This window comes from Amphiprion ocellaris, chromosome 16, assembly GCF_022539595.1.
Source record: "Amphiprion ocellaris isolate individual 3 ecotype Okinawa chromosome 16, ASM2253959v1, whole genome shotgun sequence".
Classification (NCBI taxonomy): domain Eukaryota; kingdom Metazoa; phylum Chordata; class Actinopteri; family Pomacentridae; genus Amphiprion; species Amphiprion ocellaris.
This window is the reverse complement of record NC_072781.1, coordinates 31,089,200-31,161,288: the sequence shown is the minus strand read 5'-3', so window position 1 is coordinate 31,161,288 and position 72,089 is coordinate 31,089,200. Positions and strand designations below refer to the sequence as shown.

The following is a 72,089-nucleotide window of genomic DNA, read 5'->3' as shown; positions in this document are numbered from 1 at the left end:
GAAGAAGGGCAGAGGCTGGAGCAGGATCATAACAGGTCTAGAAATTATTTTAAATTTATAGTTTTACAAATTTACAATTTTCAGTTAATGTCGTCATTGTAATTTTTACACTTTGCAAAGTCGTCCTGCGGGCCGGATTGGACCCTCTGGTGGGTCGGTTTTGGCCCACGGGCCGCATGTTTGACACCCCTGAGACAGGATGAAATAAAGTCAAGGTATCCAGTAGCTTATTTAAGAAAAATAAGGAAAACAATATGCAAAAGAATATGTGATTAACATGTGAATCGAAGAAATAAGGTGCAAAAATTGCTGGTATTTACAAAAAAATGAGTATTAAAAAGTCTAAGAACATGATTAAAAATAGAAGTGAATAGCAGAAAAAGCGCCCGTGAATCTCTCCTGTTGTAGGCGTCACAGTTTGGTTCTTTCAGTCACTCAGATCTTCATGCTGCCCAATGTCAACACCAGCTTCAAGACAGGATTTCCTTGCTTCCTGGTAGAATAATAATCTTTATTCACTTCAGCTGTCAGTGGTTTTACAGATTTAGCTGATAGATAGAATTTTAGCTGAGAGTTTGAAGGTTCTGTGCAGCATCTTCCACCTCTGATGTTGTACCTGATATCTGCAGCATTCTCTCCCAGTTTGGAGCTCCTTTTACCACCAGGACCACAGTAGACATCCATATCTGTTCCAGTTGTTCCTTCATCTCCTGGTGATCTTCCTGATGTTGCTGTCAGCTGGGTTTTCCAACATCCATCCCAGCTGCTCCTCGTCGACCACCACGATGTCTGGTTGATGCTCCAGCAGCTGCTCTCCAGTCTGGAACTTCAAGTCCCACAGGATCTAAACTACACTGTTCTCAGCAAATGTTGGTAGAACATCCCAGTGGGAGGTCTAACACTTTCTGGGCACAGATGTTCCTGTACACCCAGCCATATATATATATATATATATATATATATATATATATATATATATATATATATATATATATATATATACATACCTTGAAAATCAAACACCGTGGTGGGCAGCCACAATACAGGAAACACTATAATGAATCGCAGATGGCATCGTACTCAAAAAAATGCTAACATGAGTCGCCAGATATACTTTGGCAGCCGCTAACGTGCCTAGGTGTGAAACTGATCTCGAGTATGAAATAAGAATGAAATACAGCACATATACAGTATGTTTCATCTGTGTTTGGTTGGTTTTAGATACAAAAACTTTCATTAACAGGCTGGTTTCATGAAACTGCAGGACTGAACGCTACAGGAGACCCTTTATCTGTTTATTGGACAGAAATAAGAACTAATCTGGTGGATAAATGTGTAGGAAACAGTTGTTTATTTATATACCTGTGTGACACTCTACTGTTCAAAAGTTTGGAGTCACTTAGAAATGTCCTTACTTTTTGATAGAAAGGCATTTTTTTCAATGAAGATAACATTAAATGAATGATAAATCCAGTGTAGACATTGTTAATGTGGTAAATGACTATTCTAGCTGGAAACAGCTGATTTTTAATGGAATATCTCCATAGAGGTACAGAGGAACATTTCCAGCAACCATCACTCCTGTGTTCTAATGCTACATTGTGTTAGCTAATGGTGTTGAAAGGCTCATTGCTGATTAGAAAACCCTTGTGCAGTTATGTTAGCACATGGATAAAAGTGGGAGTTTTCATGGAAAACATGAAATTGTGTGGATAACTGAAACTTTTCAACGGTAGTGTACATATAGAAACATAAATATACCCTGCAAACTAAATCTGATTTATTACTTGTTAAATAAATAATATATGTATCAAGAACCAAGTATTACTGGGGTGTTGCGTGAGAAAACCTTTGAAAAATATCTTAAATGCAAACAGCATTGAGCTCCCTATCAATGTGTACATTTATTTTCCACTTTGACTGTTTTTTACGATAACAATCTAGTCTTCAGAATGTAAATGTGACTTTCAGATTATGCTACAGCAAACACTGATTTATCATTTTTGTAGTTGTAGTCGTCATCCATGATTAACTGCATGTATGTTTGCATGTTGGGAAGCACACGGCTGAGCAGCATGTGTGTCACTTCCCTGTGATCCTGCTGAGAGATTACTGAAGCCCACACTGAGCTCCGAATGCCCACCATGGAAACACAACACAAACACACAAACACACTCGCATCCCTTAACGGAGAATTAAAGGAGGACGTAGTTTTATTGTTTCATGTGTGACTGAGCAGACTGTCATCACTCCACAGACGAGTTTGTTTTTAGCTGCAGGAGCGTTTGCTAAAAATGACAAACAGCATCTCACCGACTGGTTGGCATCACTTTTAATATTAGTAATGGATGTTACCTCCATCATCCCAAACACACACACACACACACACACACACACACACACACACACACACACACACACACACACACACACACACACACACACACACACACACACACACACACACACACACACACACACACACACACACACACACACACACACACACACACACACACACACACACACACTCGACAGTGCTGTTAAATGCAGTCGTCTCCCCTCTGACTGTCATTTAAAAACATATTGATTTTAATTAGCCTGTCTCTTGCTCACTCGTTTATTTATGGCTGTGATACACCTTTAATGTCGGACCGCAGGATTATTTTTACCCTGAATGAATCCAATGAAGAGGTCAGACCTGCTGTTTACGGTGTCATCGTATGAAACCAGTTCCACTAAATGGAACTTTACGCCTGAAGGCTCCTTCACAGACTTTTTCTTTGAGATCGTGAAGCAGTTTGGCGTTCAGGTGAATCCAGCAGCTTGTTATTTCGTTGACCGAAGGTGTGAGTTGAGGGGAGGCTGAAGAAGGCTGCTGCTAATCTTTTTAGTTTGGATGAATTGTAGTGGACAGAAGCGAAACTCAAGAATAGACTGAGTGTGATAATGCAACATCTTCTACTGAGTTCTTGATGTTCAGTTTTGAGGAAAGTTCAGCTTCTGCAGCAGCCGGTGAGCAAATTATTATTATTATTATTATTATTATTATTATTATTATTATTATTATTATTATTATTATTATTATTATTATTATTATTATTATTATTATTATTACTGGGACAAATCAACTGTGCAAATCAACTAGACTGTAAAAAAAAACAAAAAAATGGTTTTGGGTTTTTTTTGTAAATTTGGAAGAGTTTATTGTTATTTTACTGTTGTATTTTGCTATTGTCTCAGTGTTGTTAGATTACATATAAAACAAGTAAAATTACAGGAAAAAAATAGTAATTTGCAAAAAAAAAAAAACAGGGCCAAAACTGTAAATGACAACATCAACAATCTGTATTTCTACAAATGATAAATCATTTTTGGACACTGTTTGACTGTAAAATTACACTAACTTACCTTTAAAATGAGCAAATAAGCCAAAAAATAATGATATCTCACAGATATTTTCCTTTATTATATTCTAAACTTAAAAATGGTTGAAAAAAATACACATTTTGTTAAAATTACAAATAATATCAAATAAAATCGTAGAAAAGAAAACATTAATTTACATGTTGACTATTAAAAACAGTAATAAGTTGTACACACTGTTCGTTTACAGTGTGCAACTACAAAATCACACTATTTCACTGTATATAACCAGCAATAAATGCTAGTATTTTATAGATATCTGTCATTATTTGATAGAAAAATACAGCACATATATTTAGGACTTTTTAAAAAAGTGAATACATTTTAGCTGTTATTTTACAGATTTTTCTTATTTTGTCAAATTACATTTAATATCTAGTAAAATCACGGAAAAACAGCATCATTTTTAAAAACATCTTTATTTAAATGCTAATTTGTTCCTTTACAATGTGTAAAAGAATTTGTAAATCATTATTTTACAGATATGTCTTGTAATTTTTACTGTTTTACAGCTTTTGAATATTGCAATATTATGCCATTTTTTAAGGTTTTTGTTTTTCTTCAGGCACCATTACTGCCAGATTGTACAGTGCCTTTTTTTATTTGTTTAATTTTAACAAAATTGTTTTTCATTTACAGCGTAACATTACTATTTATTTATTTATTTATTCATTCATTCATTCATTCATTTAATTTTAACACACTGTTTTTTATTTTTAGTGTAACATTGCTATTTTTTATTTAGTTATTCATTCACTTATTTAATTTAACAGATTACTTTTTATTTACTGTGTAACATTGCTTGGTCAGGATCAATATTGAGATTTAATTACTCTTGAACTATGATCCTTGTCTGCCTGAAATGTTTTATTACTATGTTTGTGTTTACCCTATAAGACTGTGTTGTTTTTTAATTGTCTTTCATGTGTGCTAAAATGAAACATTGCTTGGAGTTCATGCAATGCTATTTTCACCTGGATTCTTTTTACTCTTCAATTTCTGCTGCCATCTGTTTGTCATTATTCAAAGCAAACACATTTGCTGTCAGAAAACTACATTTACAAACTCCAAACGTGATACAACTCTGTGGGTTCAAAAGTTTGTTAGACGGTGATGAATGGGAAAGAAAATAAGTCACTGACACTGACAGTTTAATTATATTTCTGATCCGGGTTCGCCAGGTGTCCAAGCTGGCCCAGTCTCAACAAATTCTGTCTAATGAGGTCCACCTCAGCTGATTTATTTCTGCCTCCTCTGCTGCTCTGGTGAAATGTTTATTCAACCGGAACTGAAGAGGCGAACTGGGGCCTGGAGGCAACTGAAGTGAAATTGTGAAATTTTTAGCAACTGCGACTTTTTGACTTATTTAACATAAACAAATCTGACCGATTGAGAGGAGAATCCAGGTGCAGTGTGAGTCACATTTTCCAGTTTAAAGTGTTTCTGTGTGTTTTCTGACAGATGAATCATCGATCAGCCGGTTCTCCAGGGACTCGGTGCATCTGTGACACTGGACACGAGGAGTCAACAGACCTGAGCACTTGTTTCCCTGCAGAGAGGCGATCTGGCCACGATCCCGGCTGTGTTTTCTTGGCATCATTTAGGTAAGAGATGAGTGGCCACCAGGGGAGAAGAGCCGGCAGGGTTTCAGTCCGACAGCAGAGCTCAACCCACCGTTGCTTCAGCTGGAAACAGTTGCTGGATTCACCAGAGCCCTGAGAAAGCCAGATACAAAGCCGTTCTGAGGGATTCTGTTCAGGTGAAACTTTTCTATCCTGGCAGGAGGACAATGAACGTGAAAATATTGCACAAAATACAACAGTGCCAGTTAAGACTTGCAGGATAATCGTTGTGTTTTTCTTGAAGTTGAGGCCATTTGACATTCAGAAGGTGTCATACCCATGGTTTCCTAAATAAACGAGTAAATAACGATGTATATAGGTGACTCCAGTGCAAATATTTGAACTGTCATAGTGCTTTGTGACTAATAAATACATGAGTGATATATTCAGCTGCCTCTCCAGAGAGACGCACTCCAACTGCATTATCTTGGACTGCGATTAGCAAAGGTATCCAGCTGTCATCTCGTCCTTGTTCTGCCCTGTAGCCTGTACGAGTTTAGCCAAGTGGCACAAGATGCAGATCATCCACCTGCTGCAGGTTCTGGTTGTATTGGCCCTCCACATTTCCCAAAAAGATGTGGACATGAATGACATTGAAGACCATGACATTGGAGGCCTGGCCTTCCTGCTGGTAGGAAAACAAAAGAACTGACATGGCTAGTCAGCTAAACCTTGAAAATCAAACACCGTGGTGGGCAGCCACAATACAGGAAACACTATAATGAATCGCAGATGGCATCGTACTCAAAAAAATGCTAACATGAGTCGCCAGATATACTTTGGCAGCCGCTAACGTGCCTAGGTGTGAAACTGATCTCGAGTATGAAATAAGAATGAAATATAGCACATATACAGTATGTTTCATCTGTGTTTGGTTGGTTTTAGATACAAAAACTTTCATTAACAGGCTGGTTTCACTAAACTGCAGGACTGAACATGGCAGTAGACCCTTTATCTGTTTATTGGACAGAAATAAGAATGAATCTGGTGGATCCATGTACAACCAATTGCTGTTTATTTATATACGTGTGTGACGTACACTACCAATCAAAAGTTTGGGTTTACTTAGAAATGTAGTAATATAGTTGTATAGTTTTTCTACATTTGCACATTATATATTTTCTATACTGTGCATTTTTCACACTACATATTTGAAATGTTTTCATTACCCCACTCTAAGTCTGATGAGGCCAGAGAACATTCATGGTTAATCTCATCTCAGCCTGGATTGGATTAAAAGTCCAGTGTTTTATTGACCCCTCCAACCACCTCAGTCTGCCTCTGTAACTACATCCCCTTACTTTTCCCAAATATGGTGGTCTTTAGAAAAATCTGTCAAAATGAAATGCAACTTTGGGTCACAATAAACTGCACAAACATTTTGGTCATGGGTGTCAATTACATTTTTGTGTGTCTTGATGAGTTACATATGTGTATGTTTTTATGTTCAGCTAATATCATTTCCTCTGGACAATGTTTGTGGTGTTAGAAGTGGACGTTTGTAGGGAGTTTTCAGTTGCGATACTTTAATGCATAAATATTTGCAGTGGTGGTTTCACTGCAAGCATCTACTGATGTCACCAGTGAAGTAAATAAAAACAGCATTTGTTGAACTTTACGCCTCTCAGTGTCTGCAGTTAGTTTAGCTGAATCAATGCAAAGATATTTCTATTTTTCTACATGACAGGAATGTCAGTGAAATCCAAATGCTAAGAATAAACAAGTGATCTGCCTGGTCACAGATCCCACTTTAATCCAAAATAAAGACTTTGCAAGGAAATGAACTTGAAATATGAGCCACCAGTAAAAGTTGTGATCAGACAGAAGGGCCTGTATTTTATCTTTGGAGAAGTTTAACATGTAAGTTTGTGCAGCTGATCAGTGGTGAGGCCTGTGGATGACTGGAGATGTGTGTGGACACTTAGACGAAGCAGCAAATGTGTTGAAAATGAGTTGTCTTCTCAGAGTCTTGAAGATGTTTTGTCAGAGCTAAGAAAGAAGTAAGAGATCCTGCAGGTGATTGTTGAGTGGTGTTGAGGAATTTGAATGTAGAGGAATAGCAAAGAGATTTTGAAGATATTTAAGCCATAAGTTGTATTTTATTTGTTTGCTGTTCTCTCCCATTTGTAGTGAAGAGAAGTGATTTGACATGAAGAATGTGATTTGTGTGGCTTTGAAATTGTGTTAAAATGTAAAAATGAGTGATGAGGAGAAGAGTGTGACTTTTTAGTATTGTGTTTTTTAGCGTGTTCTTTAAAAGTTGTAGGTAGATTATGTTCTTTTTTTGATTTTGTGGATTGTTTTTTTTTTCTTTCAGTGTTGATGTCACCGCCTTGACGAATAGAAGAAAAGCCTGTATTTGGGTATGTAGGACCGGTAGTCCAGAGGTAGTGATGGTGGTTTGGAACCTGGAGAGTGCAGGTTCAATCCCCCACTCTGCTCAAGCTTTTTTTTCACATTTGGGCAAAATTTGCCAAAAATCTTCTTGAAAGGCTCTTTACGCTCTTTACGCTCTTTACGGTCTTTACGCTCTTTACGCTCTTTACGCAAAGCAGTATACGAAATGATAAAGACATTTTTCTGGTATTTTGAAGTGCCATTTGAAAACAAAGATTTGAAGAATGATCTGAACTGAATTGACTGAACGGATCAGCTTACACTGTGGAAAAGGACACAACTTGCGGGGCGCAAAGGGGCTATATTCTGTATATTTTTTTACAAAAATTTTATGTATAGAACATTTGTTTCACAGCAGAAGTTCTGTTTGTGTCCCAGGAATACGGTCTAAACATCATTAAAGCAGCAAAAACATGAAACAAAATATTTTCTGATAAACACGTTTCCTATTTTACGCTCTTTACGCTCTTTACGCTCTTTACGCTCTTTACGCTCTTTACGCTCTTTACGCTCTTTACGCTCTTTACGCAAAGCAGTATACGAAATGATAAAGACATTTTTCTGGTATTTTGAAGTGCCATTTGAAAACAAAGATTTGAAGAATGATCTGAACTGAATTGACTGAACGGATCAGCTTACACTGTGGAAAAGGACACAACTTGCGGGGCGCAAAGGGGCTATATTCTGTATATTTTTTTACAAAAATTTTATGTATAGAACATTTGTTTCACAGCAGAAGTTCTGTTTGTGTCCCAGGAATACGGTCTAAACATCATTAAAGCAGCAAAAACATGAAACAAAATATTTTCTGATAAACACGTTTCCTATTTTACGCTCTTTACGCTCTTTACGCTCTTTACGCTCTTTACGCTCTTTACGCTCTTTACGCTCTTTACGCTCTTTACGCTCTTTACGCTCTTTACGCTCTTTACGCTCTTTACGCTCTTTACGCTCTTTACGCTCTTTACGCTCTTTACGCTCTTTACGCTCTTTACCTTTTTCGGGCAACTTCTTGGTTTTGCTGGAACCACCCTTCAACTCCAATCCACTGACACTCCACACCACAGACCACAACCTTTCCACTCCGCTATCATCCTCCACAAGGTTCCCAGCGGGGATTCGAACCGTGACCCTCCACATGACAGACACACAACCTATGTGTGAGCTATCTTTCACACAAGGTCCTTCGTGGACTTTGTTGTAATGATTGTTGAAAGAGGTTGTCATACAGCCAAAGTATGTATATATTGTAAATAAAGCTGCTGTAACAATGTAAATTTCCCCTGGAGTGGGAAGAAATAAAGAACTTTATCTTATCTTTATCTTATCTTATAAAGTGTCAAAAGAGCCCTGGGCTGGATTCGAACCAAAAACCTCCTGGATGAGAGGCAGATAACTTACCACTGCGCTATCCTTCCTACTGGGTGTAACTGTTAGTTTTCATAAATGATGGTACACAAAACTATTACGGAGGTGAAGATAATAAAGGTACTAAGGTGGATTTCAACCGGGGACCTTCAACATGCCAGGCAAAAAACTTACCTCTACACCACCTGTCCTACAAGATGTTGCTCTAACTTTGCTTAAATGATGCTAGCAATTAGTACTGGAGCATCCAAAGGACACATAAAAAGTGTGAGTGGGGATTTGAACCATAGACCTTCAACATGTGAGGCACAGAACTTACCTCTGCACCACATTTCCTACAAGGTGTTGTTGTAAATTGGCTTAAATGATGGCATCAATCAGTACTGGAGCAATCAAAGGACAAATAAAAGGTGTGAGTGGAGATTTGAATCATGTGAGGTACAGAACTTACATTGTAGGTTTGTTTCTGAGACTGAATACACCCAATCTCGTCTGATCTGCAAAGCTAAGCAGGGTTAGGCCTGGTTAGTATTTGGATGGGAGACTACCTGGGAATACCAGGTGCTGTAAGCTTTTTACTTCTCCTCACAACCTGAACAAGACACTGCTGGTCATTCACTAGAGACAGCTATCAACTAAAACCTCTTGGTTTCTTTATTATACACTCTATGAGGTGGATAAGCTGCAGCTCATGCTCATTTATTGCTGGTTCTGGTTGGAGCCAAAGAACAAAGGCGTCACCTGTTGGAGCAGCTGATGTCCTGCAGCCTCTTCACCACAGAAAGCCTCTGACAGCTTCAATTCTTTACACTCTGACTGCAAGACACCAATCACATAGGAACATATACATGTGTGGAACAAAGAGCTGAACTGACACTCAACATGTGTTTGACCATTTATTGATAAAGACATTCAAACATGTCTAGAGATAGAACACCAACGCACGGTGTAAGAAAGGTCAGAACAGACTTCACCTGCTCAGGAAACTGAGGTCCTTCGGGGTGCAGGGAGCAATTCTGAGGACCTTTTATGGTTGTGTGGTGGTATCAGCCATCCTGTATGGAGTGGTCTGCTGGAGCAGCAGCATCACAGCTGCAGACAGGAAGAGACTAAAGAAACTGGTTAAGAAAGCAAGCTCTGTCCTGGGCTGGTGTTAGACAGGAGGATGATGACAAAGCTGTTGTCTATCATGGAGGACATCTCCCACCCCCTGCAGGAAACAGGACCATCACCGGCAGCTCCTTCAGGGACAGACTGCTTCACCCACGATGTTTGAAGGAGGTTCTTCCTTCCTGCAGCAGTCAGACTGTGTTCAATCAAACCTGCTCCCAGTAGTTCAGATCACCCATGAAGTAACTGCAATAAAATGTAAATAAGTCAGTATGTGTAATTTCACAGGCTTTTTTTTTTTACAAGCATTTCTATTTCTTCTCTAAGGAGAAAGCATCTATTTATATCTGTGCACTGAGTGCTGCTTTTCTTTTTACTTTTTTTCCTATCTGCTACTGCCACACTGAAAATTTCCCCACTGCAGAATCTACCTATCCATCCATCTATCTATGGTCCATCTACCTCCCTACCTATCTATCCATCCATCCATCCATCCATCCATCCATCTCTCTCACGGGTGTGGGGGTTGATTCACCTGTTCTCAATCACCTTAATCCACGAAGGCCCGGTTCTTCATTCTTCCGCTCTCTGCCAGACCAGAGACTTTGAAACCAGAACCTTTCTCCTACAATTAGTCTGGTTTCCCCTTTTTGTTTTCACCTTGGTTTAGTTATCCTTTCTGTGTTGGTTTTAGTTTCATTCGTTAAATAAACTCCTTGTAATCTTTGACCTGTGTCTGCAGATGTCCTGTGACACCAATGATCCCATCTGATATTTAGCATGTTTTCAATTATTGGTCCCATTTCTTAAAAAAAAAAAAAAAAAAAGCCCCCTGAAATCTGATCAGATAAATGAATGTGAAACTACTTTGGGTCTGCTGCAGCTGCCTCCCTCTGATCTTGTTCCTGCCCACAGCACAATCTGATCAGTGAAACACTGAAGGACAACTTCAGCATGTAAAACATAAATAAGCAAAGGCTGCAACTCGTGATTATTTTAATTTTAACTTAACTTTGTGCTGTTCAAAAACTTTATTTTTTCTGCAAATGTGTAGCGATTCCAAATCTTGGTTATTGATCTCCTTGATTACAAAAAAAATCTGTATCGACCCGGAAAAAAAACAAACATGTCAGGCACCCTATGATGTTAACTGTTTGCCTGAATGTTTTTGTTTAAAATCCTCAGTAATAACCTTTGACTGGTTGCTCTTAACCCTGTAAAACTCACTGCTGCAAAAATACAACATCAGCTTATTTTTTAATTACTATTTTCTATTATATATATCTGAAATAAACCCTAATCTGGGGTCTGACAGCAGCGTGAGGTCAAAGAAGCTGCCATCAGCTGCTGCACTTCTGTCCGTCCAGCAGATGGAGCCATGGAGCTGCAGTGAAGTGAAGAGCAGCACAAGGCAACCACCACTTCCATCCACTGACGCATTCAATTTGACTGACGCTAATGTTTTATTGACTTCCAACCACTAAACCAATAAAAGCTGCAAGCAGCGTTGGACGGGTCCTCGCATCCGAGCGGCCCGACTGGCCCACGCATATCCACCAGGAGGCGCTGCAACTGAGAGAGTAAAGTTTCAGGCAGATTGGAGCATGTACAGGCTACTTACACAGCACTTCCTGTTTCATGGCGAGAAATCCAAAATGGCCGCCAAGTGGTGCAAAGATGTGATTAGGGCCGGACTCTGATCATACATGTAAAATTTCAGGCAGATTGGAGCATGTACAGGCTGGTTACACAGCACTTCCTGTTTCATGGCGAGAAATCCAAAATGGCCGCCAAGTGGCACAAAGATGTGATTAGGGCTGGACTCTGATCATACATGTAAAATTTCAGACAAATTGGAGCATGTACAGGCTAGTAAGACAGCACTTCCTGTTTAATGGCGAGGAATCCAAAATGGCCACCAAGTGCCACAAAGATGTGATTAGGGCCGGACTCTGATCATACATGTAAAATTTCAGACAAATTGGAGCATGTACAGGCTAGTTAGACATGACTTCCTGTTTCATGGCGAAAAATTCAAAATGGCCGCCAGGTGGTGCTATGACAGTGAGTCTATATCGACCTATGGATGTGATTAGGGCTGGACTCTGATCACACATGTAAAGTTTGAGGCAGATTGATGCATGTCCAGGCTAGTTAGACAGCACTTCCTGTTTCATGGCGAGACATCCAAAATGGCCGCATTCTGCTGGTCACCATGGCCACACCGTCAGACTGTTGCAGAGTATTTTGATAACTTTTGATCAACCATGACTGGTGTCCATCCTGACCAAATTTGAGCTCTCTCGTGGTTACGGTGTTTGAGTTAATAGCTTTTTCAAATGTCCAAAAATGACAAAATGTCCAAAATATGAATCATATTTCAAAATGGCCGCATTCCGTGGCTCGCCATTTCCACGCCTTCAGACTTTTGTGGAGCGTTTTGATAACTTTTGATCACCCGTGATTGGAGTACATCCTGGCCAAATTTCAGCTCTCTTGGAGTTACGCTGTTTGAGTTTATAGATTTTAAAAAATGTCCAAAAATGACACAAAATTGTCCAAAACATGACTCATAATTCAAAATGGCCGACTTCCTGTTGCATTATGGGTAATGATGCAAGTGGCTTTTTTGTGCGTCTTGATGAGTTACATATGTGTGCCGAATTTCAGAAGTCTAGGTCGAACGCTGTCCGGGGGCTGAATTTTCGTAATTTTCTAGGGGGCGCTATTGAGCCATTTTGGCAAGCACGCGTGCCATTCCCCTAAAATATCAAATTTTTCGCCAGTCCTGATGTGTGTGGTGATTTTCATGCATTTTCGTGTATGTTTAGGGCGTCAAAAATGCGTTTTCCCTGTTCGTAGAAAAAAGTATAATAATAATAATAATAATAATAATAATAATTCCTAGGGTTTCAATAGGTTCCTCGCACCACTTCGTGGTGCTCGGACCCTAATAATAATAATAAACCACAGGGTTTCAATAGGGTCTTCGCACCTTTGGTGCTCGGACCCTAATTACTGGATCTGAATGTATCCTCAGCAGCAGCAGTAGCAGCAGCAGGGCTTTGTAGGAAAACTGATAGTTCTTTCCAATCGGCGTCCATAATTTTTCCATTATCTAACTGGCTGTAAAATTAAGGGAAGAGGCCTCAGCTGGCTAAAGGCTCAGAAACTCGTATTAGTGCTCCGACTTTCTAATCGCCGTGTGCTGCAGGCGCTGTGACATGCAACAGAGTTCCTGCAGCAGCCAAAAAACACAGTTTATGAAGTGAGGAGCAATATCCGGCGTGTGAAATTGTTATTCAGCATCAACAGGACATTTGTCCCATGACTGAAGATAAGCTTCATGCTGACAGAATGAAATTTATATGTAAATCCACTTCCTTTCATTGAAATTAAAGTGAACTCTCTAAACTTCATTTAAATTGATCACATAGGTGTTCGGCTAATGCTCTTGTTATCCTGAGTTGAACCACCTGACGCTCTCGATTTTCCTTCTTTTTTTTAAATCAGTTTAAATTATTTTACAGTGAGAATTCTAACTTTGTTATAGCTGTCAGCGTGGAATTAATGCCGACTGCTACTCACTGTCCGGTGCTTTTCCTGGCTCTAATTGGCTTGTTATTCAATTAGTCCATCTGGGAACAGAGCCCTGCACTCCTCTAATGCATAATTATTGATGTATTAATTGGTCTTTTCCTCACTGTTTCCCCACAAGTCTCATATCATCCTGCAAAAACGTCAGCGAGTGAAATTTCCTCCGCTGATGTGATCTCATCTCACAGTTCATTAACCGAGTCCTGATGAAGATGCAGATAAAACGAGGAGAGCAACTTTAATCCTGTTTATGAAGGTGAAGATGGAAAAAAACGTCCAAGCTTGAGAGATGATAACCTCACATTTTAAATGGCAACGGAACAAATTAAGGTGAAAACAGAACAATGGAGGGCATGACTTAACTGTTTCATCCATGAAACACAATAAAACATCAGCTACATGATCCCAGATCTTACCAAGGTAAGATCTGGGATCATGGTCTCTGTGGTATAAATACATAAAGCCACAGGATGCTGGAGCCACGTGACCTTGTTGTTCTTTGCTGTAAGATATTTTCTCCTATACTTTCTTTAAAGCATTATTTAACAGCTGTATTTAAATACGAGGACACATGGAGTGAAAATAACTCCCATTTTGGGGCATAACTGTATATTATGAAGGCTTGTATCATTTTTTTGTTAATGTAGACCAGGGGTGTCAAACATGCAGAAGACTTTGTAAAGTGTAAAAATGACAAAGAAGACATTAACTGCAAATTGTAAATTAGTAAAACTATAAATTTTAAATATTTTCCTGACCATGGCAAGTTGTTTTGATCATAAAGTAAAATACTAGATTGCTCATTGTTCTTTTGTCATTTTGCGTCTCATTTTTGTCATATTTGGTCTCGTTTTTGTTGTTTTTTGTCGGACTTTTGTTGTTTGTCTTGCGGTTTTGTTGTTTTGTTTCTGGTTTTTGTCATTTTGTGTTTCCTTTTTGTCTAGCTTGTGGTTTTTGTGTTATTTTTGTCATTTTGTGTTTTGCTTTATTTGTTGTTTTGTGCATCCCATCTGTTGTTTTGTATTTTTTTGTATCACTTGTGTTGTTGGTTGACTTTTTTGTCGTTTTGTTTCTCACTTTTGTCATTTTGTGTCTTGTTAGTGTAATTTGTGTAATTCTGTGGCTTGTTTTTTTATTTGTACTTTTTTTATTGCTTTTAACTTTTTCTCCCATTTTTCTGTCTGTTTTGTTTCCTGTCGATTGTCTCATTTTTTGTTGTTTTGTGTCTTGTTTTTGCCATTTTGCATCCATTTTGTAATATTTTGTCTTGTTTTTGATGTTTTTTTGTCTTTTTGGTCTGACTTTTGTCATTTTGACCATAAAGTAAATTACTATATCAGTCAGTTCCAGATGACTAAATGTTTTGTTCCTTTGTAGACACTCAGTGATCTGGAAGTTGTAATGTGTAAATGATAAACTGAGGCTGAATGTTGCTGAAACTGAATTTATTTTTCTTCAGAAATTTCAGGTTGTTCATGATGTTTTGTAAAAAGATGATTCCTTACACGTGAACATTTTCAGAATGTACTTTTTTTGCACTGAAACAAAGGAAAAAATTGTCGTTGTGGTTATTTATAGTTTATTATGCTGTGGTTTTACTGGTCCACTTGAGATCAAATTGGGCTGAATGTGGAACCTGAACTAATAGGAGTTTGACACCCCTGATATAGACAGTGATATAAGGCTTTATAGTATATAGTTTTCCACCAAAATGGAGGTTAAGCTCCTTGTTTCCAGTTGAAACCAAGAACTTTTTGAATTTGAAGTACCCTCGTAACTAACATCACTTATGAAAGTCATTAGTAGGTTTCAGAGCACAGCAGGATGGCTTGTTACTCAGTTCAGGTAAGTATCAGCCAAATCTGTCACAAGGCAGGGTGGGGGTTGAACCCAGAGTGCAGGCACACAGACGGCAGACAGGCAGAAGTCTTTTTAAAACCAGGAATTTATTCGAAAAAAAAAGGAAATGCAAGACACTGGCTGAGCAGACCAACATAAACCAAACTTCACACAGAAATCAATGAATTTAACTAAAACTAAATAGGGCTCAAACTAAACAAGGCTAATCAACAAAAACTGGCCACCACACGGGCTGAAACCTAAACTAAAATGCAACAGCTTAACTCACAGTCCAAAAGTTCAACTGGGAGGGCGACGGACGGGAACCGAGGCAGACCTGGGCAGAGCGACTGGTGGGGAGCCAGCAGAGACAGTGAACCAGTGGTGGCTGGTGGGGCGAGTCTGGTTCTGACTGCTGCTGATTACTGATTCGGCACAGCTGTGTTCCCTCAGCAGCTGCATCCCATCGGCTTGGATCATCAGAGGTCCAGGGGCGCCGCCCAGAGAAGAGCAGGGCCATGACAAAATCACCTGTTTAAACCTTGAAAATAGTCTTTTTTTCACATTTTCAATTAATTCAATGGACCACTTCTAAGTTGCAATCAACGCTTTAAACACTGCCATGAAATCTGTGTAAATTCTCAGCCGTCCTGAATATGCAAATACAACTGCACTAGTAGGGATTGTGTAGTATCTGTTGAATATAGATGTCTGATTGGGTGTGTCTCAAATGTGTTTTTTAAGTCTAGATTTTATATTCTGTGATATTTATTACCATTTTTAAAAATTATATTTTAACTTACACTGTTTTCTTTTAAGATTGCACTTAATTTCATTGCAGAGGAAATTGAACTGAAAAACAAAACAATAGAAAACAAAACCGAGTTTGAACTAGTCCCTCTAAAATGAATCATCTTCTCAAGGTGTTATCAAAAATTTGAGATTCGATTTGAATTGCACACAAACAGAGCACATACTCATGCAAAGGGTGTGAACAATAACTTTTATGATTCAGAATTGACCCTAAGCCTCAACATCAGAGCCTGTGTTACACGTGTTGTTGTGTTCATTTGTGTGGACATATGGAAAGCTAGCAGATGAATTTAATGCATGTCATCCAAGGAGGATTCCACTTGGCTTTTCCACGGAGGCGAAGGCGGTTAAAAAGGTTAAAGGAATGGGCAGTGTCATGGACAAACCCCGTTCTGGACGACCAAATATATCAGCTGAAACTAAAGGATTGGTCATGGCTAAAATTCTTGCTAACCCCAAAAAATCATCTCCTTAACCTGAACCCTAAACCTGTCTTTCAATATGTCCATCCTTCACATTCACTGAGAACTACCAGTTTAACTCTTTCTTCTTTCAACAAAGCCATACTTAATCTGTGGAGGCAAAAAATATATAGTTAATGAGATTTCCAATGTGTGCTTTATTGTGACCCAAAGTTGCATTTCATTTTGACAGATTTTTCTAAAGACCACCATATTTGGGAAAAGTAAGAGGATGTAGTTACAGAGCCAGACTGGAGTGGATGGAGGGGTCAATAAAACACTGGACCAGCATCCAAGGGTTCCAGTAAAACTGACCTGAAATGTGACACCTTGGCAATCAGATGATCAATCATGACAACATGTGCGTTTTTTTGACCACACAACACAAATATCACAATCCACCTGCTATAATCACCAGATTTAGCCCTATGCTACTTCTCCCACTACCCTAAAATCAATTTAAGTTGAAGAGTCGCTGTTTTGACACAGTTTAAGAGATCCAACTCATGTTGCAGCTGTTGCTTCCAGGACACATTGAAAATGTGGCAGGAGCACCGGGAGCAGAGTGTTATTGCATGAAAACAATGGTTGAAAGGAAATAGCAGTCAAATTCAAATCAGGTGTAGTTTTTGCTTTTTGCAGGTGCAATCTGAATTTTATGATTGCTACTCTTATATCCAAAGACTGATATGTGTTATTATTTTGTGCCATGGATCACCACTTTTACAGAAACTATTAAAAACACAGACAATAAATACATGAAATAAAACTATACCTTAAAGACCTCAGAGCTCAGAGACATACAGAGAATTTCAAAGTATTAAACTAAAGGGGGCTGATTTTACATTTTAAAGGAACTTATAGAATATATATATATATATATATTTCAAGAGTTGTTCTCAAAGCACGCTGTATAAAATCCTTTTCATGTTGTTTAAATACCTCTCAGTAAAAAATAAAATTGTCTTTGCCAGCTCACATCCAGTCAAATTAAAAAGCTGTATATTTAACACTAACATGCCTCGGTTTAATTACCACAAATTGCTTTTCTTATAGCACTCAAACATGTAAACCCTTGAGTAAAGCACTGCTCGAGCGTTTGACCTGAGCTGAAAATAGCTGAGGGGTTTTTATCTCATATAACAAACTCAGGCTCCCCAGAAGTGGCAAACATGGTTCCCAGTCCTATAATTACACCAAATGTTGATGTTCGCTAAACCTCCGACTTGCCAGCACCAAAGTCGCTGTCAAAACTCGGCGCTCATTCCTTCTCCTCTGCAGCTCTGCAGAGGAGAAGCTTTCATCTCTTGCCTGACATGCGTCCGTCATGCGAGCAAACCTCAGTGATTTACACTTCATAGGCAGACCTCCTATGGAGAGCTGCTCCGGCTCACCTGTGATGTGGTTTTAGCTGTTACCAGTGCATGTCTTGTGATAAGGCTTTAACTGACACACGGACTTCCCTGGAATCAAGTTTGAGATGAAGGCTCCGGATCCCGGCTGGCAGCTCGTGTAATGCTGCGTGGAATAAGTCAGGAGGGGAATAAATTCTGTCTCAGGAAGGAAAAAGCAGCAAAAAATATAGTTGTCTCTCACATGAAGATGCTCTTCTTCTCTGCACTTTATCTCTACAGTTAAGCATGCCTCTCCAGATAAAAGAGAAGGAATCCACTTTGCACTGTGCACATGTCAGCTTTTATAAATTAAAGAGGCCACATTTGTTCTGAACGTGCTGCTCCACTGCTACTGTGTTCACTGACTGGGCTGGAAAGTTCACCTCTGCATCCCCTGTAAAGCAGGAGATCACACATTCCAGAAACATCACAGGAAGATCTTTTAAATCCTAACAGGACACACAAACTGAGAGGACTGCAAGAGACAGTCTAGATGCGGAGAAAACAAATGTTCAGTGTCCGTCAGGCAGCTGCAAGTCTGATATAGAGGCAGAGAAAACTTTTCTAAAAACCACCAGTACAGCTCCAGTGAATAAACGGAAGAATCAACCTCTGGACAGCTGCTGCATCCCAGACGGCTCAGGATCTGAACCTCAGACAGCAACACACACAGCAGCCAGTGAAGAAATCCTGCTCTCATGAATGATGTAATATTTTGTCACACCACTTTTAAAAAGTTTAACGTTTTGGAGTTTGGAGACTGTTTGAGTAACTGTGAAGTTTTTCCATTATTTAGTGCTAGAGTGTGTCTGTCAACAACACAATCGCACCAAAACAAGGAAATTTAAATTTCATTTTAACTGTTTTATTTGACATTCAGTTTGGTCATCAGGGGGTGGGACAAGAGAAAGTGACATTTTAGGAGGAACTCCAGACTTACTTGGTATTTTAAAACATATTTTCAAACATTCTTTGCGCCTATTTTTTTTTTTTTAGATTTGGTTTCAGGACAAGTAAATGTTTTAGTATTTTGTACATGGATTATTTGAAATTTGATGGGTTGGACATAAAATGTCCTCCAATTCTAGAACGACCCGCATGTCAAAGTAAAATCGACATGAATGCAGGACTCTTTATTAAGAAAATTATGATTCAGTTGCTCCCTGGTAAATATTTTTTCTTCTAGATCAACTCAAACCAGAAGTTTCCCAGCTACAGCGGATCACACTAAATGGATTTATTCTTTCTGCCTTCATTTAGTAAATACCAGCAGAGCTCAGAGCTGCCTGTAAAATGTGGCTCAGTTATTTATCTGGCAATTAAAGTGGCACATGTCCTACATAGTTTTAGGCAACCGGATTTCTGTTTATAAGTCGATGCTGCTGTAACTTTCCAACATTAAAATGCTGCTTTAAATTGGCAGATTTACAGTAAAGACTTCAGTTTCTGCCTCTTTAATGCAACTCTGGATTTCCCTGCTTTTTATCAATCTCTGACCAAATTATCCAGCGGCTAAAAGCAGTATTTTACATTTTATACTTGGTATATGGATGGTTTTAATGCTTAAAATCACCTCATCTGTTGCTGTTCTTTATGAGAAGCAGCCAAACCAACAGCTTCTTTCGTGTTCTTTGTGCTATTTAGTGACTAGCTGTGCACATTTTAGCATATTAAAATTTCACACTTCCATTAGATGACTCCCCTTCTTCCTTTTCCCCTGTATTACCATTAACCCATTTACATCTTTTTCACTGTTTCCTGTGGATTTTTTTTTGGCTCTCTGTCACAGCTCTGACATTAATATGCTCAACCACCCACCTCCATCCTCGCCACCAGCAGCAAGACCTCATTTTGGGAACAGATGGTGACGTGGGCGGATACATTTATAAGATATAATGACATATATGGAGTCTCTTTACAAATAATGTGAGTTTTACCCCATTTTAAAGCCCAGATAGAGCAAAAAAATATGTAACCAGTGGAACTTTAAGATGATAAATGTTTCCTTTCTGGTTTGAATTTAATCCTGCTGCATTCCTGTCACTCATCTTGTGATGGTGTTTGTCGACAAACCCTCCGTCTACGTTAGACATCTGCCTTTGAAAACACTCTTGATCTTGATGATTTTCCTAAAGGGAGAACATTAAAGCTGCACCTGACAAAATGGGTCAGGAAATTGACAGGCTTTTCCACGACCTGCCAAAAGAAAAAGCCCTGATCTGGATACGTTTGATCCATTCATCCAGGCCAACAACAGTTCTACTGAGTAATGATCCTGACACGCAGCCTAATTTCAGCTTGTTGCATCTGCAGGTAGTCTGTTGTTGCTTCTGGCACCGTTCATCCACAATCCTGCCTCCCATCGCTCTTCTTCCAGCTCAGAATCTGGCTTTTTGTCTGTCAGCTCCATCTCTTAATCCAAGGGTGTCAAACATACGGCCCACGGGCCAAAACCGGCCCTCCAGAAGGTCCAATCCGGCCTGTAAAGTGGACATAATTTCTAGACCATGACAAGTTGTTTTGATCATAAAATAAAATGCTAGATTGCTCATTGTTCTTTTGTCATTTTGTGTCTCATTTTTATCTGGCTTGTGATTTTTGTCTTATGTTTGTCATTTTGTGTTTCACTTTCTTCATTGTTTTTTGTCTCATTTTTGTCGTTTTGTGTCTTTTTTGTCGCGCTTGTGTTGCTTGTTCATTTTTTTGTCTCTTTGTGTCTTGTTTTTGTGATATTTTGTCTTGTTATTGTTGTTTTTTGTCGTCGTGTTTCTGTTTTTTGTCGCTTTGTGTTTCCTTTTTGTCTCGCTTGTGTTTTTTTGTCTTATTTTGGTCATTTTGTGTTTTGCTTTATTCATTGTTTTGTGTATAGTTTGTGTTGTTTTGTTTCTTGCTTTTGTCAATTTTGGTCTCGTTTGTGTCATTTGTGTCATTTTTTGTCTTGTTTTTGTCTTTTCTCCATTTTTTGTTACTGTGTAACTTCTTTGTCTAAATTTTTGTGTCTTTTTTTGTTTTGTTTTGTATTGTTTGTCTCATTTCTTGTCATTTTGTGTCTCATTCTTGTAATATTTTGTCTTGCTTTTGTTGTTTTTTTGTCTGACTTTTGGTGTTTTGATCGTAAAGCAAAATACTACATCATTCAGTTCCAGATACCTGTGACTAAATGTTTTATGTAATATTTGTTTAAAATAATATTATTGAAATTGAACTTTTTTTAAAAAGAGATTACAGGTTGTTCATAACGTTTTGTAAAAATATAATTCTTTAAATGTCAGCATTTTCAAAAAGTACTTTTCTGCACTAAAACAAACAAAAAAAAGGTTTGGAGTTGTGGTGATTTATCATAACTCCAGATCTTATGCTGTGATTTTACTGGTTACTTGACATCAAACTGGGCTGAATGTGGAACCTGAACTAAAATGAGTTTGACACCCCTGTCTTTAACCCTTTTCCTGGTCGACTGACTCTTGCTTGCACTCCTCTGATAGATTCTTTCTCTTTATCTAACCGAGCACATGATCACAACACGAGTTAATCTGCAGCTGCAGGTGATTCGTTAAAATATACTCAAGTTAGAAGATATGCCACATTTGTGAAGCAACTAGCAGCTTTTAGTCATGCTACCTTAAGGAAAAGTGGAGGAATGTGCATTAAAAGAGCTCGCTATAAGGTTGGATTACCCTCCAACCCCCAGATTTACTCGACAATACATGATTTACTGCAGAATTAAGTCAAATTTATCCAAAAATTGCACCATTAAATATCATATCAACGAAGATGTGCATCCAATCCTCGATCTTGTTGCCTCCCCGTGTAGGACTGAGTCAAAATCTATTTTTAAAATGATTTCTCAGTCTCTGGCAAGTATTTAATATGGAATCCTTGGGCAAAAGTCATGTTATTCCATTGCGGAGGTACTGTAATTAAAGTCCAACCAACCATTACTTTCTTTATCAATACATCTGACAGCTGTTGTCATCAATAATTCATCAGTTGCTCACTGCATAAAATAACAGAATTTGAAATCATTAATTTTAAAATTAGTCTTACATGTCAAATGAAGATTAAAATAAAATTAGAAGTATTTTTTTGTTAGACCAAGGGTCCAAAACCCTAAAAATTTAGAGTTTTTTATTTTTAATTTTTATCATGTATTACTGGGAAAAGTGCAAAGATAAGAAAAGATAAGAAAAGCTTTTCCCAGTTAATCCCAAAGGAAATTCTTTTTCTAGACAATACAGGGAAAACAACACTGTTTAACATGAGAATGAATGCGGTGCCTCATGGAAAAGCCATAACATGTAAGTATAATAAATTACTAAAAAGAAATGAAAGAAGGAAGCTCAACTGTTAAAGGTATTACTGGCACTGATACCGAGGTAGGAAAATAATAAAATATTGCACATAAAATTAGAATATTGCACATCAAAAAGAAATAAATCACGTGATAAGGGATTATCACACATGATGATGACATATTGCACTGAAAATTGGAGTATTGCACCTTAAAAATGAAATATTGAACCTTACATTGACTTTTTGTACCTGGAATGAACATATTGCACCTGGAACATGAAATATTGCACATGATCGTGCACAAACTATTAAAAGAAAAATGTACAATGGTATTGTTCATATATGTATGTTTACTTTTGACAGATTCTGTCACCAGTGAATTTTGCTTGAATAATTAACTTGTTGCTAATAAATTTATTGTCAATGAATTAATGATCTGAGCTCCAGAAAAGTGGTTAGTTTCAGGAAATAATGCGACTGACATGCATAAAAGAGACACTGGTGTGAGATTCCTCCTGACTGAGTTGATTCTCACACGTTTTTCTTCATGCAGATTTTCCTGAATCCGCCACCAGCACTTTGTCATACTTGAGTTTTCAATAACCTGTCAGAAGCAGATGGATCGCCTCCTGAAATTACTGCTCAGTCTCTCTCTGCTGATGCCTGTTCTCAGATCACCTGCAGCGCTTCAGACTCCGTTAAATCAGCTTCACCTCCCGTTAACTCGTCCCAGAACCAGCGACTGTCTACTTACAGCTGCAGCTCCTGCCTTTGAAACATCACAGAGCCCTCAGAACAGACGCCCTTCATAGATCATGGACTCTTACAAGTACCTGGGTGTTCATTTGAACAAGAAACTGGACTGGACTGTTAACCCTAACGTACTCAATAAGAAAGGTCAGAACAGACTCCAACTGCTCAGGAACCTGAGGTCCTTTATGGTGTAGAGAGCACTTCTGAGGACCTTCTATGATTCTGTGGTGGCATCAGCCATTCTGTATGGAGTGATCTGCTGGAGCAGCAGCATCAGGAAGAGACTCAACAAACTGATTAACCCTCATCAGTATCCCTGAGGTTCATCTGATGGATAAGTCCCAATAAGTCCACAGTGGTGGATTTGTAGTAGGATCACAGTCATGTGATCATAGCAGGCAGCTGACGTTCACTTGTTGTCATAGTTACAATGACGCCATGCCACCATCTGGTAATGGTGCAGAAATATTTAACAAATCCATGGATCCAGACTATAAGCCACATCACTGCCTAAATCTAATCACTTGGTCCTTGTGTCATTTCTGACCTTCCCTGAAAATTTCATCCAAATTCATTTGTCCGTTTTTGAGAAATATTGCTAACAGAGGAATGATTTATGTACGCTGATCGTCACATAACTCCATCACGTTCCTTGGCAGAGTAATTAATCTAACTTACCTTCATTCTTTCAGTGCTCACAGCAGATCTGGATGCAACAGTTTCCATCACAGTGATCTGTCTGGTCTGTGGTCCACTCCTTCCTAATAAGTTTCATAGTAGAAAAATGTTTGTCAATCGCTGATTTTTTTTTTTTATTCCTCCACAATGTTGCACGGGGTGTTTACCTCTGCTTTCATGAAGAACATCAGGGAATTGTTTTGCTTAATTTACTTAATAATTTTCTACCAGCATTCGTCTCTTGCATCATTTGCACTGTTTTTACTAAAATAAATAGTTCCCTCATAACTCTTTGTTCTGACAACCTGTTGATTGTGATGAAAGTAGGCGACACACCGTTGATCTAGTTCAGGGGCGTCAAACATGAGGCCCACGGGCCAAAACCAGCCCTCCAGAGGGTCAGATCCGGCCCATGGGACGACTTTATAAAGTGTAAAAGTTACAGAGAAGACATTAACTGCAAATTGTAAATTTTATAAAACTATAAATTTAAAATAATTTCTAGACCATGACAAGTTGTTTTGATCTTAAAGTAAAATACTAGATTGTTGATTGTTCTTTTGTCATTTTAAGTTGTATTTTTGTAATATTGTGTCTTGTTTTTGTTATTTTTTTGTCTGACTTTTGTCGTTTGTCTCATGTTTTTGTTGTTTTGTTTTTTGTTGTTTAGTGTTTCCTTTTCATCTCAGTTGTTTTTTGTCTTATTTTTGTCATTTTGTGTTTTGCTTTATTCATTGTTTTGTGTATTGTTTGTGTCATTTCGTGTTTTTTTGTCTTGCTTGTGTTGTTTGTGTACTTGTTGTTTTGTTTCTCGCTTTTGTCATTTTTGTTCTTGTTTGTGTCATTTGTGTAACTTTTTTCTCATTTTTCTCACTTTTTTGTCCAATTTTTTGTCTTTGTTTTGTTCGTGTCTTTTGTCTCATTTTTGTCATTTTGTGTCTCATTTTTGTAATATTTTTTCTTGTGTTTTGTTTTTTGTCTGACTTGTTTGTCTCATGTTTTAATCGTTTTGTTTCTTGTTTTTGTCATTTTGTTTTTCCTTTTTGTCGTGCTTGTGTTTTTTTTGTCATTTTGTGTTTCGATTTCTTCGTTTTCTTGTCTCGTTTTTGTCGTATTATGCCTTTTTGTCTGACTTTTGTCATTTTGATCATAAAGTAAAATACTAGATCATTCAGTTCCAGATAGCTGTGACTAAATGCTTTGTGTCTTTGTAGAAACTCTGTGATCTGAAAGTTGTAATGTGTAAATGATAAACTGAGGCATAACGTTGCTGAAATTGAACTTATTTTTCTTAAGAAATTTCCATTTGTTCATAATGTTTTGTGAAAAGATAATTCCTTAAATGTGAACATTTTCAGAATGGACTTTTTTTGCACTAAAACAAAGGGAAAAAATAGAGTTATTTATTGGTTATGTTGTGATTTTACTGGTCACTTGAGATTAAACTGGGCTGAAAGTGGCTCCTGAACTAAAATGAGTTTGACAGCCCTGATCTACAGAATAGTTTAGCTGAGAAAGTTCAGCTAATTTATAATCTGACAACAAGTAAAACTATGACAATAAGAACCAAATAATAATACGCCACAATTTTAAGATGAAGGTGTTTGGGAATGCAGTTTGCCAGCGTTGGTCCTCACAAGTATAGAGGTATGGAGTGTGTTTGGATGTCTAATCAGAGGTGTGTATCTTGTGCATGTGTTTCCTCGTCCTTGTCTCTGATTTTACACGTTTATGCACCGCAAACACACACACATTTCCAAAAACTTCAGTGTGAGCTCCTGCTCCTCAGTAAATGGGCCACATTTGCATCTTTCTAATATTCCCTTTCAGCTGCCTCAGCACAGAGATGTCTGCTGCTGGCTGTCATGTGTTTGTGTTCTGCTTACCGCTCACTGTTGGATTCATTCTTAAACAGCTTCCGGAAACATCCTCACAGCTCATTCATTCCCACCGGCCATTCTTTCATATCTTCTTTGCCCTGTTGCTCCGTCTCTTTCTTCCTCTTTCTTCCGTCTTTATTCCCAGAATCTGTCTGTCACTCTTTCTGTCTGCAGCCTTTTCTTCAGCTGACTTCAGTTTTTTGTCATTTCGCTGAAGCGCTCAAAAGTGGCTCCGATTTCTTTGATCCGAGCAGCAGTGGGAAAAGTTTAATTTGGTTGCGTTTTCTGGATTTGGTTGGTGTCACTCAAAAAGCAGCTTATTGGCACGTTTTTTTTTTTTTTAGAGATTCTGGAACAGCGACGCCTCAAAAGTGACACATTTCTGCACATGTTTCTGTAATTGTTCCACCGACAGCCGAAAAGACACAAAGGATTAGCTTTAGTCCAGATTTCACTTTGTTGTGAGGAGGTATTTTTATGCCTCCCGGGTGAGATTAAAACAGAAGTTTGAGCAGAGTTTGCAGAAATAGCTCTAGTTGTGTCTGTTTGTTGAGTTTTCACGTCTATTCACTCACCTGCATCCACTTTCCTCATTAGTCCAACTATTAATCCTCCTTCTGAGCATTAGCCGAAGCATTCAGGCATCTTTGAGGCTGTTTTCCATCTCCGTTTGGGTATTTTCCCTGGTTTAGCACCTTATAAGACTTTGACACGATAAATTGGAAACTTCGTGTTATATTTTTAGATGTGTTGAGATTCCGCCCCACTGGGGAAAAGGAAGCTGCATAAAAACAACCAGGTGTTTCATTTTAATGGGTGGTAGGTTTCTGTGAAAACATAAGAGACTGTGAGGAAAACACATATATTATAATGTCCATTGGGGCTGCACAGGTGTGGAAACTTCATCCTGCTGCAGAATTTGTGAATAGAAATGAGACTCCTCCTCAGCAGGGCCTCCAGCTGAGAGACTTAAGGGTCATTCCAGAATTGGGCTTCTATATTTTTGAAAATGTCAACAACACAATCGCACAAATTAAGTGATTTTGAGGATAAAACTTCTCTTATTGTTTCTCACATTTCTTTGGTGTTTTTTACATTTATTTTTCTTCATTATGGAGACTTAGTTTATGGGTCATTCCAGAATTGGAGGACATTTGGGCTTAAAAAATTTGGAAAAATGAACCTTCTTTTACAATTTTATGCTCCATATTGATCAATAATAGGTAATAAACTTATCAAAGGCTTGATTGGTTCAGCTTACACATCAATGGTAGCATTTTTATTCCATGTTTTCTGTTGTTTGCTAACCCTACTCTAATCACAGTAACAGGGTTGCTAATCCATGCTAATGTGATCTTTTTCTCAGCAGTAGAAGCTAGATATTTAGCTGCTGTTACTGCTGACCAAGAGGACAAACTGACTGATGGAAAACAGTCCAAAGAATTAGTCTGATCCTGATAATATGAGGTAGAGTGAGACATTCAATCAAGGCTGACAATGGGATGAAAATATGACAAATAGAAGAGTTTGATGATGCTGATGACAAAAACAAGACACAAAACGACAAAACAAGACAAAAAATGACAAAAGCAAGACACAAAACAACAAAATCAAGATAGAAAACAACAAAAATAAGAAGAAATGACAAAAACAAGACACAAAACGACAAAAGGAAGACACGAAACAAAAACAAGACACAAAACAACAAAAACAAGACCGAAAATGACAAAAACATGACAGAAAACACAAAAACAAGATAGAAAACAACAAAAACAAGACATAAAATGACAAAAACAAGACACAAAACACACAAAAAATGTTCCCCCAATTACAAGAGGCATTAATGAAAAAAATACTACCAAAAACAGGAGATTTAAATTTAATCTTAACTGTTTTATTCAAGATTCAGTTTGCTCATCAGCAGGGTGGATCAAGAGAAAAATGATATTTTGGGGGGAACCCCAGACTTATTTGGCATTTTAAAAATATTTTCAAACTTTCTTTTCTCGTAGTTTTCTTTTAGATTTGGTCTAAGAACAAGAACATTTGCACAGCAACTGCATGTTGTAGTATTTTGTACATGGATTATTTGAAATTTGATGCGTGGGATGTAAAATGACGTCCCATTCTGGAATGACCATTATAGTTAAGTTCAAACTACTGTCAGAAGGTCAGCGCAGCACATTTCTTCCAGTTAACTCCACCTGACAGCTGCAGCTTCCACGTCCGATGGAAATGTTTTAAGGCTGGACGGACACATCGCTCAATGTGATTGGATGGAAAAACACTAAATGCTGTTGTCAGGCATAAATCAGGCAACATGAACACAATGTCACGACTGGTGAATGAAAGGAAGCAAAGTATTCCATTCAGTCTGATTATGTCGAGGCCTGGGTCCTCACTGAGACGGCAAGATGAGAGCTAAAGCACAGAGGCACACACAGGCCTGATTCAGCCGCTGTGAATAGATTAGCCTCCTACATTCAGTGGCTCCAGGCGTTAGCCGTTAGCTCCGTGCAGCCCAGTACCCAACCCCTGAAGGAACCCAAACACCGGAGCCGTCTGCGAGGTGTGCAGGTGCTGTGGGGGAAAACTTTCTCCATGAAAGACACCCCACATTTTCACAGTGTGCTCATTTTCCCAGGCGAACACTCAATTCCACTGGAGCTTCAGGGCGCCGTCTGAATAAACTTTCATTAAAGGGTTTCAGTCAAATAGTGACATTTCTGCTGTGCCGCTAAATGAAAGAGGAGGATTTTAAAAAACAAGTCACCTTCTCCGCCGCTCAGCATTGTGTCGCTGTCCTTTGTGGGCACTGATTGCTAAGCAACTAAGAAATTATGGGAATCAAAAATGGCAGCTTATTTCACTGTGGTAATTATTTGAGCTTTTAAGTGTTGCTTTCTCATAGTGGCAGCTTAATGCCTCCATTATAATTATAATTAGTGTGAAGAAGCGTCCTGCCACCAGAAGGTCGCCGGCTGGATTCCTGGAAGAGCCGACGTGTCCGTTCACATTAAAGTATCACGAAGACTGAAAACTTAGAGGTATTAGAAGATCATTTTTTGCACATTATTAACTGTCTTCTTAAATGTTAGCTCAGGTTTGACATTTCTGAATGTGCGGTTTGGTTTGACGCATATATATCTTGTGATTTTGTGTAGAAGTGGCAATGTTTAATAAAGCAGGAAACTTCGGATGAATGACAATGTGTTGAGGTAAAATGTAATTTATCATTTTGTATGTGTGTTTTGGGATCCTCTATAGCAAAAAATAATCTGTTAAACATGCTTCACATTGTCTTTTCTTCTTGTTTTTGTAACTGCCTTTGAGTTTGAACATGCAGTTTGATTTCTACAGTACGCTGCTTACAGTTTTTACAATCTGAAAATGGAGGTCAGGTCTCTAAAGTCCAATATGAGAGGTGCAAGCTGGAGTTTGAAACATGTGGTTTTATAAAGCTGGTGAGGTTCTCAGCTTTGTCGCTGCATGATTTGACTCCTCCCACGTGTGAAACTGGTGATTTTCTACCACCTTCTACAGTCCACTGTAGAGTGAAGCAGAAAAAACAAAACAAACAAGATCTAAATCTGCTAAAACCTGAGAGCTGTACAGTCTTTCTTTGCATCAGCTGGCTCAACTAAACCTAAAACACCAATCAGAGATGATGGATGTCACTATGGTGGTTGGTGGCTTTCTTTGTTAACCAGGGAAAGAAGATATCTGATGCATCATTTGACTTTTTGTCTGCACTAAATGAACCAACCCCTTGCTGCCTACTTAATTTAAGAGGAACAGGCTGTTATAATGGAGATGTATGAAAAAACTAGACATTTATTTTGGTGAAAAAGCAACATTGATGTTGCAAATGAGTCCAGAGAGAAACACTGGTAGAAAACTACTAATAGTTAAAATATTTCTTCTCCCATTCAGCTACTCTCATACCCCTTTTCATCCAAAAAGAACCAGGTGCTAGTTCGGTGCTGGTGCTTAGCTGGTTCTAATCTCGTGCCTCCTAAGAATCGGTTTGCTTTTCCACTGGCAAGGAGCCAATTTAGAGCCACGTCATTTCATCACTGTAAAATGTCAGCAACGTTGGTGCATCGTAACCATGGAAGTGCCGTTCCTGACTTTGCAAGCCTACACTGTGATCCAGAAACAAATAATCAAACTGTTAGTAGCTAGCTTTCTTCATCGTGGTCACAGACAACGGCAACTACATTTGAGAAGACAAGTAATTATGAACGATGCTTTGATTCTTAACAGTGGTGTGTTAGCGTTAGGTTAACTACTTTGACTAAGTTTGAATCCATTACATAGCAGTTAAACAAACGCTATAAGTTGATGATAATATATGTTTATCTTTATAGATGATCTTAAGGTTAATTGCGAGGCAGAGGTCAGCTGTTGCCTGGGCACAATCACACTACTGGTGGGACACAGTTGATTTCAGCTGAAGGCTGCTGTTCTGTCCAAATGGTCAGGAGACATTGACATTTTTATCGTGATATACCCACCATTGTTGTTAGCTTTTGTTTCAATAAATTGTTTGAGATGAGGAAATCACTATTGCATGCTTCAACTTAAAAGCCTGTGACGTACTCGGGTCTTACCTCTGGCCCAGCAAAGATTTGCTGCTTGAAAAGCACCAGTTTTTGGAGCCTGGAGCTGGTGGTTAGTTGGTGGAAACACAAAGAACTGGTGCTAAGTCAGGCACTGGCTCTGAACTAGCACTGGAACCAGCGAGGCAGAACAGGGGCCTCAGTGCAGCTGCACATCAGAGCTCTGAAACTAACTTCATACTTTAAACATTATATTTAAGAAGTGCATTTAGGTCTGACACTGTCCCGTAATGACGTAGACGTGGAAATCACTTTAGTTTTTGGCCAAATCAAAGTGAAAATAATGTTACTGACTGAATGTACTGGTCAGTTTTCTGATCTGTGTTCTATTAGCTGCAGCACCAGCAGAGTAAATGGAATTTGCAGTAAATTAGGACCAAAAATAAACACATATTTATGTGTTTTCTGGATCACAAGTTGAATACATGTCGGTTCCCGTGGCAACACGATGCTTCAAATTTGCCTGCTGTAACTGCACAGCTTCGTTCAGTGACGTTACTGACATCGCACAGATTTACAGGTTTAACCGAGCAGGTTAGCTGTGTGTAGCGCCGGTTGTCATGGAGATACAGCAGGTTTAAATAGCATTCATAACACCGAAAACTGTGCCTTTAGTCTCAACATACCTGCTAACATGCTGTCTCTTAGTAGTGCATGCTTTTTTTATTTGGGTAACTTTATTCTCACTGAATTATTCTTTCAATCAGGAGGCAGCAGTTTCTCCATAAAATCCTGCAGAATCAAATCAGGAACTTCAGTTAATGCTGACATGAAACACCAGATGAAGGTTTAAGAGTCTGTAGCGTTTACTCAGAATGCAGCAAAAATTTAGTGTTTTTTTTTTTTTTTGTGCTTTCTTGATGAGGTCAGAGTAAGACTATCAGGCAAAAACAGAAATCCAACGCTGCAGTGGGCCAAAGCTCAGAAATGTCGAATGTTTTCTGGGACATTTTGGGCTCTTTAATACCAGCAGTGACGCTTTGAATGCCACAGCCAGTGTTATTGCTGACCAGGTGTGTCCCTTTATGGCTGCAGCTTCTCTAACGGCTGCTTCCAGCACAGCGACGCTGCAGGTCACGGCCAGTTCAGAGGACTTCAGCCAGCAGATGTGAATCCAGCAGAAGTAAACCTCTGGGACGTTGTAAAGCAGGAAACTGGCAGCTTGAATGTGCAGCTGACAAATCTGAAGGAATGACGTGATGAATCATGTCAGCATAGAGCAGAATCTCCAAGGAACGATTCCAACATTCATCAAAAAACTGAGAGCCAAAGGAGGCTTGACCCAGAATGCTGCCAGGTATGTTGGATCCATAACAACCGTGTCTCACAAACATCACGTTCCTCTACAACTAAACTGATTTTTCATTTACATTTTGAAAGAAACATCTCCCTAAAACACTGGTGAAATATGAAACACTTCCAGTTCTAGGAAGGTTGGGGTTTGTGTCCAATGTGGGACCATTAATCTGACACTTAAGTTTCTTTTTCAGTAGCTTTTTGCTTTTGTTTTAGGCACCAAGACCTCATTTTGAAGCTTCTTTCCCTGTCTTGAGTCCTGTTTCTTATAACACATAATTTCCTGTATCCAATTAACCAAATGACAAAGAAATTTGTGATTAAACAAACAAGAATTTGGAAGATAATAGAGCAAAACGTAATAAAGAAATTAGTTTATTTGTATATAATGGTGATGCCATTGAGAACCAACACTGTAAAATATTTTCTTACAGACAGATACTGTGAAATAAATACAAATTCCTCTTCTGTTTTTATTAATTAATTTATTTATTTGCATTAAGAGAATGCATCTATAAAATAGAAGAAATTAATGTTGGTTTGTTTGTTGGTTCTTTTCTTTTAGCAAATCTGCTTTAAAAATGCAGTCAGAGTATGTAACTTTTAATTTAAATTGCATTTTATTTAAATGATTGCTTTAAATCACACACACACACACACACACACACACACACATATATGTTTCATTTCTATTTATCTGCATTATTCATCTGTCTGCTATATTCACAGATTACTGCAAACTCAAAGTGCATTTTAAAGTGATTATATTTTAAGACTTTTTGTAAACTCAAGCACTGTCTTGAAAAGTAATCTATTATGGGATGGCTACACTGTTAGCCGTTAGCAGGACTGTCATAGCTAACATTAGCTCTGGTGCTAAAAGCAACATGTTCACACTGAGGTGATCAGAAAACTCTTTTTCTGTTTTGCACACAACCAGGCTTTTATCCAAGCTGACATCGGGAAGAAGAAAAAGAAAACTTACCGCCCGACAAGCTCAATGTGTCTCATCATCCTTCACTGTTCACCAAACGTTCTTGTGTGCTGATGTCACTCCTGTGGGGTAAACAGACTTTAGGTTCATTACTGCCACCTACTGGGCTGGAGTGTTCATCAGTGTTATTGGTATGCCAGAAATTAGCGAACTGAGAAAGGTGCGATTAATTGCGTTATTTTTTTTAATCGCGTTATTTTTCTGTAATTAATTAATCAAAATTAATGTGTTAAAGTTCCAGCCCTAGTAGTAATTTAAACAAACATACAATAAATAAAGAAATAAAAATATTACATAATTACACACAGAGGATTTAAAAATTATTTAAGTCGGTGAAGTAAACATTAATTTATATTTTCTTCATTTTTTCTTCTGTACATTGACATAGATTGATGAAAAAAATCTATGAAATTAAAAATTTTTGCTGTTTTTCAAAAGATAGCAACATTCAAATAATGGACTTTAAATATGCTTAAATTATATTTTATTTATTTTTATTATATTTAAGAGATAAAAAGACTGAAAGAAGCCTGGTTGCGTGCATCTGAAATGTGTTTTTTTAGTATATATTTTATATTATGGGATATTTATTACTGTTTTTATTTATTTATTTATTATTCAATTTTAACTTGCACTGCTTTCTTTTAAGATTGCACTTAATTTCATTGCACAGATTGAAAATATAAAGATTGAATTGAATTGTAATTTGCCCAGGAAATCAGAGACAAACTACGAAAGGCATTTGTAATTTTACAGTTATTCGTTATTGAAGTTTGCATGGTAATTTCTGTTTTTTCATTTTTAGTATCTTAAATGGGTACAAAGCATCTGCTCTGAGCCACATTAACAGTGGATATCTGTCTGTTCAGCTCTCCACTCGGCAAGGTTCAGCAGTGACAAAGACTGAAGAGCAAAAAATGCAAATAGAAAAGAAAAAAAGGAAGAAAATGTGTTTGAGGTGAATGGAAACGCTGCGACCACCAGCTCACCCTCGTCTCTGCTCGTCTTTTATGGCAGAACAGCTCACGTTCTCAAATATGGAGGACTAAAAGTGCCAAAATTAAATAAATAAATACATCATTAAATAATTAATTAAATATGTCATTAATTAATTAAAATTGGAATTAAATATTTCATTAATTAATTAAAATTGGAATTAAATATGTCATTAATTAATTAAAATTGGAATTAAATACTTAAATGTGTTATTAAATAAATATATCATTAAATAATTAAATATGTCATTAATTAGTTAAAATTGGAATTAAATATGTCATTAATTAATTAAAATTGGAATTAAATACATAAATGTGTTATTAAATATGTCATTAATTTATTAAAATAACAATTATTTTAAGTAAAAAACATATTTCATTATTTCACGATTTAATTAATTATTTCATGGTCCTTGTGTTGCAGTGGATCATGAATTAATTTTATCTGTCAACCTCGCCCGTCAAAGTCCGTGGGCGGGACTAACGTGAATCTAGTCTAATCCACTGCTTTTGTCTGCCTTGAAACCGGAAGTAGAAGTCTTTCTAAACATGGAGGCTGTGTAGAGGGAGAGTCGCTGTGAACTTTCTAGAGAGTTGGTGAGAGATATTTTAGACCTTGCAGAGTATGTGGAAGCAGGACCTGCTTACCGCGAGCATGTAGCGTGTAAAGCAGAGGAATTTATTGACGTTGTTGAAGTTATTTCCGCACTTTCCGACCAAGATGTTGACCGTAGAGTGACTGCAAATTTAGAGGAAGTACTCCGCCGGTTTTCTGGTACCAGGGTGCAACAGGAGCACACACAGGGACCAGGGCGTTTGGCATACCGAGGGAAGTTCTGGAACATCACGTTTCTTTGTGGATTACCAGCCTGTCAAATTGCAGCGATGCTCGGAGTGTCGAGCGCTTTTCCTTTAGGACCTACTCGGCGCGGCACGGCTCCGCTCGTCTTTGTTTAGCCGCGATTCCACAAGCATCTACTCGGCACGGTACGGCTCGTCTCATCTTTGTTTGCGAGCGTTTCCATACGGACTAATTTTCAGCACCTTCTCGGCTGAGGTTCCCAGCGAGCTGAGATGAGCCGATAATGTGGCGTTTACATAGTGCAGGCCACTGATTGGACAGGGAAGTGACGACACAGAGCAACTTCAGCACGAAAACAAAATCCTGCATTAAAAAATGACTGTAAACAGCGACGGTGTGCATTGCTCTTCACGAAACTCTGTTCTTCATAATTTTAATGTGACAGCCAGACTTGTACCGTGGGTGAATGAAGAGGTCGAGACTTTGTCTTTGGTGGCGGACCAAAGAATACAGAGAGAGCTGGACGGAGAAAGTTTATCAGGAGGTCTCTGAGCGGATGGCCGCTCACATATACAGTAGACTGTATATAAAGAGGACAGAAGCAGTGTAGGGAGAAGCTGAAAAAGCTCAAAAGTGACTATCGGTCCACCCAGGACCACAACGGCCGGCGTGGGTCAACCAGGAGGTGTTGGAAGAGGTTTAATGGAAGCTATTTACTGGCACCGCACCGGCGAGCAACAGGAGGGAGACTCAGCCGCTGCATTGTTGGAGACGTTCGAGGACGGTGAGTGTTTTGTGACTTCAAGAAACTTATACATCATTTATTCCATTGGTGGCAACCTTCTTTAAGCAAACAAGTATTTTTAGAAAGTAACGTCGTTGTCTCCTGTAGCAGACAATAAGATAGCTAGTTAGCCATCGGCGCTAACTCCGTGCTCTGCTTGTATTTCGTGCTGCTGTTTCTAACGTTTAGCTCTCAGAAGCTAATACTTCAGTCAGCATGCCGTGTTTTTCTTGTACTTAGAGTGAGTGTTTATTTCTGTTCAAGAATCCCTTTCCACATGCGAAGCCTACTCCACCTCCGTCGCGGAGCCCCCGGCTCCCCTGCCTCCTCTCCACCAGCTGCAGCGGCTCCTCTCCAGCACTAGCTCGGACACCGACACCAGCACGTCACAGCAACGTCTTATCACCGGTAAGACACGGGTAAACAGAGAGCATGGTTGATTTTCGTATTATTATTACTACAGGTGTAAATGCCTGCAAGCATGATCAGAACAACGAGACCAATGACCAAGAATTGAGGCAGGTGTAAATGCAAACTGTGCAGCAGCCAGCTCAGGAACGCCTGATGAAAGCTACATGTAGCTACAGTGACACATAAACAGAACACATGCAGCTGCATTTATTTTCCATTGATTTAACAAGTAAGTCACTCTAATTAATTTACGTTCTGGTGCGGTGTAGTATTGCAACCATTCTTCTTATAGTCACTAGGTAGCTGTGAAACTGAATGAAAATATACATAAAAATGAGAAAACACAGCTCTTCTTAGCAACTCCAAAATGTGCACAGGATGAAATGAAGTTCACACCACGTCGTTTTTGTTTTGTGGTGGAGCAGTTACTGCTTGTGCTTTGGTTAAAGCGAAGAGTGCCAGAAGTTTATTAAAGTATCAAAGACATGATCATGATTGAAAATGGATGGACGGGTGGCTAAACACATCACATCATAGCTGTGGAGTCCTTCCAGCTCCTGGGGACTACAATCTCTCAGGACCTCCTGAAAAAGGCTCAGCAGAGGATGTATTTCCTACGACAGCTGAGGAGACATGGCCTGCCACATGAGCTGTTGATCCAGTTCTACACTGCAGTCATACAATCTGTCCTGTGCACCTCTGGATCAACCACACAGCAGGACAGAAACAGACTACATCCCATAGTACGGACTGCAGAAAACATCATCAGAGACCCCACTCACCCTGGACATTTGGACTACAGTGCCCTGTACACAAAAATCGCCACTACTGTGTTTATAGCAATTACCATTTTGCTAATGTGTTCATACATTCCAGTCTAGCTGTACATTTCTGTTTATATTGTGTTCTATTTTACTACTATTTCTTTTTCCTCCCTGTTCCTCTTTCTATTGTTTATTTTTTTATTATTCTCTTCCATATTCCTAGGATGACACCAACAGCCGAAACCAAATTCTGTGTATATTGTGTACTTACTTGGCCATTAAAGCTGACTCTGATCACTTTTCTGTCTTTGGTCTAGGCAAGAGGAAAGGGGGCCACAGAAAATTGGACCTTCCTAGCGTACTTGTGGAGATGCAGGCTGAGGAGGAGTGGAGTCATTGCCCAGCATGATGAGAACATCTGGTTGCTCCTCAGCGAGGCAAGAGAGAATGAAGCTGGCCCAGAATACTGCCTTCAACCAGTCATTCCTGGGTGTGCTGGGGCAGCTGGGGTAGCTGGGTAGGCAGTGGGCAGCCGGCGAGTGTGAGCGAGTCCAACCTCCCATAGACTTGAGATTTACAAGTGCTGGTCATATAATTAGAATATCACGAAAAAGCTTGTCTTTTGGACAACTGTCAGGTCAGTAGTCTTCCCCATGATTGTGTAGCCTACAGAACTAGGCTGAGAGACCCATTTAAAGGCCTTTGCAGGTGTTTTGAGTTAATTAGCTGATTAGAGGTGTCTTCAATATTGAACCTTTCTACAATATTCTAATTTTCAGAGATACCAAATTTGAGATTTTTGTTAGTATTCAGGTATAATCATCAAAGTTAAGAGAAATAAACATTTGAAATATATCAGTCTCTGTGTAATGAATGAGTATAATATACAAGTTTCACTTTTTGAATGGAATTACTGAAATAATGAAACAACTTTTTTCATGATATTCTAATTATAAGACCAGCACCTGTAGTTGTATATAGTTTTACTTTTAGCCCTCCCACTGTAGGAGAGGCCCACCACAGTTTTGTACTTTGCACATTGTAAATAGTTTTGATTTTGCTGCTGACTAATAAACTATTTTGTGACTTATGTGATTGCATCATAACTTTTCATTTTGTCTGTTAAGACACTGGTAGGAAAAGAGTCAACAGTCTGAACCAAACAATTCTATATTCCCTAATAATGTATTTGTGTTTAATGGGATTTTAACATGTTTTAACACAAACTCCTTTATGGTTCATAATTCTGGTGACTGAATTACACCAAAGCAATACTGATTTATCAAACTGGAATTTTCTTAAAACAGCTGTTTTAATGTTTTGGCGTTTAATTTTTATTTAATCTTGCTAACCTTCACAAACAAACAATAGCATAGACACATCTACAAAAGTTTATTGTCAGAATTGCATTAAAGAAAACAATAGCGGTCCGGGGACAGAAAAACAGAAGTATAACAAGAAGAATAACTTTGCATGACACGTAGTGCATCAGTGCATCCTGTACATCTCTGCCCTCCTCCTCTACACCTTGTGCCACTGCAGGCTCATGTGCTGCTGCTTCAGGTAAATCCCATGAAGTCTCATCAGAGAGCATCTGAAACACATACACAGCATACATATTTTAATACCTAATAGCGACAAACTGCAGCCATTACAGGGTCGTTCACAGGACTGATACACGATAGCTAGCGAACTAGCATTAGCTTACCCTTATATGTCGTCTCGTTCATATCCTCTTGTCTTCAGCTTGATACTGCTGTATCGCCTCCCAAACTCTCCTGTGTGTCTCCTGAGTGTTTCGACTCGCCGCTCTCAGCTTTCTCCGACTCTTCTGTTACTCTGAATCTGACAGAAAGCCACAGACCGAGCAGCAGGTGTACTATCGCCTCCATGTACATTGTTGCATTGCGTTTGTGTCGCACAAAAAATGACGGTAAGGGACTTTCGGGCCACCGTGCTATGACGACTCAACCCACGATGAGGTGGTACTCAATGTAATGGAAAAACAACTAAACCGAGACGAGCCGTGGCGCGCCGAGTAGATGCTAAAGGAAATGCTAAAGGAAAATTTGTCTTGCACCGCATGTATCAACATTTGGGAAAGAGGACCGAGTCTTTAGCGGTTGCTAATAAAGTTTTGTTTTATTGAGTATCCAAACCAACGTAGAGGTGAATAGCGCCACCCAGTGTATCGGAATGTGTTCACAAGCTCTGCGTCAATCCATTATCTGGAATCGATTTGCCTTGACTTGATGTGCAGGGTAACCAATCAGGTGTTAGGATCCGCCCACCGACTTTGACGGGCGAGGTTGACAGATAAAATAAATTCATGATCCACTGCAACGCAAGGACCATGAAATAATTAATTAAATAGTGAAATAATGAAATATGTTTTTTACTTAAAATAATTGTTATTTTAATAAATTAATGACATATTTAATAACACATTTAAGTATTTAATTCCAATTTTAATTAATTAATGACATATTTAATGCCAATTTTAATTAATTAATGACATATTTAATGCCAATTTTAATTAATTAATGACATATTTAATTATTTAATGATATATTTATTTAATAACACATTTAAGTATTTCATTCCAATTTTAATTAATTAATGAAATATTTAATTCCAATTTTAATTAATTAATGAAATATTTAATTCCAATTTTAATTAATTAATGACATATTTAATTAATTATTTAATGATGTATTTATTTATTTAATTTTGGCACTTTTAGTCCTCCATAAGTTCCAGCCCTAGTAGTAATTTAAACAAACATACAATAAATAAAGAAATAAAAATATTACATAATTACACACAGAGGATTTAAAAATTATTTAAGTCGGTGAAGTAAACATTAATTTATATTTTCTTCATTTTTTCTTCTGTACATTGACATAGATTGATGAAAAAAATCTATGAAATTAAAAATTTTTGCTGTTTTTCAAAAGATAGCAACATTCAAATAATGGACTTTAAATATGCTTAAATTATATTTTATTTATTTTTATTATATTTAAGAGATAAAAAGACTGAAAGAAGCCTGGTTGCGTGCATCTGAAATGTGTTTTTTTAGTATATATTTTATATTATGGGATATTTATTACTGTTTTTATTTATTTATTTATTATTCAATTTTAACTTGCACTGCTTTCTTTTAAGATTGCACTTAATTTCATTGCACAGATTGAAAATATAAAGATTGAATTGAATTGTAATTTGCCCAGGAAATCAGAGACAAACTACGAAAGGCATTTGTAATTTTACAGTTATTCGTTATTGAAGTTTGCATGGTAATTTCTGTTTTTTCATTTTTAGTATCTTAAATGGGTACAAAGCATCTGCTCTGAGCCACATTAACAGTGGATATCTGTCTGTTCAGCTCTCCACTCGGCAAGGTTCAGCAGTGACAAAGACTGAAGAGCAAAAAATGCAAATAGAAAAGAAAAAAAGGAAGAAAATGTGTTTGAGGTGAATGGAAACGCTGCGACCACCAGCTCACCCTCGTCTCTGCTCGTCTTTTATGGCAGAACAGCTCACGTTCTCAAACTCTCTCTGTATAATTCAGAGGTGAGGTGAGGCTTCAGACTCTTTCAGCACCAAGGACAGCTCTCTGTCTGCAGCGGATCACATTAAGCTGCGTTTTCAGAACCACAGAACAACATAAAATAATAAAAGTCCTTTACCCTCAGCTCCCAGTCTCATTGTTCCTCCTTCATCATCTCCACTTTGTGTCAGTCACTGACAGAGCTGCCCAGACAAGGTCGTTTGATGTGAGCTACAGAGGTCTTAATTAGGCCTTTGACAGTCGCAGCGTGCAGAAAGACTTCAGCTGTCATCCGCTCCGCTGTTGTCCGGATTGATTGTGATTGCGTAATTAATTTTTGATTTAGGTTATTCAGGATGCATTTTAAATAACGGCGTCAGAACGGAGCGATCAGCTTTCCCACCTCTGTTTCTTCAAGTTTGAGAACTCAACGATTGTATGAATTCCTGTTTCTTCTACGTATTCCCACAGAGCAAAAGCTGCTTTTAGGGAGTGAGATTCGAATATATTCAGGAGGAATATTGTGACTTAATGAATGCAGAAGATGTTTTTGAAACGTCCCATTCAGCTGAAAGTTCTGACCTTCCTCCTTTCTACTCGGAAAAGTGAAACTCAGATATTTAACTCACTAGAAAGTCTATGTAGAGTTGGAACTCTAAACTGTAAATCTTTCACCAATCCAGTTCTGTCATGTGTAAATACAGAAAAAAAATCTATGAAATTACAACAATTTACTGTGAATTTACATGTCTAATGTAAAATAACCTGTAACTGTTAATAACAGTTGCTTAAACTTTTTAAGGATTTTTTTCCAACCATATTATTTAAAAATGATGATTAAACATATATTTAACATAAAAATACTTTCACATATTTATTGTAATTTCATAGATATATATCCTTTTTATGTATCGGATGAAATTTCTAAATTCAAGGTTAATACTGCAAAGATATTTCTAAAATCAAACACAAATGACAAAAACCTGCAAATTTACATGTCTAATGTAAAATAATATTAAAAACCTATAACTGTGAATATCCACAAATAAAAAAGGAAAGCATCTAAAATAAAATTACAATTAAAATATTAATAAAATATTAGTAATATTACAAAATAAACTACGAATTTACACATCTAACCATAGCTTTGATTTTAAAAAAAATAATAGATTTTTCCCCCCCAACAGACATCTGAAATAAAATGAAATAAATAAATTAGACAAAATGATTAAAAAATACAGAGACTATTTAAATATTAATGAAATGTTGATAAGATTACAAGAATAAACTGTGAATAACTATAGTTTCAATTTTTTTAAGAAAATCTAAAAATGACTAATGAAATATGAACAAAATAAAATAAAAATTACAAAAATCGCGCTTTTTATCCGAGTTTGTGAACTAAACTATTATATGAATCCATGTTCTTTATAGATATTCCCACAGAACAAAAGTTTAAGGAGTGAAATCTAAATATATTCAGGAGGAAAACTGTGACTTAATCAATGCAGAAGATCTTTTTGAAACATCCCATTCAGCTGAAAGTGTGACCTCCCTCCTATTTTCCTGGAAAAGTAAACTTCAGATCTATAACTTACTAGAAATCTGAAGGAAAGTTGGAGTAATGTGTTTCACAATTTTAATTTATGCATTTGAAATCATTTGCATCCCAAAGGGGTTGCAGATGTTTTTCTGTCTAGCAGGAAATGAAAGTCAGCGCAGCAGATTTAAAGCAGCTCTGGATGTAAATCAGTCTGACCGGAGTATTTAATGATGCTTAATGAACACAAACTCTCCAGTAATTTCAGATGCTTTGTCATGTATTCAGCATTTCGGCTGTATTTTAAATTTACAGCCTGCCTAACATGAATATTTATGTCTCTGTATTTCCAGCATGCTCCGCTGTGATTGGTCCAGCTAGTTAACAAGTGTGATGTGATTAATGGAGACGTTAATGATTTATCAGTTTATGTTTCACTGCTGTCCATTATTTAGATTATAGATCAGCGACATTAACGCCGACAGCTGAAGTGGACGACGTTGATTATCTCATTACAAAAGTTTGCTGTCAGGAACTCCATGAATCAGACAGGAAGTGAGCAGTTACTTCTAGGACAGGGGTGTCAGACATGCTGCCTGAACTTGGACCAGAAAAATACACCGAATTAACATTAAAGATCTAGACGCTCATCTAGTCGTCACAATTTCCGGATTCCAACACATCATCTTCTAGATCAGGGGTGTCAAACTCATTTTTGTTCAGGGGCCACATTAAGCCAAATTTGATCTCAAGTGAGTCGGACAGTAAAATCACAGCATAACAACCTATAAATAACCACAACTCCAAATGTTTCCTTTGGTTTTAGTGCAAAAAAGTACATTCTGAAAGTGTTCACTCTTAAGGAATTATCTTTTTACAAAACATCATGAACAACCTGAATTTTTTAAAGAAATATAAGTGAAATTGAACAATAGTATGTCTCAGTTTATCATTTCCACATTACAACTTCCAGATCACAGAGTTTCTAAAAAGGAACAAAACATTTAGTCACAGGTATCTGGAACTGAATGATATAGTATTTTACTTTATGATCAAAACGACAAAAGTCAGACAAAAAAAGACAAAAAACAACAAAAACAAGACAAAATATTGCAAAAGTGAGTGACAAAAAATGACAAAAAATTAGACAAACGACACAAAACAAGAAAGAGACAAAAATTAGACAAAGTTACAAAGCGACAAAAAATAGACAAGACAAAAAATTACACACATGACACAAATGAGACTAAAAATGACAAAAGTGAGAACCAAAACGACAAAAAAGTAGACAACACAAGCGAGACAAAAAACAACAAATGATGCAAAACACAAAATGACAAAAATAACACAAAAAACACAAGCGAGAAAAAAAGGAAACACAAAAGAATAAACATCAGAAACAAAATGACAAAATCATGAGACAAACGACAAAAGTCAGGCAAAAAACAACATAAACAAGACAAAATATTACAAAAATGAGACACAAAATGACAGAAGAACAATGAGTAATCTAGTATTTTACTTTACGATCAAAACAACTTGTCATGGTCTAGAAATTATTCTAAATTTACAATTTTACAAAATTACAATTTGCGCTTAATGTCTTCTCTGTAATTTTTACACTTTACAAGTCGTCTTAAGGGCCAGACTGGACCCTCTGGAGGGTCAGTTTTGGCCCGTGGGCCGCATGTTGGACACCCCTGATTTAGAGCCCAAAAGGGAAATAAAAACTTTCCTGTTTCCTTTTAAAATCCATAAAACAAAGTTCTGCAGTTTTAATCCCTGCTCTTAGGTTTACAGACCCTCAAACTGCACATGAAAACACATCATCTTCATTTAATCTTCCACAGCATCTGACAACTCTTTGAACTTAGGTATGTCTTCATTAGAGAAGGAGGCCTTTATAACTAATTAATGTGGTCAAAGAGACCCAAAGTTGCATCAGAAACTACTTTTAAACAAACACCTTGATGAGATTTTCTCCTTTTTGTTTCTTACTGCAGTGATGCCCTTAAGAAAAAGCTAAAATTTAAAATTCATAGTTTACACTTTACAAAGTTGTCCCACGGGCCAGATTGGACCCTCTGGAGGGCCGGTTTTGGCCCACGGGCCGCATGTTTGACACCCCTGGTCTAACATAATATTATGGCTCATCAGTTTATATTGCTGAAGCTCAGGTTACTGAGTGTTTCATAAATCAATAATTGAAACAATATTTTCTTCCATCACATTTGTGCCTCGTGTGACTACAACTCCAACAAATGTCCTGATAGCAACCTTCTCATTAACTTCCTGACCTTCATAAAAATCCATACAGCTAAAACTCCCAGCAGAAAACCTGCTGTCATGGAGGAAGACGTGGATTTAAGTTTCAGATGAATGTTTCTGCTCTTTGACCTTCACCTCTAACATCAAACTAATAGTCCTCTCATGTTTTCTCATCTCCGGCTGCAGTTTCGTGGGATTCACTTTCCCCAAAAAACACACAAACAGGTTTCTTTAATGAAAGTCGTCTCCAGGCTGTGGCTTCGTGCATTATTTACCAAAGACAGCGGCTCACTGTCCCTCCAAACTTTTTCTCTGAACACTGAGGAAAAACAAAGAGGAGAGGACAGAGCATTTTCCTCCAAACACACCGAGAAAAACATCCCGTGGTAAACCAGTCAGACAAATGAGCAACACACAGAAAGAAAATAACAAGAAACAAGGACATCCAGAGAGGATCAGAACGACGTGGAAGTGTCGTGAGGCTGCAATCAAAGGTTTGGGCACCTAGTAGTCAGAAAATTGATCTTTTTCAACATTTAAAGCAATATCAATGTTTTATTTTAGCTTGGGTGCAATTTCTGAGTGAATAAATAAAAGAAGCACCATGAAAAAGTTGGATCACCCCATGAGGTTTGGTATATTTTAACAAGGTCTCACACTTTAATTAGCTTGTTAGAGCTCCGGTTTGTTCATAATTATTGTTAGTTAAAGGCCAGGTGAAGCAAATTTCAAAGATAAATACTCCTCAAACCTTGCTGCTGACACACTGATGCTCCACTATTAATAATCTAATGATGCCTTATATAACAACATATCAGTCAGAGGGACTTTTTGTGGAGTTTTTCATGCAGGACTGACTTTTAACGCAGTATTTTTGCTTTGTTGTATTAATAATTTACCTTTTTGAAACCTTTTTCCAACACTGATCTTGTAAATGATTTAAGCTTTGTAGTAAAACACACCAAGCCACCATTGTGCAGGTGAAGCAAGAGCAGTGGATGACATGGGAAGGACTGGAAAAGAGGAAGATCTCTTGGCAAGAGCTGTGGGATACGGAGATGTTCAGAGCCAGCTTCACCATCTAGGCTGCCTATGATGTCCTACCATCACCCAAGAATCTCAGCCAATGGTATGTTGAAGACCCTTCTGCCCGATTCCAGTTATACTCAAACACATCTTAGTGGGCTGCAAGATCACACTCAGCCAAGGCTGTTACACCTGACGGCACAGCAGGGTGCTAAAGTACCTGGCACTAGTGCTGGAAATGTAGTGGATGAGTCTTAACGCCCTTCCACCCACGTGAGGGTCGAGCCTGTCTTGCCACCTCAACACCAGATCTTGGGTAGCTGAGAGGGGCTTGTGATTGGAAGACTTGGACCAAAAGCTCTGCTTTCCACCTGAGATTGTATCCACCAACTTGCGACCAGACATGCTGCTATGGTCAGCTTATAGCCACATTTACATCGTTGAGCTGACAGTGCCCTGGCAGAGCTCAGTAGAGGAGACCTACAAGCACAAGAAGCTGACGTGCATGGAGATTACCGCCAATGCAAAACAGCGAGGCTGGAAGGTGAGGGTCCAACCAGTCAAAGTAGGCTGCAGAGGGTTCGTAGCCACCTCCACATCCAGGCTTCTCCGGGAGATGTGAGTGCTCGGGAAGGCCCATCAGCAGGCGATCAATGACCTCTCCAGAGCTGCTGAAAAGGGAAGTCAGTGGCTGTGGATGAAGAGAAAGGACTCCACCTGGGCCTTGAAGTGAGAAGATGGCATCTAGGGGGTGAACCTGAGATGCTGGGATTCACTGCTGAACCCTCTGGAGGTGTCATGGGCCTATCAGCGAAACACCTAGGAAAGGGGACGCCCATTTGATAACCCAGAGTCTTAGTAGGCGTCTCATGTATGCAAGAAGCGATATCAGCATCTAGTCCTATACAACAGACAGATAGGCAGTGAATTTACGCATATAAAGTACAATTACATTAAAAGCTGACTATGACTAAGCACAGTTCACATTTTTTCAAAAAATGACATTTTGTTTACAAAAAATGACTATTAAAATATCAATGAAATGTAAGTTACAAAAATGCAGAGATTTTACATGCCTAATAATATAAAATAACATTAAACTGCAATAAACCATAGTTTCATCTTTCAAGAAAGTTAAATCAATGGTAATACTGTAAATATATTTTAAAAATTAAGCACAATTAGTGTCAAACTACAGAAAAAAGTAGATATGAGAAATATCCTCTGTAATTAAAGAAGTTCTTGCAACAAAAATGATGTGTTTTCACATTTTTTAATCATTGCATCTACCCATCTGTGTACATTAGCTATTATACATTATAGACAATGTCAGTTTTTCATGTAAATATCCATTATTGAAGCTAAAAAGTCCAATATCATGTAAAATGAAAGTTAGAAGATGTATTTTAAGAATTGAAAATGACTGTATTTTTATATAATGGATATTTAGGGTCTAAGCATCAAAGGTGTGACCAAACATGGCTCATTAGCGCCACCTGGAAAATTTCAAACAGGCTGTACAGCCAGAATGTGTCACCTACAGCTATGAAATTTGGTAGGCATAAGTAACTCCTCAAGATGCACAAAAATGTAATTGACAACCATACCTAAAACACAACAGGAAGTCGGCCATTTTGGATTATGTGATATTTTGGATGATTTCGGACCAATTTTTGCACATTTTTAAAAGCCATACACTCAAACAGGGTAACCCCAACAGAGCTGAAATTTGGCCAGGAGTTACAGCGGGCATGGGTGATCAAAAGTTATCAAAATGCTCCATAAAAGTCTGAGGGTGTGGAAATGGTGGCTGGCGGAATTTCGACAATTCACCATGAAACAGAAAGTGCTATCTAACTAGCCTGTACATGCTTTAATCTGCCTCAGACTTTACATGTGATCACAGTCTGGCCTTGATAACATACATAGGCCAATATACATTCAGTGATAGCGCCACCTGGTGGACAGTTTTGATAGGTCGCCATCAAAAAACCATAGGTCGAAATACACTCTCAGTCACAGACATGCTTGCATTAGCTGACCAGCACTGCTTGCAGCTTTAATTTGCTTTGTTGTGCTGTATTTTTCTCATCAGCTGCTGGAATATTAGTTTTTACATTTTAGTTTAGAACAAACATTTCTCCAACAGGAGGACATTTATTTATTGCATTAACATCCATTTATTGGGACTATTTGCAGTGATGAATGGATACACATTTAGGTTTTTTAGGCACACGATACTTATTTGCGGTTTTGTTCTCTTCGTGAGAAAAATCTAAAATGTCATGCGTGTGTCTCCTCTTAGATATCATGTCTGATGGTTTCTGATCTAACAGCAGCTCTGATGAAACATTGATGTGAACCAACAGTGAGTCGTGCTGCGTTCGTGTCACAGTTCTTCAGTTAGTTTCACTGTCAGGATGAGTTGAATCTGGCTTTTTATTTGTCTTCTTCTGGCTGCGACAAACTCACAAAGTCCTGATTCCTTCACTTCAGACGACTCGCACATTCATTAACCTAAAATACGCCTTTATCCTGAAATGTAATGATTATGAGGAGCTATTTTTTGCTCCTAAAAGGGATTCAGGTTCATTCAATGTGACTCTGCAAGTAGAATTCATCCTCACAGCAGACATAAAGCAGCTAAACACACACGCCTCCTCTGTTGTGATCATTTGCATACAGCTGACTCATTCATTCCCAGAAACCTTGAAGCCACGTCTTAATAATTTGCACTTCTTGACCCAAAATTCTCTTTGTGCGTCTCCTCACACACGCCTCTGCTCTTTCTGCTATTTTTGGCCATAATTAATTCACGAAGGATGCTGCGTTTGAGGTCTCTTAGCGATGGTCAACGGTCATGTGAGCCGGCAGTGCAGCCAGGAAGTGTCGAGTGCAAAGACGCCGGACAGCTGGCCACTCTGCAGGGAGAGTGTGTGTGTGTGTGTGTGTGTGTGTGTGTGTGTGTGTTCTTGTGTGTGTATTTAGAGCACCAATGCATGTGTTCAGTGGCTCCTCGTGTCTGGATTTCTGCTGCAGTTTCACATTTGCACATTTCTGCTTTTGTGTGCCTCTGAGAGAAGTCGGCCACTGGGGAGGTAAATAAGCTCAGCCGACACGTGGTTACATAAGAGCAGGTGATGCTGGGAGTGAAGGAGGGAGGAAGAAGGAGAGACTGTGAGGAAAACACTCTCTGGAACATAAATTTAAATGTCAGTTAGGGCTGCACAGGTATGGAAACATCATCCTGCTGCAGACTTTGTGAATGGAAATGAGACGCCTCCTCAGCAGGGCCTCCAGCTGAATGACTTTAGGGTCATTCCAGAATTGGAGGACATTTTGGCTTCAACATTTTTGAAAAATTCTTTTCCCATTTTCTACTACATATTCATCAATAATAGGTAATAAACTATTAAAGACTTGATTGGTTCAGCTTCCACATCAATGGTAGCATTTTTATTCCATGTTTTCTGTGTTGTTTGCCAACCCTACTCTAATCACAGTAACAGGGTTGCTAATCCATGCTAATGTTAGCTTTTTCTTTCTTGACAATGTTATGAAAATATGAAAAATAGAAGAGAGGACATAGCTTTGCTCTACCCATTCTACAGGAAAACTGTTTGATGATGTTAATTCCAGCGTTTCATGTGATTCACTGTTTTCTTCTTCCAGCTAAAAAGGTCACGCTAACAAGGTTGTTGTGGGACACGTTCCATGCATAATAATAATTATTTAAAATATTATGTTGATTAAAAAAATGTTCCCACAATTACAAGACACATCAATGAAAAAAATAATACCAAAAAAGGAGATTTAAGTTTCATTTTAACTGTTTTATTTGAGATTCAATTTGGTCATCAGGGGGGTGGAACAAGAGAACAATGAAATTTTATGGGAAACTCCAGACTTATTTGGTATTTTAAAAATATTTTCAAACATTCTTTTCTCCTCCTTGAAATTTAAAACTTTGATGCATAAAAAGCAAGATTTGGAAAGAACTGGCTATTACTTAATCTGATTGGTTTAGAAATTGAACCAACAATATGATGAAAACTTTTCATTTCTGGTAAATTAGAGACATTTAATATCATCAGTCTGATTTTAAAGGTTTCTTCAGAACACTTTGTGCTTCTGATAGTGATTTTAATCAGTCAGAGAGGCTAAAAACAGATTACAGATCATGAACTGCACACAAGATTTCAGGATTATTGTATTTATCAACAATAAAACTTCTGGAAATTTCTTAAAATAACACCTGTACAGATGTGAAGACCTGACATCTTCATCCAGTCCTGCTTGTTGTTCATGATGACTGCAGATTGCATGACATGAAATGATGTGTAAAAACCAAAAAATTGCTTTGTGATCCCAGAGAAAGTGAAGCCTGTTATTCATCACTGTTTCAGCGTACCAGCCTGCCAAAAATATTTACACATGAAAAATGTTTAAAACCAAATGCAAACTAAGGAAAGAAATAGAAATCTTATTCTCTCTTTACACAGGTATACATTGGGTTTGGTGTTGTTTTCTGTAATATACATTTTTGTCCTTTTCACATTTCAAATTGTCAGGAAATTTGAATTGAATGTGATATTTAATCGACACCGACCTCCAAAACCTGCTCAGCATCTCTGCGGCCGACTCAGGATGAAGTCCAGCAGCAGCATCAGCTCCGTAACACGCTCAGGTGATCATCTGTTCGACCTGCTGCCCCCTGGGAGGATTTAATCAGATCAGATAAACAGACCAAGAAACTGATTTTTAGCTACAGCTGTTCATCACACCTCTGAACAACCGTCTCCTCCACTCAGAACTGCTGCACAAACAGGAAACCAGACTCTGCAAGGACACAGTTATTTTTACCAAACACACTCTCCCTTAATCACACATACAGGCATCTCATTATCAGGAAAACGCACTCTGACATTTTTAAAACAGTCATTTTTATTCTTATACTTAGTGCAAATTGCTACATTTATATAGCAACAGATGCTGCAACACTGTCTTCCTGTTTTTATTGTCTGTTTTATTCCCTTTATCTGTACTGTAAAAAAAAAAAAAAAGGACGTGTTTTAAACAGTTTTTAAAAGTTGTTGAACAATTATTTTGCAGATTACAGATTTGTTAAATTACAGATAAACCAGTAAAATTAAAAAGAAATAGAATATTGATTTACATACTAAAAAAACATTTTCAAAAACTGTAAAAAGTTATTCTTAATGTATTTTTCAGTAGTTTCTGCAACAGGCAACCATTAAATTAAGTTCTAATTTTTTTTTGTATATGTAAATCAGTATAGACAACTTTTTAAAAAACTTTTTTCACAGATACTTTAAAAATATATATATATAACGGTTGAAAAAACAATTTTCAACTAATATTTTACAGTTATGAGTGCTGTTTTCTCTCATATGATGGGAAATAAAGTGGTACCAGAACAGAAAAATATTGACTAGTGTGGCTAACATAGCTGTGTATTTATGTCTTAAGTCACATAACTTTTGTTGAGAAAGTGATATTTTAAAAAAAAAAAAAAAACCTTTACTTTATTGCCAATACTAGCACACTAGCAACTAGCTAACTATTTTTTAATGTATTTTTCTGGCACCTTACTGCGATGTTTTCAGGGGTTTTTTTGCAGATTTTTTCTTACATTGTCTACATTGTACTATTGTAATATTTGCTGCACAAGAAAAAATGTTGCTAAAATGTCAAATTAAACACAAATCTTTCAATAAAATAAATATTCATGTCATGCTGAGGATGATTCCTCAAATTTTTTTCAGTTCTAGCTCAACAATACTGACAAAAAAAAAAGAGAAACAATCCAGCAGAAATTAGACCCAAAATTGGATCATCACGTTTTCCTTTTCCTCTGTTATTTTAATGTAAATCTCCTAGCTAACCCTTCATATTTAGCTCCAAAGCAAGGCTCTAAAAATAGAAAAATCACTAGTTTTGTGTTTGTTGTAGCCAAGACAATAGGAATTAAAGCTGCAAGCAGCGTTGATTGGGTCCTCTCACCCTTGCTGGTCAGCGAATCCAAGCATGTCCACCAGGTGGCGCTGCGACAGTTTTTCAGCCTATGACCTTTTTGATGGCGACCTATCAAAGCTGTCCACCAAGTGGCGCTATCACTGTGACTGTATAACAGCCTAGGTATGGTATCAGGGCTGGACTCTGATCACACATGTAAAGTTTGAGGCAGATTGGATCATCTACAGGTGAGTTAGACAGCACTTCCTGTTTCATGGCGAAGTGTCGAAATTCTGCCATACGCCATTTCCACGCCCTCAGACTTTTACAGAGCATTTTGCTAACTGTTAATCACCAATGCCTGGTGGCCAAATTTGAGCTCTCTAAGGGTTACCCTGTTTGAGTTAACTTTTGAAAATGTGCAGAACTTGGTCCAAAATCATCCAAAATATGTCCCATAATTCAAAACCTCCTGTTGTGTTTTAGGTATGTTTGTCAATTACATTTTTGTGCGTCTTGACGAGTTAGTTATGGCTACCAAATTTCATAGCTGTAGGTGACACATCCTGGTCGTAGAGCTTGTTTGAAATGATGAATCCAGATGGCACTACAGGGCCATTTTTGCTCACACCTAATAAGTTCCATAAAATATAGGGTTTTTTTTGCCAGTCCTTGTGTGTGCAAATTGTCACAGGCTTTCAAGTATTTTTAGGCCTTCAAAACTGTGATTCAAAAAAAAGGGAGAAAAAAACCCCAGGGGTTCCAACGGTCCTACAAACATTTAGTGCTTGGACCCTAATTAACAGATTTCCAGGACAGTGGGTCTATAAACGTATTTTAATCCCAAATGCTATAGATTTTGTATTTATTCCTAACAAACCGTGCTGTCATGACTCTTTTTTGTGATAATTTATCTCACTGGGCTGCAAACAAACCCAAACGAGCTCTTGTGCATTTGAATATCAGAGGGAAAACCCCTCATTCAGATCTGGTATGTTTTTCAGTTCTCTAAAATTAGAAGCAGGAGGCTCTGAAATGCTAATTTATTGTGTGTCTCAAACCACTGCAAACTTCATGTTGAGCCGAGCATCGTCGCGGTTACATAACTCAGACTGTCAGTCAGCCTATCAGTCATTAAACCAACAAATCAAATAATAAAAGAGGAGAGAATTAGGAGACGGGAGCGCTGAGCGGAGGAATATCCTGCTTGGAAATGTGTCTGTAAACGCAGCATAATGCTATCATCAAAGTGTTGGAGTTTCATTGAGAATAAAGCCCGTTTTAGAAATGTAAATTTTCATTGTTGTTATTTCTGATTTGAGGACGTTTCAGCGAGCGTCATCTCACCTCGCTTTGATGCAGTTCACACCTCCCAGCCACCGAGTACAACCATGTCAGGAGGTGTGAAGTGTCTGAGCTGGCGGTTGACGGTAAATCTATCCTTTCAGAGGTGACACATTTAATTTAGAAAACTCCATTCTGGGGCAATAGCTGCTTTGTCGGTTCTCTGTTTCTTTACATGACTGTAAAGAAAAAGCTGAATGTCCAAACCTTTACATGCCAAATTCAGTCCAATTTGATCTCAAGTGACCAGTAAAATTGCAGCATAATAACCTAGAAATAACCATAATTCCAATTTTTTTCTTTGTTTTGGAGCAAAAAAAATACATTCTCAAAACCTTCACATTTAAGGGATTATCTTTTTACAAAACATTTTGAACAACCTGAAATTTCTTCAGAAAAATAAATTAGATTTCAGCAACATTTTGCCTCAGTTTATCATTTACACATTACAACTTATAAACACTGTTTCTAAAAAGGTTCAAAACATTTAGTCACAGGTATCTGGAACTGAATGACGTAGTATTTTATTTTATGATGAAAACGACAAAAGTCAGACAAAAAAAAAAACCAAGACAAAATATTACCAAAAAAATCAGACCCAAAATGATTAAAACAAGACACAAAGCGACAAAAAAGGAGACAAACGACTCGAAACAAAACAAAAAAAGAGACAAAAAAATTGAAAAAAGGTGCAAAGGGGCAAGCAATGGACAAGCAACAAAAACAAGACCAAAAAAAAAACAAAATAACACAAGTGATACACAGAACAACGAATAAAGCAAACAAAATGAAAATAAGACAAAAAACACAAGCAAGAAAAAAGTAAACGACAAAAACCAGAAACAAAATGACAAAAAATTAAACGACATGAAACGACAAAAAGAGACAAAAAATTTGACAAAAAAGTTACAAAGCAGCAAAAAAATAGACAAATGACAAAAACAAGACAAAAAATAACACAAATGGCACAAACATGATCAAAAATAGCAAAAGTGAGAAACAAAACAACAAAAAAGTAGACAAGTAACACAAGTGAGACTAAAAACACAAAATGACAAACGACACATAACAAATAAAGAAAAACACAAAATGACAAAAATGAGAAAAAAAACACAGGAAGGTAACACAAAACAACAAAAATGACAAATGATAAAAAACATGAGAGAAACAAGATGTCAGACCAAAAAACAACAAAAACAAGACAAACTATTACAAAAATGAGACACAAGGGCACCCATACAGCTCAATGGGGCTGGTTCCTGACGCAGCGGCCCGGGTTTGATTCCTGCTCATGGCCCTTTGCTGCATGTCTTCCCCCACTCATCTCCCTCCTTTCCTGTCTGTCTACACTGTCCCTATCAAACAAAGCCGTAAAAGACCAAAAAAATAACTAAAGAGACACAAAATGACAAAAGAACAATGAGTAATCTAGTATTTTACTTTATAATCAAAACAACTTGTCATGGTCTAGAAATCATTTTCAATTTATAGTTTTACAAATTTACAATCTGCACTTAATGTCTTCTCTGTAACTTTTACACTTTACAAAGTCGTCTTAATGGCCGGGTTGGACCCTCTGGAGGGCCGGTTTTGGCCTGTGGGCCGCATGTTGGACACCCCTGATTTAGAGCCCAAAAGGGAAATAAAAACTTTCCTGTTTCCTTTTAAAATCCATAAAACAAAGTTCTTCAGTTTTAATCCCTGCTCTAAGGTTTACAGACCCTCAAACTGCACATGAAAACACATCATCTTCATTTAATCTTCCACAGCATCTGACAACTCTTTGAACTTAGGTATGTCTTCATTAGAGAAGGAGGCCTTTATAACTAATTAATGTGGTCAAAGAGACCCAAAGTTGCATCAGAAACTACTTTTAAACAAACACCTTGATGAGATTTTCTCCTTTTTGTTTCTTACTGCAGTGGTGCCCTTAAGAAAAAACTAATCTTCATCCATTAGCATCAGCTGTATGCATTTCAACAGATGTTTTCTCTATTTTGTTTTCAATTTTTTTTTCTGCTTCCTAGGTTTCCCAGAATGCCGTCTGACAGCCCATAAAGGATTATGAAGTTGCTGCAGTCGGCTGTGTGTTGGGAGTGTAGGAGGAGAAAGTAATAGCAGCAGACATGTTCAGACAGAGAAAGTGACAGTTTTTCCACTTGAGGAAATATGAGAGTCTAGAAGAGACTCGGTGTGTTGCCCACACAATTTCAGATTATTAAATATTGATGCTAAATCTCACCTCGGCTGTCTCTGTTGCACAAACAAAATCGGAGGCAAGCCAGGGCCAGGAAGGATTTCAGTTTGGGAACCTTGGACTCGCATTTTTGCTATTTTTTTTTTTTTGCAGATGTTGTGGTTCAGTTTGCAGACAAATGTGCGAGGTCTGTGGACATCCAAAATGAGTTTCTTAGAGGTTGGGTGAGGAGCTCAGACTCTAGAGGAAGTACAGTCACTGCCCTTTTGCGTTAAAAGAAACCGCTTGAGGTGGTTCTGGCATCTGATTAGGTTTCCTCCTGGGCGTATTTCCTTTGGAGGTTTTCTGGACAACTAGTTGGAGACTTCAGGGTAGAACCAGAACTCTCTGGAGGGAGTACATATCTCATCTGACCTGGGAGCAGCATCGGTTCCCCAGGAGGAACTGGAAAATGTTGCTGAGGAGAAAGATTTCTGGAGTTCCTTGCTATAACCCTATAAACCCTATAAACAAAACTATGAAAATACAAATGGTGCACAATATTGGCTCTTTAACTAAAACACAGATTTGAACCAATTTTAGAACATCAATAAAGGCAAGAGCTGACAAACAACATCTTGGATCATTTAGAATTCAGACCACCTTTTAATGAAAGGGAGAAAAATGTGACGTTCTAACCTGCATTTGTCATGAAAATTGATTTTTTTCTTCTTGTATTTGTCTTTGTCAAGGACATGACGATAATAAAAAGTGACAGATGGCTTGTTAGCATACTGCTGCTTCCTACTGTGCCCCAGTGGAACAATGACAGGGAAGAATTTGCCCCACGGGGGGCATCTTTCATCTCTTTCTTGACACCAAGTGGAGTAATGTGCTATGTTGTTGGCAAGAAAGAAGAAACGTGACAGTCAGGCAACAGCCCATGATCCAACTGTGTCTCTTTAAAAGTTTATATGTTAGAAAATGTACGAGGGTTTTCTCTGTGGCATAGAGTGCATTACACACCAGGGGCTGAGCTTTCTTTCCACTAAAACATCCACATTAAGGCTACGACCTTTCCCTTATATTAAAGTTGTAGTTCATATGATTTCTGTCCAAGTCCCTACTCCACACTCACAGTAACAGCAAGTGCAGTTTAATATCATGGGACCCTGAAGTTTGGAGGCAGTAAACCATAATTGAGCAGCTACTTTGCTAGAAACAACAGAGGTGCAATCAAATAAACAATAACTGCTGCTGCAATCTGATTTCACGTTGAGCACAGCACAAGCAGTTTTCCATGCAGTAGCTGAGCACAGTGAATCCCTGGTGCACCGAAAAGCAATTGGAATCCATCACAGAAATGGCAAACTCTGCCACCAACGATGAAAACTGCTATTTATATGAAGATTTAATTGCTGTATATAAATATACTGAATGCATGCTGCAGGAAAAGAAAATGCTGACCGTCAGTGGTATGCTGAGGTTTGATTTCTTGAAGATTGCTTTGAAAAAACACAAACATTCCCATAAAAAGTACAGATCATGCTTTAGTTGGAGCTGATGTTATATGTGGAAAATAAATTAACAACTCATTGTACATTTTCTGCACATCATGCTCATAGAAAAAAAATAATCCTTACTGTGGTTTCATTTAAAATATAACTGCCATGCAGAATTAATAATCCTTTATTCAGCAATGTGAATGTGTATTTCTTTCAATGTCCACTAGATCAGGGGTGTCAAACATGCGGCCCCCGGGCCAAAACCGGCCTGCCGTAGAGTCCAATCCGGTCCACAGGATGACTTTATAAAGTGTAAAAATTACAGAGAAGACATCAACTGCAAACTGTAAATTCGTAAAACAATAAATTTAAAATAATTTCGAGACCATGACAATTTATTCTGATCATAAAATAAAATAAGAGATTGCTCACTGTTCTTTTGTCATTTTGTGTCCCATTTTTGTAATATTTTGTCTTGTTTTTGTTTTTTTGTCTTTGTTTGACTTTTGTGAAGTTGTATGTCCCATGTTTTGTCGTTTTGTGTTCCTTTTTTGTCTCCCTTCTGTTTTTGTCCGTTTTTCTTTTTGTCAGCGATTGTCTCGTTTGTGTCATTTTTTGTCTCGTTTTTGTCATTTTTTGTCTCGTTTTTGTCATTTTTTTGTTGCTTTGTAACTTTGTTGCCTAATAGTTTTGTCTTGTGTCGTTTGTCTCATTTTTGTCATTTTGCATCACATTTTTCTAACATTTTGCCTTGTTTTTGTTGTTTTATGTTGTTTTTTGTCTGACTTGTCGCTTTGATCATAATGTAAAATACTATATCACTCAGTTCCACCTGTGACTAAATGTTTTGTGTCTTTGTAGAAACTCTGATCTGTAAGTTGTAATGTGTAAATGATAAACCAAGGCATTATGTTGCTGAAATGGAATTTATTCTTCTTAAGAAATTTCAGATTGTTCATAATGTTTTGTAGAAAGATAATTCCTTAAATGTGAACATTTTCAGAATGTACTTTTTTGCACTAAAACAAAGGAACAACTTGGAGTTGTTGTTATTTATAGGTTAATATGCTGTGATTTTACTGGTCCAGTCCACTGGAGATCAAACTGGGCATAATGTGGCCCCTGAACTAAAATTAGTTTCATACCTCTGCACTAGATTATAAACACGAACTGTGAAGTTAAAGGCAAAACCTCTTCATTCCTCAACACAAATGACAGTTTAAGTTGAACTGAAGCTGATTTAACTGTTGCTAAAATGTAGCTTCATTGTGATTTTAAGCAAGCATTTACTGTGTCTCCAAAAAGGAAAAAAAATTAACAAAAATAACAAAGGGGATTAGCTTTTTTTTTTTTTTTTTTTTTAAAAAAAAAAAACCAAAAAAAAAACAAAAACATAACAGCCAGTACTAACAGTGCAGTGCTGCATTGTGCTGCCTTCAGAACAGACAATTCCTCATGTGTTTCTCCCAGTGTACTCAAATATGAATCATACTGTGGACCTGTTTTCTCAGTTCAAACTGGCCAATCAGGTCAGAGCTCTAGAGAAGAATTGACAAGGTTAAAAGCGACTACTCTTGATTTCCTTAATATTTTTCCTACAACAAAACCTCAATTTATAGATACATAATCAGTAATCGACACTGAACATCCACAATGAGATAAACATCTGTTTTCTTCTGTATTTACTTTAATTAAATTTCATCACACATCTATTGTCCAATCAGATTTGAGACCCCGCCAACTCATCAACCATTAAAAGAGCTGCTTTTGAGGCAAATTGGTTTCCACAAAAAGGATGGCTTTTAAACTTAATCTCATTTTAATATGTTTGTTTTAATCCAACATATTAACTTTATGGAGAAATACAAGTATGCAGGCACCGGAATTCTAAAAGCTGAATAAAGAAAATAGAAAAACACTAATGAGTCACAAAGTCCAATTTTTAACTATTTCAGTCATAATGCTGTGAAGCACGGTGGTGGCAGCATCATTATGTGAAGCATGGTGGTGGTGGCATCATGATGTGAAGCATGGTGGTGGTGGCATCATGATGTGAAGCATGGTGGTGGTGGCATCATGATGTGAATCACGGTGGTGGCAGCATGGTGGTGGCAGCATCATGATGTGAAGCATGGTGGTGGTGGCAGCATCATGATGTTGAGCATGGTGGTGGCAGCATCATGATGTAAAGCATGGCGGTGGCAGCATCATGATGTTGAACATGGTGGTGGCAGCATCATGATGTGAAGCATGGCGGTGGCAGCATCATGATGTTGAGCATGGTGGTGGCAGCATCATGATGTAAAGCATGGCGGTGGCAGCATCATGATGTTGAGCATGGTGGTGGCAGCATCATGATGTAAAGCATGGCGGTGGCAGCATCATGATGTGAAGCATGGCGGTGGCAGCATCATGATGTGAATCACGGTGGTGGTGGCAGCATCATGATGTTGAACATGGTGGTGGCAGCATCATGATGTTGAACATGGTGGTGGCAGCATCATGATGTTGAACATGGTGGTGGCAGCATCATGATGTTGAACATGGTGGTGGCAGCTTCATGATGTTGAACATGGTGGTGGCAGCATCATGATGTTGAGCATGGTGGTGGCAGCATCATGATGTTGAACATGGTGGTGGCAGCATCATGATCAATCAATCAATCAATCAATCAATCAATCAATCAATCAATCAATCAATCAAAAATTTATTTGTAGAGCACTTTCCAACAACATAGAAGAAGACCAAAGTGCATGATGTTGAACATGGCGGTGGCAGCATCATGATGTTGAGCATGGTGGTGGCAGCATCATGATGTAAAGCATTGTGGTGGCAGCATTTCAATGTTGGTGTAAGGTTTTTAATTTTTTTTGACAATGAAATCACTGTGGCATGAGAAATAATAAATTTTAAAAAGGAATAATGATTTCATTTCCATATGTTGTGCATGTAGCAGTAAATAATGCTAAAGGCTTCTCGAGGAGTCTTTTATGAATCACTCTCAGAAGGAGATGCACAGATGCAAAGATTTAAACTGTTTGTACATGTCTTGTTCTGCTTGATTTATTCTGAAGAACTACAAACTCAAGCTGTGACATTTACCATGGATGAGACGCACATAAGCACGTCTCATAATACATTCTTTTACAGAAACACTGAAAGCCCCCAGATCACACAGAGCAGGGCAAAAGAGTGAAGAGTGCTTGCTTGAAGGAAGGATATACATACACTGTTACTATATAAATGGCTCTCGATATATAACTGAGTGGAAAGGTGAAGGAAGAAGCGAGAAAGAAAGTGAGATGGGCAGAGACAGAAAAAGAAATGTGGCTATTCCTCTGTTGTCTGTCCAAAAGAAGCTTCTTTGTTGAGCTTTTATACTCTGGAAATAGGAACCTCTTCATGGGCAAGACAGTGAGATATATATATCTATATATCACACACTGACTGGATATAATGGACAGCTGGCTGTGAGGTTCAGCTGAATGTCATACTAAAATTTGACTGCTCAAAGACACAGATACTTCAGAATATAGTTCACTGCACTGGCTCCTTTTTAACTCCTAAAATCTGAATTATGAACTCACACAACCACTGAATCTTTTGTGAAAATGAAACTAGATGTATATACATTCCATTACAGTGCCTCTAAAAAGTAGTAATAGTAAATTATCAAGAAATGGGAAATAATTAAGTAGATTGTGGAACCTGAACACAGTGTGTTGCCATGAAGTGTTTAGAGCCTATCATTCTCTTTGATACAGAAGGTCAGCTGGGTTGGGAATATGGCCAGAGGAAATAGAACAGAGCCTTTTTAAAAATGCTTTTAATGTTGTTTTCTTCTCCAGAAAACAAACACAAGATGACCAACCTCAGTCCTTGGGGTTTTCACATTGCATCTCAGTTTTTGATAAAGGTGCATATCATCTGCAGGGTTACTGTGGCAACTGCATAGCCAGCATTTCTCCTGTGTAGAGGACTTTTTGGTGATTTTAGTCAGTGTCAAAGTAAAATCACCTGTAGCAGAGTGATAACAACAGGCATATATGGTTATCAAATGGTCAGAAATAACAGGAAAATGCATAAATTCAAACATTTATTGTGCATGGACTGATCATGCTTACTGTGGTGTATAGTCATTCCCAAAAAAATTATTCTTAGCCTGAAAAAACCCCAGCCTTCCTCACTGCCTTTACCTTGTGCCGACTGTGTAAAAAATTTAAATTTTGTTTTTCTGAAGCCGACAATCAATCATCTCCACTTCATGCAGCAATCAAAGGGGTGTACAAAGCTTTGAGAAATGTTTGTTCTTGCCTCTCGTCTTTTCTTTCCAGAGTGCATTCAGAGCACAGAAAAGGCGCCGAGTTCTTGGAGAGACATCAGACAGGCACTGTTTAAAGCCAGGGGGAGGTTATGAAAACAGGCTTTTGGCACCACTTTTGTACGTGACCACTGGGAACAAGCAGGGGTTAAATTGGGATTTGTAGCATCGGGGGGGCTCGCCGGTTTCAGAGATGAGCAACAGACAAAATGCTTCCACATACAAAAGCCTGTGTTTCATTCGAAAACTGTTCATAGACACTAAAGAGGAGGCTTAGTGTTCATAACCTGGAACAACCCTCTGCTCTGAATGTGGCAATAAAAACCCCTGGAAGTGCACTTTCCTGTGCATCAAATGTACGAATGGAAGCTTTAAGCCTCATTCACATATAAAATGATTCCCTCATCGCTTTGTGGCTGGTATTTGGTCACAAGTGAATGTTGTATATGACTCAATAACCCTTTAGTATATTTCCCAAGTCAATGTTTCTGACAAACTGACTAGTTACTCCACGAAGGAACGCAGCAGAGTTATTTGACAATCGATGTCTGTCTGTCTGTCTGTTAGCAACATTACTCAAAAGTGGAATAACGGATTTGGATGAAATTTTCAGGGAAGGTCAGAAATGACACAAACACAAATTGATTAGATTTTGGCAGTGATGCAGCTTATAGTCTGGATCCATGGATTTGTTCAAGATTTCTGTATCATTGCGAGACAGCGGCATGGCGTCGTAACCATGACAACAAGTGAACACTACGTCAGCTGCCTGCTGATGATCACATGATTGCGATCCTACTACAAATCTATTGTTGCGGACTTATCGGGACTTTAAACAAATGATTAAATTGTGGGGGTGTTTCCAAGTGCCATCAATTCTCGCCGCCCGCTACCCGATTCATATTTGCACATAACGTACACATGCATAACACGCCTGTGCTCAGCGCAAGGTCATTTTTTTTGGGTACATCTATATTAAATGGCCACATTCTACGTTGTTGTGATTTCTGATCATCAATAACTAATAAACAAATGCTGCATTTCTGACAATGACATATGGCGGAATGAATAGCCTTGGCAGAGTAGTGTGCTCTCTGTCAAATGTCTAAAATGCATCATTTGTGTTACACAGTAATAAATTACTGACTGATAACGCTGCATTTATTAGGAAAATTAATAAAATCTGCGACAACTGTGTGACACCAAATATTCATGCCGATACCAGTACAACATATCTAATATCTGTCAATACTGAGTCCGAATCCGATACCATTTTTGTAGATAATACACACTTCAAGTATTGTGGCTGTGGTACCTCTTACTATTCATTACTGTAACTACCATGAAAAGGCAGGTAGTTCCACATTGACAATCAGAGAATGTTGCTGGGGTGTCGCTATGAAAGGGGCACCATGACAAAGACTTCTGTGACACTTAATAATCACCGGCCATCACACGTTATAAAAAGAATTGAGTAATTATGAGAGTGACCTTACATCCCAGTGGTTCATGAGATAACTGCTTTTGTATGTTGTATCGCGTTTCTGTCATCAACATAGAAATACAGTGTATACTCGAAGGTCCTGGGGTCTTTCTGTGTGGAGTTTGCATGTTCATGTTTGACAGCGAACATAAATGAAGGATTACGTGGGTTAAGGCTGATGCTGGTCAGTTTAAAAATGCTTTGATCAATCTCAGGATCTGGGTGGGGACATCACCTGCTCATTAGAGCTCTTAAACTTTAAGCTTCGTTCTTTTCAGCAAGTTCACTCAGGTTTGACACTGTCCCGTAATGAAAGGTGCATGGATATCACTTTAATTTTTGGTCAAATTAAATCAGAATCAGCTTTAGTGGCCAAGTATGTACACAACATACAAGGTATTTACAGAAATTTACAGCTAGAAAGGAATATATAAACACAGTAGTGCAAAAATCATAATTGCTATAAACAGTAGTGCAAATGATAACTGCATGATGCAGCACAAGAGAAATTATCATTGATTGTATATTATTATAATATAGCAGTGTAAGATGGACTTGACAGCTAATTAGAAGGAAACACAACAACATATTTATGTATTTTCACCAACTAATTGCATGTAGGCTCCAGATTCAATGCGACACATACAGTGTGTCTGCTGTAACTACACAGTTTCACTCATCGGCATCACTAACATACGGCTTTACAGGTTTGCAGACATAGCATCAGCTGATAATTGATTGATAATCGATCAGAGAGAACTGGATCAGGAAAAGATCTGGTGAAAGGAAGATGATTCTTTTAATTAATTTAAATCCCAAACTCTGAACAGAACCTCGTCTGGAGCAGGTTATTATCAGTTAATAAGGTGATCTAGCGGGTTGAAGAGCTGCCAGCTCTGACTTTAGGCTCAACATACCTGCTAACATATTAATGTCTCTTCATAGTGCAGCCTTCAGGTGGTCCATGAAACACAGAGGGGAAACAGTACAAGGAACGGGGAGTTTATGAAGCAGATTCTTGTCTTTACAGTGAATTATTCAGCATTTGTCTGATCTCTCATATACATTTGGCATTAAGCTGCAGGACAACATCAACAAAGACCCTGCATGATATTTTACCTCCCACAGAGTTCCAAACTGCACATCTGGATGTGTGAGGACAGAAGTGCCTCCCAGAACAGTGGAAAATCTGATCGATGGCTAGAATAACACACAGTATTTTAAGCACCAGCAGCTGCACTGAAAGTACAGTTTAGCTTCGCGTGTGGCCGTCACAGAAAGTTGCACTGATGTTGTGTTTTTATTGATCAGAGTACACTTGTGATTGATGGCCGCCGTGACGCAGTTCGCTGTTTGACCCATTTATTTCGCTGCCCAGGGCAGCATCTAGATGAGCGGCCCGCTATCGATTCAGCCTTCCCACATTCACGCTCATAAATACCATAAAGAGCGAATTCTGCTTTCTTCAAAACACAGCGGACAGCGGGGGTGAAGCTGAAGAACTTCACACCTACTGTACTGTACTTTTTACACAAAAGAAGAAGAAGGAGTGGACTCTGCATGCGGTTTTGTACACATGGTTTTCTTTGGCGAAGTTTGGCTTTTTGTGAGCTATACAAAGTGAGAAGATTGGTTTTTCCCGGAGTCAAGAAGACGAGGAGGAGTGTGAGAGAGAGCTGGATGGGAAGAAGCGAAAAATAAAGAGTGGGAGGAAGAGAAAAGTAGGACTGAGGAGGAGGAGAAGAAAGAGGAGAGAAAACGGCGTTGGGCGGAGGGAAACCAGCAGAAAGATGAAGAGGGGAGATGCAGCAGTCAGAGGATGGGCTGTCAAACTCGCTCAACACTGAATCATTGGCTTTTAGTGTTATTACTATGACGTGAGCCAACTAGCCATGTTAATATGATGAGTCAAAGACATGTTGATTATGATGAGTCAGTGTGTGAGGAGGCGGCAACAGCGGCAGAAAAAATAGCGGTGACTTCATCTGGATGGCCATCACACTGATTATGTCCTTAAGCCGTCGGCGGAGCGGAGGAAGGGCGCTTTAATCTTTCAGACGCTGCCGGTTGGAGGCTGAGACCGACGCCGTCTGTTCTCCATCCCACCGCTCAATCACACGGACCCACGTTTTCACGCCCGACAGAGCCAGGGAGGCAGGAAGTAGTTTACAGCAGAGTTAGAATGTCAAAAAAACATTAATAAAATCATCCAATAAAAACCTGTTAAACACTAGAATTATTTACAAACTTTGTGACTGTAAAATTAAAATTATATCAAATCAAATAAATCAATAAAATGTTATTGCAGATATTTAATTTAAAATTCAGCCATTAGGGATTCAGCTGCAACCAACAGCCATGTGATAAAACTTCAGGGAGTTTGAACTTGGCTGAACTGCAGAATATGTTTGATTCCATTTTTTTTTCCTTCGAAGATTTATGTCTTTCTGACTTCTCTCTCCTTCTACGTGGTTGTTCTGTTTCCATTGAGGTGCAGGATTTTACATTGCAGTGGAAAACATGTCCACAGTGAGTTAAAATATTCTGTTTTTCTGAGGTTGCAGAGCCTGATATTCACTGAAGGCTGCCTGGCGCTGCTGTGGTTAAACTGGATGCAGGGTCGTTGTGCTTCGTCTCTGTTGCATCAGATCTGGTTGAACTGCTGCTGAGAATTTTTAGAACAGCCTCATGTCGGTGACTCACGGTTACAAGGATTTTAGTCACTCTCTAATTCACAGGGACTAAAACATGTCAGTTTTGGCAGGTTTTTTCTGAATTTTGGTAAGAGAGAATTTTTGTGTTTCAGAATTCTCTCCAATGTGTCTGATCTGTTGGGTCTCGGTGGCTGAGGTTGGATTTGGGGTTTGTTTTTTCAGATGCAGATTTAAAAAAACAACAGCCTTGTGCTTAAGGGTTTAAAAAATGGACCAAAACACAGAAAATAGCTCAAGAACAGTGAAAAATTAGACTTGTCTCGTGGATGTGTAAAGTCAAGTCTGGTGTTTACTGGATTCTTCTTTTGTCCCCAAACAAGCAAGAAGAACAGAAACGAGAAGAAAATCAATTAATGCAGTTTAAAAGGCTGCTGCTAGAAGCCCATTTCTTGACACTGTGAACACATTTGAGGCCACTTTAATATATTTAATATCCACTTTCACCTCCTCGACTCCACCGCTCAGCCCAACGCTCGGCATGTAGCCATTACTGGAGTCCCCCCATGATGAAAGCTTTTATAGCATCTATGGCTTTATAGCTCACACATTCACTCAATCATTACACACACGCACGCACGCACGCACGCACGCACGCACGCACGCACGCACGCACGCACGCACGCACGCACACACACACACACACACACACACACACACACACACACACACACACACACACACACCCCTCCACTGAGACATACTCTAACCTCACCTGCTAAAAGTGAACATTTTTAGCAGTATTTAACTGCAATTGTATGAAAATTGTACTGCTATTATACAGAATATAGATAATAACTAATAAAATCTCAGAAATAAAGTATTAATGTACATAACCCTAAAAAATCCAGGTCAAAACCTTAAACAATGTTTGTTTTTTACTTTATTTAAATTATCGTCATGATTGATTGACTTTCATGTCTCTTCACACAAGTGTGTCCAACCCTCATGAGTTTACAAAACGCCTTTATACTAGCACTGCAGCAATACGTATATTATATTTAACATATATACAAGTATTATGTGTAACATTTGTATATATTGGAGATTGAAAATGTTATAACTGTTTTTTATACAGATTTTCCTTGTATTTATTTGATTACAGATGATAATCTAGTAAAATCTATTATATAAACTGTATTATTTTATATATTAATCCTAAAAATAAAACAAAATAAGTTAGAACTATAAATAATACTAAAAAATCTGTAGTTTTGCCAATAACAATTTGTTCTATTAGAACATTATCTAGTGAATTATTTTTCTTTTGTTTTTAAATCAGCAAAAATGAAAAATTTTAAATAGATATTTGCTGTTATTCGAAAAAGTTTTTTTAAAACTGTTTTTTAGACAGATTTTCCTTGTTTTGTTAAATTACAGACGATAATCTAGTAAAATCACAGAAAATATATTATTTTACATGTTAATCCTCAAAAAAACTAACAAAAATACAACAAAAACAAGCCAGAACTATAAATAATGTCCACATCGAAAATCTAGATATTTGCTGTTATTTGACAGAAAATGATGTATGTTAAAGATTGAATAATTATTACTAATCTTCTGTTATTTTACCGATGTTTTGTTAAATATCCAACAAAAACATGTAATTTAAAAAAAATACCTATTTGCTGATATTTTTACAGTATTTTTTATTTTTATATATTTACTTTTTTGCAGTTTTAGAACATTACAATTTTTAATAGCTTTTTTCAGACAACATTTCTGCCAGGTTTTTACTATTTTACTGTGCAGGTTCCTTACAGGTTTTGGTCCTCACAACATGAGTAACTCCTGGAACACTCACACACAGGATGGATTATTATGGGAGTCAGGAAACACAGCCTATTGCATAAAAGATTGTGAATAATGTAAGGTTATGAATTTTCATACTCTTCCACTTTCCATACAGGAATACAATCTGCAGCACACACAACAGCATAATGCATTTATTTATATGGCACCTTTAGAGCATATTCAAAGAGGTTTGAGGCCAAAAAATAAGCAACACAAAAAGATGGAAGAGATAAAGTGAAAATAAAACACATTAAAGCACAGACTAGTTTACAGTGTAGAGAATAAGTGAAAGTGGCATATTAATTTTTAAAAAATGTGGACAAGCAACAGTTTTACTCACCGACTTGCACCGCCTGACTTCTGTTTCTCAAACTAAAACCCTACTTGAGTGATTTTTAAGTCATGTGTGCTGTTGAGGTTCAAGATGCTCTGCACAGGGATAGTGAAGCTTTTACATGGATGGACACAGTGCTTTGAAGTTAAAGGAGACTATGTTGTAAAATAATGCAAGACCAATGTTTCTCCTGTGACATTTTTTGGTGAAAATTTTTTAAAGTTCCAGTGGAGTTCTTTCCAGCAGTGAGCAGTGTAATAGCTAAAAAACATTTCACCATCTTTGGTTTAAACTCTGGGCACCACTGGCTGATCGGTTTCTGCTTGTACTCTGCAAACATGCAACGTGAGACCAAAACTTCTTGTTGCGCTTAAACACAGCACAGCAACGTCATATGCATTAATTAGGTCCTGGCAGCAACTCTACTGAATCAGGATTCTGCTCAAACAACATTAGAAGGATGCAGACTTGTGATTTCACAGAACCAACATCGGGTCAAAATCACTCAACCGATCAAGAATGACCCAACTTTAATGTACAGGCTCATCACTGGGGACAAGAAAGGCATAAACAGCTACAACCAAGAGACCAAACAAAGCACCACCACTTCCACTTAGGTAACAGGAGTTTAAATTAACATGAGCGAAGTGCCGAATTTAAATCAGGCACAACTTTTGGGATCATTCCTTAATTTGGGCTTCAACATTTTTGAAAAATAAACCTTCTCTTTTACATATTTCTGCTCCATCTTCATCAATAATAGGTAATAAACTATCAAAGGCTTGATTGGTTCAGCTTCCACATCAATGGTAGCATTTTTATTCCATGTTTTCTGTGTTGTTTGCTAACCCTACTCTAATCACAGTAACAGGGTTGCTAATCCATGCTAATGTGATCTTTTTCTCAGCAGTAGAAGCTAGATATTTAGCTGCTGTTACTGCTGACCAAGAGGACAAACTGACTGATGGAAAACAGTCCAAATAATTAGTCTGATCCTGACAATATGAGGTAGAGTGAGACATTCAATCAATGCTGACAGTGTTATGAAGATATGAAAAACAGAAGAGAGGACATGGCTTTACCCATTTTTTTGGAAAACTGTTTGACGATGTTAATTCCATTGCTTCATGTGATTCACTGTTTTCCTCTTCTACCAGCTAAAAAGGTTATGCTAACAGGGTTGTTGTGGGACACACGTTCCATGCATAATAATTAGTATTTAGACTATTATGTTGATCAAAAAAATGTTCCCACAATTACAAGAGACATAAATGAAAAAATAATACCAAAAAGAAGGAGATTTAAATGTCAGTTTAACAGTTTTATTTGAGATTCAATCTGGTCATCAGGAGGGTGGAACAAAAGAAAATGATTACGGACTCTCGTTTGGGTTAGAGCTACTTGTAATTTGTAAAAGAAGTGTTACAATCTAGATAAAGCTGCTACTCCTTTTGTAATTTGGTTTTGGATGGCACAGATAAGTTGATTTTGGAGCTTTTATTTTGTTAAAACAGAATAAGTAAAGGTGATTATGGTAGAACTCTTTTGGTTATAGTGTTTTCTTTAATTTGGGTTGCCTCTTTCTCCCTCAGGTCCCTCTTTTTCTTGTTGAATTTGTTGTGTAAATTGTGCTAATTACCTACATTTAAAGAAAAAAAACTATCTAGATTTCACTAGCAGTCAGTGCAAGGACTGGACTAGGATGCCCTGTCTTTTGGGGGGAATTTGATGCATTTTTATGCATTGAAAGTTCCTTTTTAAACTGACATATAAGCTTTTAAAGTGGATAAAGACACATTTTACAGACACTTTAACCGCCGTCCTCCCATTTTATTTGCACTTGTCATGTCAGGAAACACTTTAACAGCAAATAAATATTTATACAACACACTGAAAGCCTACGTTTGTTTATGACAGCCACAAAATAAAACCATGTCACGAGTCATCCGAGGCTTCCTGTTGCATTGTTTTGGTAAATTATGCCTGAAATTCATTTACGATGTCAGTTGACATCTCGTCTGTAGTTTGGCTTCATTTTCAAAATCTATCCAATCCCCCTTCTGATGTTTTCTGTGAGCTTATCATTCATGTAATCTTCTGTCTCATTCAGATTTCATCAGTCTTTGTGGGTCTTTCTCTCATTTACTAATTTGCTCTATTGTCCTCGCTGTCTTATTTCTGTTTTTCATTCACCATCCTCAAACACTGCCATTGTTTGCTGCCGTTCATTTCATTTTTCTTCGTTTTTTTTTTTTTTTTAATTCACAAACAGCTCCTCTCGCTATCTCGGCACACGGCTTTCTTTCGCATCTTTTTCATTCATAATATCTGATTCCTGGTTGCCAGTATTATCCCGCTCCGTCTCGTCCTTTCATTCACAGATTCTACCTCCTTCTTGCCTTGGTTTCTTTTTTCTCTGCCATTCACAAGCTTCAGTTCTTGCTTCTCTTGCTGAAATCCACCTCTCTGTTTCTGTTGTTTCATTCTCTACTGGTGTAGTTTCATATTCTGAAGCCCTTGTAAAAATTGTTTTCCTTTGCTTTCTCATCTGTGACTCATTTCCACACTTCCTCGTCACATGCGTCGGTCGTTGTAGCTGTTGGCGTTGTACCGAGCAGAGAGGACTCGAGTAAGAGAATGATATGGTGGATTCAGTCAGACTAATCCCATTAACTGCTGGGATAAGAAAAGAAAACAGTGGGGGGACTTCAGGACAGTCTTCATTCTGATAAACTGTACTGGACCACACACAGTGTAGGCGGGAGGGGAAGCTTGTTCCGAAAATAACTCACGAGGCCGAAATATGCAAAATCGAGGAAAAATATTTTTAAAAATCATCCCAAATCCACTAAAAGCAACGTCTGGCCTTTGGCTCTCGACAGGTTTTAAGCAACGAGGGTGAGCAGAAACCTAAAAGGAGAATTAAGAGTTTGACATGCAGATGATCCCCCAAATAAAGAGGTCTTTGGGCACGGCCGGGGAGAACACTACACTCGAAAACTGCTTAGGAGGCAGCAGGGATCTTCAAAGTACTTAGTAACCCCAAGATTTCCAATTAAAAGGCGAAATCCTTTCATGTTTCCTTTTTCCTCTCACCCTCTTCGTGCAGCAGAATGATGTGAAGTTGAAAGAGACGCTCTAACAGTGGTGAGTCGAGACCAATAATGAATGACGAGTCAATAAGCGTCAAGTGCAGCAGATTTAAATGTGTTGAAAGTGCAGATTGCGTTGTGTTTGCTGAGAGAAGCTGTGGAAGTTTTGACAGTAAAATAAACTTTGTGAAAGCCTACAGGTGCTCTGTTCTCAGTCTGTACTGTCAGAGCTGTGGCTTAGTCTGCATCTGTGGGGAAAACAAATACTGGAAATAAACTTTGAAACTAAGAAAGGCAAAACTTTCTGTCTAATGTGAAGGAGCTTTCAAATTAAAAATCTGGCATATGCAACAAGAAAAGCACTCAGAAGCACAGTACCCCGCCAAGGCTGCTCAGTCGTATGATTTCCGACGGATGAAATCTTTAAAAATTTCGGGGTCCACAGTGGTCAATTTGTAGTAGGATCGCAATCATGTGATCATCAGCAGGCAGCTGATGTAGTGTTCACTTGTTGTCATAGTTACAGTGATGTCATGTCACTATCTCGCAATAATACAGAAATCTTTAACAAATCCGTGGATCCAGACTATAAGCTGCATCACTGCCAAAATCTAATCACTTGGTCCTTGTGTCATTTCTGACCTTCCCTGAAAATTTCATCCAAATCTGTTATTCCACTTTGAAGCAATGTTGCAAACAGACAAACAGACAGACAGACAAACCAACGGCGATTATCACATAATTCCGCTGCGTTCCTTGGTGGAGTAAAAATAAAAATGCTGGCATAATGTGACCCCTGGTGCTGTTTTACGTCTTCACCTGTCTTTTTCTAGACACGACTTAGCAGCTGCAGTGACCAATTATGAAAACTATTATATCCAGTATGATTGTGATGCATAAATCAAAGCTCCTTCAGCCACTTTGATTAACAGAAGCAAATACTAATATTGCAACAGGAATTGAGTCACATGCACGACCTTCACATTTTGACTTTTTACATATCTAAGATTAAGATCTCAATAAAGTCAATCAGAAAAGGTTTGAACCAAACTGAGTACTGTGAAGTTTTAGCTGATCAAATACAGATGAACTAGCCAGAAATGTCCTATCTCCACTCATTTCATCGAGAATTTTTTGAGAGTCGACTTACCCAGACTTTATGTGGATATTTTTGGGGGTCTTTTTCACAAGTGATGGGCAAAGAGGATAGTGAGATCAACTGTAGGTTGGGTGCAATTTCTATTGTAACCCTCTCTTTCGGTTCTAACACCTTAAGATGTGATTCAGGTCCGGGAAGGAATTTTGTCAAGAATACAGTCACCCCAAAAACACACAATGACTACAGATTGTAAATTTTTAGGAAAAAAATATACTGAACCCACGTACAAAATTGAGCTCATGAATGTTGAAAAGACCAAAACATTGTATCCAGTGACAGTTCACGATAATCACAATTAAGTTCACTAACAGTTACAAGGATAAAAATGTCTTTGTTCACCCACAACTGGCCGGCCAGGAAAATCAAACCCGAACCCCTGCGTAACAAAACAAAACAACAAAAAAACATTGAGTGCACTCAGTGAAAAAAATCCTACCTCCCCCTTATAATGAATGTCCAATGAGACGGTACGAGGTGACGGCCGATCCCAGCGTGATGGAGATGTGGACGTGGATGGACATCAACACACAGTGGCAGATGGATGGAGATCAAAGTCCCGCTGAAGAGAGCCCTCAAAAAAAACACAGCCTACACAGATGTGCAGGGCAATTACTCATACAATCCATAGTAAGTGTCCAATACATTTACTCCAATAAAGTTGCCATTCTTGGCTCATAACAGGCTGTACACATAACACGACAACATATCATAGATGGACAATATAACCTTCTGAATTTAAATGCATTCTTCCCTCAGCCTACAGCCGATAATGCAACACATTTTACAGTTCAACACAATACTAAGACTCAGTAACTCAGTCTAGCCGCATGAAATGTACTCTAGCATTTGAACATATGCAGCATCTAACTAGCCAGCATCGAGTGGAGATCCTTCATTTTACACAGCAAATTACTCAAGTAGCAACAACATACAACTCAGTAAACACATGAAACAGTTAACAAATATCAATGGAAAACCATTTAATTCCTATCAAAGTTATCCCGGCTGTTTTTTTAGACAAACTACGGGGTTCGTGTTTCCAGTTTTTAGCTTCACTTTGCTAGCGTTAGCATGCTACGGTAAAACCTTGAAGAACACCCATAACTCACCGGAATATCGATTTCTACGTGGTTCAAAGACGTCTGATGATTCTCGTCTACTTCCGTAACTTCTGCAGTTAACTTTAGTGTCTAAATACCTCTTTTATGGTCTGTTTTCTGAGTAAATCCAGCTCTAGCTCCAGCTTAGCATCCACACAGGACTGGGTGCGGCAAGAGAAAGAAAAGATGGCGTATTTCGGTAAGATGACCACCCCGAACACTTTTTCGCGCACTAAGGAAACTTATCAAATTCAATCTAAAGGACGATAGCGGCCTTCTACTACCACCTTGTGGCCAGTTTAAGGTACTGATTCTCCTGAGAGAAAAGGCAAATTAAGGAACTAACTCAAAATACTGGCTAAAAACACATTATTAATAACCTGAGGTTATCTACCCGGGTTACTC

At 38.1% G+C, this 72,089-nt stretch overlaps 2 long non-coding RNA genes across 2 annotated transcripts; both read right to left on the bottom strand.

Moving 5' to 3' along the window:
* Nucleotides 1-37,676: 37,676 nt before the first annotated feature.
* LOC129350839 (uncharacterized) lies at nucleotides 37,677-39,042 on the bottom strand. Its single transcript, XR_008604400.1, has 2 exons — nucleotides 38,008-39,042; nucleotides 37,677-37,893 (listed from the first exon to the last, which is right to left on the bottom strand). It is a non-coding gene; the product is annotated as an uncharacterized LOC129350839 (long non-coding RNA).
* A 9,500-nt stretch (nucleotides 39,043-48,542) lies between these two features.
* On the bottom strand, nucleotides 48,543-71,829 carry LOC111583969 (uncharacterized). The gene is made up of 4 exons (XR_002747508.3): nucleotides 71,694-71,829; nucleotides 71,021-71,172; nucleotides 49,296-49,400; nucleotides 48,543-49,101 (listed from the first exon to the last, which is right to left on the bottom strand). It is a non-coding gene; the product is annotated as an uncharacterized LOC111583969 (long non-coding RNA).
* Between the last annotated feature and the right edge of the window lie 260 nt (nucleotides 71,830-72,089).